Here is a 72089-nt window from a genome sequence, read left to right as displayed (position 1 = left end):
ATAGCCGCAGAGGCGCAGGTGGCTCAGCCCCCGCCTCCGCGTGAAAACCAAGCCCTTCCTCCAAGGGACGTACACGTTCCACCCCGTAGACCCCGTGGGCGCCCACGGAAAGATGATGCCACGAGGAGGCCGACTCAACCTCCGGCACCAGCAGAGCCATCCGCTCCCCCTAGGCCCCAGAGAAGTACTCGGGCTAGGGCCCTGGTTAATCCACCTTTGGAAGTACCTGCGGGAACTGAGAACAACCGAGCCCCTACAGAGGCTCGGACTCAAATCCCTGGGAACGCACCAAATGCAACCAACCCATCTCGGGCAAACTCCGGACCGTCTAGGCCGCGAAACGTATGGCAGCCACCGTCACCCATACGGTTCCCTCCATCACCAATAAGATATCCTTCGCCCCCTCGCAGGAATGCTCAACCAGTTCGAGATCAGGGCGAAAGACGTGCGGGAGGGAGACAAGGAAATGGGGAAGCTTTCCAAGAGCGGAGAGGCGCCCCATCAGAAAGAAGTCAAACATCTCGGTCTCGCACGACGGAGACGAGGCGGCATGGAAGAAATCCATCTCGAAATAACTATGCGACGAGTTTTACCAGCGACGACTCTGGAGATACCAGGTCGGTCAGTAAGCATGACCGAGGTCGTAAGAATACTGGAAGCCGCAGAAATCGCCCCGACCTGCGAGAACACCTGAATCAGAGTCGGGGTAATGTTGACCCAATAAATCCGGACCTGAGGGATCGCTTGAATAGGCGTAAAGATCCCTTACGGAGGCGCGAGCCTGGAATTGTGATCGATGACAACCGATTCCAGACAGTACCTCTCGCGGACCCAGTCCAAGAAATAATTGATCAGCTTGAAAAGGCCTTTAGGCTTTTGAAAAACGAGCAAGAGCACGATCGATATGAAGACTATGACGAGGAGCTCGAACCGTTTGCTCCCCATATTTCCAACAATCCATTTCCCCAAGGGTTTCGGATCCCCCACGTCCCAACGTTTGAAGGAAAGACCGACCCGTACAGTCATCTGAGTACGTTCAACACCATAATGAGAGCCAGTAACGTGGGTTACGAGCTCAGATGCATGTTGTTTCCAGCATCATTGACGGGACCAGCCAAAAGTTGGTTCAAAAAATATAAGAGACACTCAATAACTTCTTGGGAGCATCTGTCTAAAGACTTTAAGAAGCAGTTTAGAGCCATAATGGGAGTTAGACCAGAGGCATCAACCCTAACTAACGTTCGACAACAACCGGGTGAAACGTTAAAAAGTTACCTGACAAGGTTTAATCTGGAAGTCGCCCGAGCTCGGAACGTAGATGACAGTGGACACCTAATGGTTGTCCAAGCTGGAGTAATTCCAGGGAGTGCCCTTTGGGACGATATGCAAAGAAAACCGGTGAGGTCCATAACCGAGTTTAACAGACGGGCGCAGAGGTTTGCCAATGTAGAGGAAGCGAGGTCGACACTTAATGTGACTTCCCAGCCCAAAACTACAACGATAAACGTCAACTCTGCCTCGACCTCGGCAGATCCAGCAGCTGCAAAGCCCGTTACGGAAAACCCCTCCAAGAGGAAAAAGAACGAAGGGAATAACCCCGAAGCTGAGGGAGGAAAGAAAAAGAAAGGGGAGAGATATTTCTCTGTGTACAGAGTGTACACCGAGCTCAACGAGTCTCGGGAGAACATATACCTGGCCAATGAAAACCAGGTCCCCTTTAGGCGTTCGGACCCGATGAGAAATCAAAAGTCCAAGAGGGACTCCAGTAAGTATTGCCGATTTCACAGAGACACCAGACATACTACCGATGAATGTCGACAGCTGAAAGACGAGATCAAAGGATTGATCTCGAGAGGCTACTTCAGACAATATGTCAAAAACCAGAGTACTAGTCAAGCGGCCGTGAGCCAGAAAGTAGCCGCGCCTACTCGCACAAAACAATAATTCTCGAGCTCGGGAAGAAGAAAGGCCCCCGCCGATAGATGGAGAGGATGTAATAACCATCTCGGGAGGGCCTCATCCTGCAGGAATGGGCAGGAATGCCCAAAAGAGATACGTGAACGAGCTGAAAACTGGGGATGGGTCCCCCTATGAACCCGAACCTAGGGCTCCAAAAAGCCAGAGGATTGAAACACAACCAATAACCTTCACTGAGGAAGACGCGTCCCATGTCCAATTTCCTCACCATGATCCGCTGGTCATCACTCTCCAGCTGGCCAATAATAGGGTCCACCGAGTTCTCGTAGACAATGGGAGCTCAGTCAACATTCTCTATAAAGCAACCCTTGAGAAGATGGGACTCTCCCTTCGCGACCTGAAAGCATGTGCAACTACTTTATACGACTTTTCAGGAGAAGGGACCACCTGCATGGGATCCATCGAGCTCCCCGTAACCTTGGGAGACTACCCAGTCTCGGCAACCAAGATGATGGAGTTCGTGGTAGTAGATCTACCATCAGCCTACAATGTGCTGCTCGGAAGACCCGCCCTGGTCGGGCTGGGGGAAGTCTCATTAGTAAGGCATCTGGCCCTTAAGTTCCCGACCCCTAGCGGCGTCGGAACATTAAAGGGAGATCAATTGGCTGGGAGGGAATGCTACAGCATTTCCCTGAGAGGAAAGAAACAGACGAGCGCACAAACACTCGTCATTATTCAAGATAAAGACGGGACAATCTTAGAAATTGACGAAGAGATCGATCCAAGGGTTGAGGAGAAGGCTGACCTTGAACCCTTAGAGGAGCTCGAAGAAATTCAGCTCGAGGAAGCCGATCCCTCGAAAAAGGTGAAGGTCGGAAAACACCTCCAAGATGAGACAAAATAGCAACTAATTTGCTTTTTGAAGAAGAACCAGGATGTCTTCGCGTGGTCGCACTCGGACATGGTGAGAATAAGTCCGAATATAGCAAGCCACGCACTGAATATAGACAAAAGCTTCCCTCCGAAGCAACAAAAGTGAAGACAGAAAGAAGGCACTAAAGGAGGAGGTTGACAGGTTGAAGGCAAACTGATTCATTAGGGACGCCGTTTACCCTGATTGGGTAGCCAATCCGGTGTTGGTCCCAAAACCCAATGGGACGTGGCAGACCTGTATTGACTATTCAGACCTCAACAAAGCTTGCCCGAAAGACTGTTTTCCGTTACCAAGGATTGACCAGCTCGTGGATGCCACGGTGGGGCATGGCCTGATGCCCTTCATGGATGCCTATTCTGGATATAACCAGATTCCCATGCATGCCCCCGACCAAGAACATACGAGCTTCGTAACGGATAAGGGTCTATACTGTTACAATGTCATGCCATTCGGGCTCAAAAATGTTGGGGCCACATACCAGCGGCTCGTGAACATGATGTTTTTAGAACAGATAGGCAACAACATGGAGGTTTATGTTGACGACATGCTTGTCAAGTCTCAACTTAACGATAACCATGTTGATGACCTCGAAGAATGCTCTGGCGTGCTCCGAAAGTATAACATGAAACTGAATCCTCAGAAGTGCACTTTCGGGGTGTCATCAGGAAAATTCTTGGGCTTTATCGTAAACGCTCGTGGAATAGAGGCTAACCCCGACAAGATCAAGGCCCTGATTAACATGCCTTCACCTCGAAGACACAAGGATGTCCAAAGTTTGACCGGCAGGATGGCGGCCCTAAGTAGGTTTATTTCGAAATCTACGGACCGTTGTCTCCCATTTTTCAACCTTTTGAGGGGAGGAAAGAAATTTGAATGGACAAAGGAGTGCGAGCTGGCATTCCAGGAACTTAAAAAGCACCTCATCGAACCCTCCATCTTATCAAAACCTGAAACGGGAGAAATACTGTACCTATACCTTTCCACCACCGAACACGCAATAAGCTCAGTACTCGTTCGAGAAGAATATAAGGTACAAAGACCCGTTTACTACATCAGTAAAAGATTACTGGGGGCAGAGTCAAGATACCCCCTGATTGAGAAGCTGGCGCTTAGTCTAATTTATTCGTCTCGTAAACTCCGCCCCTACTTTCAGGCGCATCCCATCCATGTGCTGACTGATCAAACACTTAGGAAAGTCTTATCTAAACCAGAAGCTTCAGGTCGACTCCTTAAATAGGCTGTTGAGCTCAGACAGTTTGAGATCACCTACCACCCGAGGACGACCATTAGGGCACATGCGTTGGCGGACTTTATAGTGGAATGTACCGGTATGACCAACGACGAAGTCATAACCCCGGCCCACGAGCAGTGGAAACTATACGTCGATGGCTCATCCAATGAAAATGGATCGGGGGCAGGAATCATTTTGATTACCCCCGCAGGTTGCAGATTTCATTCTGCCTTGAGATTCAACTTCAAGGCGTCGAATAATGAAGCCGAATATGAGGCTTTGCTGGCGGGGCTTCGTATAGCCAAGGAGCTCAAAGCTAAAGCAATACATTGCCACAGCGACTCCCAGCTCGTGGTTAACCAAATCCTAGGAGAATACCAGGCTCGTGGCACGAGAATGACAACTTATTTGGAGAAGGCAAAATCCGCATTGGAGTGTTTCGAATTTTATACAATCGAACAGGTTCCCCGAGAGCGGAACTCAAATGCATATGCCTTAGCTCGGCTCGCCACATCCACCGAAAATGAAGAACTGAACGTTGTGCCCATAGAACACCTATCGGCACCTAGCATTAACGAGCCAGAGGAGGAAGACGTGTGTATGATCGAAACAGAGCCTACCTGGATGACCCCAATAGTTGAATATCTCGAGAACGGAGTCCTTCCAAAAGATCGAAACCAAGCTCGAAAGTTAATGTATCAACTTCCCCGTTACACCATTTTGGATGGAAAGCTATACTAAAAAGGGAATATTCCATGCCATTACTTCGGTGCGTAACTCCACCCGAAGCTAAGAAGGTCATTGAAGAAATTCATGAAGGGTTCTGCGGAGATCACACCGGGGGGCATAGCCTATCCAAGAAGATCATACGCCAAGGATATTTCTGGCCTACTATTAAAACGGATTCTTTCGAATACGTGAAGAAATGCGACAAATGCCAGAGATTCGCCACGATTCCCCGAGCTCCACCATCCGAGCTGACCATGTTGACTTCCCCATGGCCTTTTGCAGTATGGGGAATCGACCTCATAGGCTCCCTCCCCACTGGCAAAGGCGGAGTAAAATATGTTGTAGTCGCCGTGGATTACTTCACGAAGTGGACGGAGGCTAAACCATTGGCAACAATAACTTCAAAAAAGATCCTTGATTTTGTGGTAAAAAACATCGTATGCCGATATGGGGTGCCGAGGAAGATTGTATCCGACAACGGAACCCAGTTCGATTGCGACTTGTTCACCAACTTTTGTGAAAAGAACGGCATAATAAAGAGTTTCTCGTTAGTAGCTCATCCTCAGGCGAATGGCCAGGTCGAGGCTGTGAACAAAACTCTCAAGAGTTCTCTAAAGAAGAAGTTGGAGGAGGCAAAGGGACGATGGCCCAAAGAATTGCCCCAAGTCCTGTGGGGATATAGAACCACAGCTCGAACATCAACGGGGCATACCCCGTTCTCTCTAGCATACGGTTGCGAGGCAATGTTGCCTATTGAGGTCGAAATCCCAACAATCCGAGCTCAGATTTACGACCAAAATTCAAACCACACTCAGCTTGGGGAAACCTTAGACTTGATTGAAGAAAAGAGAGAAGAGGCTCAGCTGAGAAACGCTGCCTACCAGCAACGAGCTACCAGGTATTTCAACAAGAGGGTTCGAGATTGAAAGTTCGGAATGGGAGATCTGGTGTTGAGACGCGTATTTTTAGCAACACGAGATCCGACAGCTGGTGTGCTCGGGCCGAATTGGGAAGGACCATACCAGATAGAATCAGTCATCCGGCCCGGTGTTTACAAGCTAGCAAGATTGGACGGGAGCCTGGTACCGCGAGCATGGAATGACGAACACCTAAGACCTTACTACCAATAGTATAGGAAAAGTGTTGCCTGTAACCATGATTTTCTATCTGTATTAATTTGTCTGCTTTTGAATTTCATCGAATAAAGATCTATTTCGTTCAATATGTTCTCTTTTTATTTTTGCAATCTCTCTTAATTTAATAACCTATGGTCACACTCATAGGATATTAAGGGGGCATTATGGGTATATATACCATTAGCTTAAAAAATAAAATAACCGAACTACGAAAAACATAAAAGTATTTGGATGTAACCAGATACGCGAGCTTAGATAGTTTGGACATAACCGAACTATCAAAAACATAAAAGTATTTGGATGTATCCAGATACGCGAGCTTAGATAGTTTGGACATAACCGAATTATCAAAAGATAATAACGTTTGGATTTAACCAAATGTGCAAATTTAACAGGTTTGGAGCAAACTAGCTAAAACTAATCGACGATAAGTACGAACCTAAACCTACTTCGAGATAAGTCGAGATCGAGGCTGGAATATCTTAAAGGAAAGTAGTTTCGAACTCATAACCTTGGAGTAATAACCGAGGACAAGAAAAATCAACTAAGCAATAAGATATAACTAAACCATTCACATTACATACCATACAAGTACTTTCAGGTTCATGGTAAAAGTAATATCCGACCTTGATGAATAACGAGATCGAAAGCGGATAATTCGAGCAAGCGATGCATGAATGCATCGAGTCTCGAGCCAAAATCCGAACTATGTTTGTATGAATAAATAAACATAAATGATTCATCAATATAAAATGTGCAAAATATTTCGAGCCAAGAAATGTAAAGCATATATAAGTCAATATAAAAAGAAATTGTATCAGCCCTGTGGGCATAAATTAAAGTAATTACAAAAATAAGGGGACGCAGCCCCAAGATAAGATTTCCTCGAGATCAGATTCAAGAAGGAGGAGTCTCCTTGGCCTTCTCAGCATCAGCAGCACTGGAGCCCTCAGGACGAATAGCATGACTATCCTCCTGAGCACCTTCGGAGGCGGCCTCCCGAGCAGCTTCTTCCGCCTCGAGCCGAGCATTCCACTTATCCAGAAGCTTCGCCTCAAGAGGACCTAGGAAGCTGGTATCCAGGTCTTCGTTGTTGGCCCACATTCTGTACATGGCTGAGTCAACCGCCTAGTCCTTCTTCTCCTTATACTCAGCAAAGAGACGAGCCTTCTCGCCTTCAATTATGTCGAAGGTAGCGGCCTGATCCTCTTTGAGCTTTTTATTAGCCTCTTGGAGATGAGCGTTCTCCTTCTCAAGATCCGCGAGCCTGGAATTTTCTTTCTTGAGCTCCGCGAGCCTAGTAGTCAGCCTCCCAAGCTCGGACGCTTTGGCCTTAAGCTCCTCGACTCCTGCCTCAATCTTTTCATTTGCTGCCTTCAGGTCATCACTCGCCTTGAGTTGAAGATCCTTTGCCTCCTGAGCATAAGACTTGCTCGAGTGGATCTCGTTATTCAACCTATAGTTGAGCTGGGCAGTAAAGGCAAGAGACTGACAAAAAAAAAACGTCATTAATGCCAGGATTGTGTAAATGTAACTAAGAAGTAGAAGAAAACTTACCGCGGCAGCGAGCTTGATACTCTTCTCATAGAGGGCAGTGCAATCTCGAGCGGTGTTCAGGTATTTCCATTGAGGAGCTTCGAGACTGCTAAAGCTTTGGCCGACTCGGGACATGACATCTGAGCACAACATAGACCCATGGGATCCAGCCGCGTTGTCAATTACATACTCATCGACATGAGTAGAAACAGACAGCTTCTGAGTTCGAGAAGCAGAAGGCTTTCTAGGAGCTGGGCCAAGGGATGGCTGGACCACTACAGGAAGCTGAGGCTCGGCTATAGTGGAGGCACCAACCTACGAGGTCAGCGCCACTGCAGAGGCACCGACCTGCGAGGTCGGCGCCGCTGTGGGAGCACCAACCTGGGAAGTTGTCGCCGCGACGGAGCTCGTAACGGGCGGAGTAGGAGGGGTTTTTTCGGACCTCCTGGGGACTTTGGTGGGCCGATCCACCTTTCGCGACCCCACCCTGGGACGCTTGCTCCTCTTGGCACCACCACTTTCGATGATGTTGTCAAGGTCGGAATCCATCTTGTCTGCACAAGTCACGACACAAGGTGAATCATAACAAAAAGAAAGAATAGTATATAAAGTGATTCAATATCGCACAGATATACAAAGCAATGATAGAAGAAACCTAACTGGAGCTCTCCCTCGAGCTCGAGCTCGGGGACCATGAGATTCCCCCATCTTCAGAAGAGGCGGGGGGAGTACCTTCCCTATAGGTGGACGTCAACCTCGAAAGGTCCCTATAATCATTGGTCCCATATTGGACGACTATCTCGTCCCACACCTCATTCAGACTGTACATGGTGTCATACTTCCCGAGCCAACTATCAAATCTATGAACTCGGTCGTCTACCCAAGTCTATATGTAGAAGTGGTCTCTATCATCCGGGCATAAAACTAACCTATAGGGTTTATGTTTTAATAAGGTGGGGGATCACATTCTCGAGCTAAGGATGAATTTACCTTCTTCATCCGAGTCTGAGCTCGAGGCTTCATCATTAGCCTCGTTCCCTGATGGAGGACTCCTTCGGCGAGCCGGAGGTGGAGGCCTCACCACTTTCCTCGGATGGAGGATGCCTGTGGGCAAAGGCACCTGCTCCCAATGATCATACTTGTTGTTGGACCAATCTGAGGTGGACTGGCCATCTCCCAAAAGCCCGCAAGCTCGGAGCTTACTCTCATGTAAGAGGTACGAGAGAGACCTCTGGCCGTAAGGGAGTTGGAGCAAAGTCTCTCTATGCTCCTTCATGGCATCGTCAGGGTATAGGGCGGTGAAAATTGGCTGTAAAATAAGACATATTGCGACTAAGTACGAACCTCTAAATAAGAGCCCGAGCACAGAGATAAAGAAGATTGGAATACTTACGAATCTGCCTGAATGAGTAGCATCGAGACGGGGACAGGCCGTCTGTCCAGAAGAAGGCTTTTTTGAAGTCAGGCGAGTGATTAGGAAGGTCCTCAAACATCTTCTTCTCCTTGGGGTAGCTCGAAAGGTAGTAAAAGCCATCTCCTCCCTGAGCTCGGGAGGGATTTCTTTTTAGACAAAAGAGATATAAAATCTCCTGCGGCGAAGGCCCCTTCCACTTCAGCTCGTGGTATAACGACCTCAGGGCAGACAGAACCCTGTAAGAATTGGTGTTGAGCTGGAACGGAGCCAACCCAAAAAAATCTGTGAAGTCCTTGAAAAAAGACTTCAAAGGCAACAGTGCTCCTGCCTTCATGTGTTCCTGACTCCATGCCGCGTACCTCAGCCTGTTGTCAGGGTTTCCAGTCCCTGGGGCATAGCAGCTACGTTCACTAGCGGTCGGAGCTCGACATCTCAAGGAGCTTGACAACCTGAGGCCATGGAAGGCCATAATATCAGTTATCTGATTTATCGAGGTAACCGAGCTCCAATAGTGCTCGGCCTTGAAGATTTCTCTCCTCGGTTGCGAGGTAGAAGGCTCCCCCATGAGTGAAAATTGGAGCTCTCCCGGGCTGTACGCAACGGTCACTGTAAATTTAGGGTCGAGTGGGATCGGCCTGGGCCCTGAGTTGGATTCTGGATAAATAGCCTCTCGAAGGATCCTCCTTTTCTTCTCTATGACCTCGTCAATTTGGCGGCGATAATGAGCTCGAATATCCTCCTGTTCGCACGCGAGGTCATACTCGCGAATTCGACGTTGATTCTGAGCAAACAGCGACTCTGGGCTCGGGGTTTTGGGCGAGTAAGGGATTGCTTGCAACGACCCCCACCGTCTTTCCAGATTCTGTGACATCTAGCGAGAAAGAAAAAATGGTGAGGGCCATGCATGCAAGAGCCCAAGAATTACGAGCTTGACAGGACAAGCTCGAAGTTTAAGAACAAAACGAGCTCGATACTAAGACCCTATTAAAGAGTCAGAACGTGTATTCTACGAGAAAAAGGAGGAGAGTGGACATAACTTTTTGAAAATCTCGAAATATCAGGGAAAAAAGGTGACGGTTATTCAGAAAAGGTAACATTGGGTATCGTGCATTCTTCAAAACCAAGATTTTGCACCCAAATATCTTGGTGTGCAAGATACGTCTTTTAAATTTTGCAAACCCAGAAAAAAAAAGAGATCATGTTTGGGTTTGTTCTACATATAAACTGGATTTAGAACCAGTAATGGGAAAACCTAAATCTAAATACCTATTGGTCGAAGCATCCTAGAATATCAAACTGCGAAATAAACTAGTGCAATCCCAGGAAAAAAAACAGCAAAGCTGGAAACTGATAAATATATATATATAAATATCAGATACTTACACAATAATGGCGATTGCAGAGAAATCGTTGATTGAAGGAGAGGCTGCAGGTATGAGCTTACGGTCTCGAACAGACTGACGGTCCTCTGTTTCTTCGGCTGAGAGAACATGCACAAGCAAGAAGTTCTCTGGGTTGGCCTCTGGTTTTGTCCCTTCTCTTTTGTTTCTGATGCGTGTAAAATAAGAGGAAGAAGAAAACCTTGTATATATAGAGGGAAAAAAGTGGTAAAAAGGATTAATCTGAGCCATTGGCTAGAATCCTCATAAAATCCAACGGTCAGGGATTGATGACATGATGGTACCAAAAAGGTGGCAGACGAATGATTGTGGGCAGATTTCCAAGGTACTCGAGTACCCTGAATGGGCAATACCCAACTGACACGTGCCCATTCTCAAGTATGTGACGGTACGGTTCCCGAAGAAAGTAGTTCAAAAGTTTCCTTCTCATAGGATTCGAATAAATACTTTTGAGGGGGCAAGATGTTATACCCAGATTTCGAGCCATGAGAATTGTGACCTCGAAAGATGGATTCATAATGAATGAACTCGTAAAGTCTAGAATATGTTCGAAATCTAAACAGCGAGCCTACGAATCAGAGACGACTTCGAAGATGGTAGCCTCGAAATCCTCACGAGATCGAAGGGTAGGCCCGAGCCCGAGGTGCATCTGTTCTCAGGGATGGCCTCGGATCGAGGGCTCCGAGCCTGACGCGCGTACGAGCTCGAAGTCATGTGGCCTCGGGAGATGTTGTGGCTCGAAAGTCAATAGGAAACCTGGGGAAATAGGGCCTTGGTGATATAGGATAATAACTTTGAGTATCCTAATGAGTCATCTATAAGAGACGCGATCTACATTTATTACTGTAAATCCCCTACAATTAAGGGATATTATTTGATCAGTTATACGCCCCTTGTCTTCAGGGGACGTTTCCTTTTATATCGGATTACATGCATTTAATGCCATTTAATTTATTTGCATATAAAGAGTAACTACCCAAAATATGTGGGATAGTATTCTGAAATCTTCTCTATAAATAGAGAGGTCATGCACCATTGTAAATGACCGAATTTTTGTGATCTTGAGAGAAAACTCTGAAGAATTCATCCTTAAAGAATTTTCAGAGATCATCTTGAGTTTAATAACAAAGACTCGTGGACTAGGCAGATTTAACTGCTGAACCACGTAAAAAATCGTGTTTGTATCATCATATTTTTATTGGCCATTTGATTATTGTTTACGTGCTCTTCTTTCACTGTTGACGAAAAACGGCGTCAACAAATCTCAATAAAAAATCATAAATATTCTTTTTAATTATTACAAAAGACTGCGTGAAGCGCGATTATGTTGTCTAGTTTTATATTATAAAATATGTAGATAACAGAAATTCTTGGTTTTAAAGGTTTTTTTGGTAAATGCACATTTAGTATCTTGTATTTTGTCAAAATACAAGGTACCCTCTGTTTGCAAAAACCGCATAGTTTGATACCTTCCGTGTGCTTTAATTTTTAATATTCCTTATTACCCCTCATATTAATGATTTGTTTGATTTTCAATTGTTTATTATTTTTAAATGATTTAAATATATTTGCAAAATTCAAAAATAAAATAAATGTTGAATTAAAACTTTAAGATAATTTTTAAAAATAAAATTAATTTTAAAATAAATTTAATTAATAAAAAATTAATTAAAATCTTATTAATTAACTTTAAATAAACTTAAATTTCAATTTAATTTCACTCAATCTCACCCTCATCACCATCTCAGTTCTTCACTCTACCAATATCACCCTTATTTTAGTGATTTATTATATTTTTAATTGTTTTAATATTTTTAAATATTTTAAATATATTTTTAGAATTCATAAAATAAAATAGAAGTTTAATTAAAACTTTAAAATAATTTTAATAATTTAAAAATAAATTTAATTAATTAAAAAACAAAAAAATGGAATTAAAAAATAAAAAAAACTAATTAAAGTCTTATTAATTAACTTTAAATAAACTTGAATTGTAATTTAATTAATGAAAAAACTCATATTTCACCCTCACCATCTTAGTTTCCCACCCTTCCATTCTTACCAATATTTTTTTTTGTTTTAAAGTTGGATTGATTTGTTAATTAAATTAAAATTTTAGGTTTATTTAAAGTTAATTAATAAGATTAGTTTTTTTAATTTTTTAATTCAAATTTTGAATTAATTAAATTGATTTTAAAACTAATTTTGTTCATTAAAATTATTTTAAAGTTTTAATTAAACATTTATTTTATTTTATGAATTTTGAATATATATTCAAATCATTTAAAAATAATAAAACAATTAAAAATCAAAATAAATCATTAAAATGAGAAGTAATATGAGAATATTTGTTATACCCAGATTTCGAGCCATGGTAAATATGACCTCGAAAGCTGAGTTCGCAATAAATGGTCTCGTGAGGATTAGAGTATGATCTAGGATTGTAAATCGAGCATGCAAAGTATGATATATGATCTCGAATGAGGTGACCTCGAAATGATCTCGATCTCGAAAGGTAGCTCCGAGAACACCTTCATCTTCAGGAACTTCGGAGCATGGGTCTTGAGCTCGATGTACTATCTCGAAAGCAATGTTAGCTCGAGAGATGTCAGTGGCTCGCACAATGACATGAAACCTGAGATGCTGAAGCTTTGAAGATACGCTATAACCACCTTGAATATCTACAAGTATTGTAAACATGAGATGTAATCCTCATTTATTGATGTAAATCCCCAAGAATCGTGGGATATTATTTAGTCAGTTATGCGTTCCCTGGTCTTCAGGGACGTTTCCTTTTTTATCTGATTAAAGGCATTTAAAGCCATTTATTTTATTCACAAAAGAGTAACTACCCAAAATATGTGGGATAGTATTCTGCATCCTTCTCTATAAATAGAGAAGCCATGCACCATTGTAATGGACCGAAATTCTGATCCTTGAGAGAAAACTCTGGAGAATTCATTCTTGAAGAATTCCTAGAGATAATCTTGAGATTAATAACAGAGACTCGTGGACTAGGCAGATTTAACTGCTGAACCACGTAAAAAATTGTGTGTTTGATTTGTTTGTTCCGTTTGGCCATTGTCATCCATTGTTTTTGTGCTCTTCTTTTATCTGTTGACGAAAAACGGCGTCAACAGTTTGGTGCTTTCATTGAGAGCCTTAAGCATCCATCCCTGAGAGATTCATGGCTGCAAACAATCAGAACACTCCTGAAGAAAATTACCCAAGGCGCCCTGGAAAACTACCAATGGAGAACCCGGATGCTGATGAAAGAAGTGGGTCCTCTGATTCCCGGGGACCACCTCCACAACCAAGGGATGAAGACATGTACTACAATCCTGAGCGTTATGTCCCTATTGTAGAATTGGAGAATCGGCAGCTGAAACAGTTGTTGGCAGAAGCCAACAAACGTAACGAGGAGTTGACCAGGATAGCCGCAGAGGCGCAGGTGGCTCAGCCCCCGCCTCCGCGCAAAAACCAAGTCCCTCCTCCAGGGGACGTGCACGTTCCTCCCCGGAGGCCCCGTGGACGTCCGCGAAAAAATGCTGCCACAAGGAGGCCGACACAACCTCCAGCACCAGCAGAGCCATCTGCTCCTTCTAGGCCTCAGAGGAGTACCCGAGCTCGGGTCCCGCCTAATCCACCTGTGGAAGTGCCTGCAGGAACTGAGAACAACCGAGCTCCTGCCGAGGCTCGGACTCAGGTTCCTGGTAGTGCACCGAACGCGACTGACCCATCTCGGGCAAATTCTGGACCCTCTAGGCCGAGGCAAGGGCGACAGCCACCGTCGCCTATACGGTTCCCTCCGTCTCCCATAAGATATCCTTCACCTCCCCGCAGAAACGCTCAACCTGTTCGAGATCAGGATCAAGGGCGTACAGGGGAAAGACAAGGAAACAGGGAAACGTTCCAGGAGCGGAGAGGCGCACCATCTGAGAGAAGTCAGACGTCTCGATCTCGCACTGCGGAGACAAGGCGACGTAGAAAGGATCCACCACGAAATGACCGATCAATGAGTTTCACCAGTGATGAGTCCGGAGAGACTAGGTTCGTCAGTAAACACGACTGAGGTCATAAAAATACTGGGAATCACAAGAGTCATCCTGACCTGCGAAATCATCTGAATCAGAGCAGGGGAAAGGGAGATCAGACAAATCCGGATCTAAGGAATCATCTGAATGGGCGTAGAGATCCCTCACGGAGACGCAAGCCTGGGATCGCGATTAATGACTATCAATTCCAGACACCACCTAAGGACCCAGTTCAAGAAAGGATTGATCAGCTCGAAAAAGCCTTTGGGCTTTTGAAGAATGAACGAGGGAGTGGTCGATACGAGGACTCTGATGAGGAGCTCGAGCCATTCGCCCCTAATATTTCTAACACTCAGTTTCCTCAAGGGTTCTGGATTCCTCACGTCCCAGCGTTTGAAGGAAAAACCGACCCATGTAGCCACCTGAGTACATTCAACACTATTATGAGAGCTAGTAACGTGGGTTAAGAGCTCAGGTGCATGTTGTTTCCAACATCATTGGCCGGACCTGCCAAGAGTTGGTTCGAGAAGTACAAGAGACACTCGATAACCTCATGGGATCAGTTGTCTAGGGACTTCAAGAAGCAGTTCCGGGCTATGATGGGAGTCAGACCAGAGGCATCCACTTTGACCAACGTCCGACAACAGCCGGGCGAAACACTGAAAAGCTATCTGACAAGATTTAATCTTGAGGTCGCCCGAGCTCGAGATGTGGATGACAGTGGGCACCTAATGGCTATCCGAGCTGGTGTTTTACCCGGGAGTGCCCTTTGGGATGACATGCAAGGGAAACCGGTGAGGTCAATAACCGAGTTTAACAAGCGGGCGCAGAGATTTGTCAATGTAGAGGAGGCGAGGTCAACGCTAAAAGCAACCTCGCAAACCGAAACTACAACGATAAACATTAACTCCGCCTCAACCTCGGCTGACCCAGAGGCTTCACAGCCTACCTCAGAGAATCCCTCTAAGAGGAAAAAGAGCGAGGGAAATAACCCCGAGGCTGAAGGAGGAAAGAAAAAGAAAGGAGAAAGGTATTACTCCGTATATAAAGTACACACCGAGCTCAACGAGTCTCGGGAAAACATATACCTGGCTAATGAAAACCAGGTCCCCTTCAGGCGTCCGGACCCAATGAGGAATCAAAAGTCCAAAAGGGATTCCAGCAAATATTGCCGGTTCCATAGAGATACCGGACACACAACTGATGAGTGCCGACAGCTGAAGGACGAGATCGAAGGGTTGATCTCGAGAGGTTATTTCAGGCAGTATGTCAAAAACTAGAGTACTGGACAGACCACTGCAAACCAGAGAATAGCCGCGCCTTCGGCGGCACAGAATAATAACTCCCGATCTCGGGAAGAAGACAGGCCCCCACCGATTGATGGAGAGGATGTAATAACCATCTCGGGAGGGCCTCATCTCGCAGGAGGGGGTAGAAATGCTCAAAAGCGATACGTGAATGAGTTGAAGACGGGGGACGGGTCTCCTTATTAACCCGAACCAAGGGCACCAAAAAGCCAAAGGGTTGAAACTCAACCTATAACCTTCACCGAGGAAGATGCCTCCCATGTCCAGTTCCCTCATCATGATCCACTAGTCATCACCCTGCAGCTTGCCAACAAAAGAGTGCGTCGAGTTCTCATAGACAATGGGAGCTCAGTTAACATTCTCTATAAAGCAACACTAGAGAAAATGGGACTCTCCCTTCGCGACCTGAAGGCTTGTGCAACCACTTTGTACGGCTTTTCTGGAGAAGGAACCGCCTGTATGGGGTCCATCGAACTCCCTGTGACCTTGGGAGACTATCTAGTCTCGGTGACCAAGATGATGGAGTTCGTGGTAGTAGAGTTACCATCTGCCTACAATGTATTGCTCGGGAGACCCGCCCTGGTCGGGCTGGGGGCAGTTTCATCTGTAAGGCATCTAGCCCTCAAGTTCCCTACTCCAAGCGGGGTCGGAACATTAAGAGGAGATCAATTGGCAGGGAGAGAGTGCTACAGCATCTCTTTAAGGGGAAAGAAACAAACGAGCGCTCAAGCACTCGTTATCATACAAAATAAAGATGGGACGGTTTTAGAAATCGACAAGGAAATCGATCCAAGGATTGAGGAGAAAGTTGACCTCGAACCATTGGAAGAGCTCGAAGAAGTTCAGCTCGACAAAGCTGAACCCTCGAAGAAGGTAAAGGTCGGAAAACACCTCCTAAACGAAGCCAAATAGCAATTAATTTGCTTCCTGAAGAAAAACCAAGATGTCTTCGCATGGTCACATTCTGACATGGTGGGAATAAGCCCTAATGTAGCGAGCCACGCATTGAATATAGAAAAAAGCTTTCCCCCGAAGCAACAAAAGCGAAGACAGCTGGATGAAGACAGAAAGAAAGCACTAAAGGAGGAGGTTGACAGACTGAAAGCAAATAATTTCATTAAGGACGCCTTTTACCCTGACTGGGTGGCCAATCCAGTGTTGGTCCTGAAGCCCAATGGGACGAGGAGAACATGCATTGACTACTCGGACCTCAACAAGGCCTGCCCAAAAGACTGTTTTCCACTGCCGAGAATTGACCAGCTCGTAGACGCCACAGCGGGGCATGGTCTGATGTCGTTCATGGATGCCAATTATGGATATAACCAGATTCCCATGCACGCCCCCGACCAAGAGCATACGAGCTTCATCACAGATAAAGGGCTCTACTGCTACAATGTCATGCCATTCGGACTCAAGAATGCCGGAGCCACGTACCAGCGGCTCGTAAACATGATGTTCTCAGAGCAAATAGGGAACAACATGGAAGTTTATGTTGATGACATGCTTGTAAAGTATCAACTTAACAAGAACCATGTTGATGACCTCGAAGAGTGCTTTGGCGTGCTCAGAAAGTACAACATGAAGTTGAATCCTCAGAAGTGCACTTTTGGGGTGTCTTCAGGAAAATTTCTGGGTTTCATTGTCAACTCTCGTGGGATCGAGGCTAATCCCGACAAAATAAAGGCCCTGATCGATATGCCTTCGCCTCGGAAGCATAAAGATATTCAAAGCTTGACTGGCAGGATGGCAGCTCTGAGCAGGTTCATCTTGAAGTCAACGGACCGCGGTCTCCCATTCTTCAACTTATTGAAAGGAAGTAAGAAGTTTGAATGGACAGATGAGTGCGAGCTAGCCTTTCAGGAGCTCAAAAATCACTTAGCCGAACCACCCATCCTATCGAAGCCTGAGACGGGAGAAGTACTATTCCTATACCTCTCAACTACCGAACACGCGATAAGCGCGGTGCTCGTTCGAGAAGAAGAGAGAGTACAGAAACCCGTCTACTATATCAGTAAAAGATTACTGGGGGCAGAATCAAGATATCCACTGATGGAGAAGCTCGCCCTCAGTCTAATCCACTCATCTCGCAAGCTCCGCCCTTACTTTCAGGCACATCCTATCCATGTACTAACAGATCAACCACTAAGGCAAGTCTTGTCTAAACCAGAGGCGTCTGGTCGACTCCTTAAATGGGCTGTTGAGCTCGGACAGTTCGAGATCACCTACCATCCGAGAACGACCATTAAGGCACAAGCGTTGGTGGATTTTATAGTGGAGTGCACCGGTATAGCCGACGACGAGGTAACAACCACGGCCCACGAGCTGTGGAAACTTTACGTCGACGGGTCGTCAAATGAAAATGGAGCGGGGGCAGGAGTTATTCTGATCACTCCTGCAGGGAGCAAATTTCACTCTTCTTTAAGGTTCGGCTTTAAAGCATCTAATAATGAAGCTGAGTACGAGGCTTTACTTGCGGGACTACGAATAGCAAAAGAGCTCAAGGCCAAAGCTATACATTGCTACAGCGACTCCCAGCTCGTGGTTAATCAAATCTTGGGAGAAAACCAGGCTCGTGGCACAAAAATGGCAGCTTATCTGGCGAAGGCAAAATCCGCATTAGAGTATTTCGAGTTTTATGCAATCGAACAGGTTCCCCGAGAACAAAACTCAAATGCAGATGCCTTAGCTCGGCTCGCCACTTCCGTCGAAAATGAAGAGCTAAATGTTATACCCGTAGAACACCTGTCAGCACCCAGCATTACTGAGCCAGACGAGGAAGATGTGTGTGTGATCGAGACAGAGCCGACCTGGATGAGCCCGATAGTTGATTATCTCGAAAATGGAATTCTTCCAAAAGATCGAAATCAGGCTCGGAAACTAATGTATCAACTTCCTCGTTACACCATCCTGGACGGAAGGCTATACAGAAGAGGGTATTCCATGTCGTTGCTCAGATGTGTGACTCCTCCCGAGGCAAAGAAGATTATTGAAGAAATTCATGAAGGGTTCTGCGGAGACCATACCGGGGGGCATAGCCTGTCCAAGAAGATTATACGCCAAGGATATTTCTGGCCAACCATTAAAACGGACTCTTTCGAGTACGTGAAAAAGTGCGACAAATGCCAAAGATTCGCCACGATACCCCGAGCTCCACCTTCTGAACTGACCATGTTGACATCCCCATGGCCTTTCGCGGTATGGGGCATCGACCTCATAGTCTCACTCCCAACTGGCAAAGGAGGAGTAAAATATGCTGTGGTCGCGGTTGATTACTTCACAAAATGGACGGAGGCTGAACCATTGGCGACCATAACTTCGAAAAAGATCCTAGATTTCGTGGTAAAGAACATTGTATGCCGATATGGAGTACCAAGAAAGATTGAATCTGATAACGGAACCCAGTTTGATTGCGACTTATTCACCAACTTTTGTAACAATAACGGCATAATAAAGAGCTTTTCGTCAGTGGCTCACCCTCAGGCGAATGGTCAGGTCGAGGCCGTTAACAAAACTCTCAAGAGTTCTCTAAAGAAAAAGTTGGAGGAGGCAAAGGGACGATGGCCCGAGGAATTACCCCAAGTCCTTTGGGGATATAAAACTACAGCTCAGACATCGACGGGACATACCCCGTTCTCTCTAGTGTACGGCTGTGAGGCAATGTTGCCCATCGAGGTCGAAATCCCAACAATTCGAACTCAAATTTACGATCATGATTCAAACCACACTCAGCTCGAAGAAACCCTAGACTTGATCGAAGAAAAAAGGGAAGAGGCTCAGCTAAGAAATGCTGCTTACCAGCAACGAACCACAAGATATTTCAATAAAAGGGTTCGAGATCGAAAGTTCGGAGTGGGAGATCTGATATTGAGACGCGTATTCTTAGCAACCCGAGATCCAGCGGCTGGAGTGCTCGGGCCAAACTGGGAAGGACCGTACCAGATAGAATCAGTCATCCGACCTGGCGTGTACAAACTGGCGAGATTAGATGGGAGCCTGATACCACGAGCATGGAATGGCGAACACCTTAGACCTTATTATCAATAGTATAGGAAAAGTGTTGCCTGTAACCATGATTTTCTATCTATATTAGTTTGTTTTTGAATTTCATCAAATGAAAGGTCTACTTTGTTTCACATGTAATTTATTTTTATTTTTGCAATCTCTCTTAATTTAATAACCTATGGTCACACTCATAGGATATTAAGGGGGCATCATTGGTATACATACCACCAGCTTAAAAAATAAAAAATATATAAAGTATTTGGATATAACCAAGTACGCGATCTTAGATAGTTCGGACATAACCGAATTATCAAAAACATAAAGTATTTGGTTATAACCAAGTACGCAATCTTAGATAGTTCGGACATAACCGAATTATCAAAAACATAAAGTATTTGGATATAACCAAGTACGCGATCTTAGATAGTTCGGACATAACCGAATTATCAAAAACATAAAGTATTTGGACATGACCAAATACGCAAGCTTAGATAGTTCGGATATAACCGAACCATCAAAAAACATAAATAGGTTTGGAACAAACCAGCCAAATTATCGATCGATGATAAATGGGAGCCTAAACCTATTGCGAGATAAGTCAAAGTCGAGGCTGGAATATCTTAGAAAAATAGTTTCGAACTCTTAACCTCGGAGCCAAAATACTGAGGATGAGGAAAAGTGACTAAAATAAAAGATATAACCAAATCATTCATATTACATGCCATATAAGTACTTTTCAGTTCATGGTTAAAGTAATGTCCGACCTTGATAAATAACGAGGTTGGAAGCGGATAATTCAAATAAACTATGCATGAATGCATCGAATTTCGAGCCTAAATCTAAACTATGTTTGTATGAATTAAATAAACATAACTAGCTCATCAATGTAAGAATATGCAAAATATTTCGAGCCGAGAAATGTAAAGCATATAAAAGGAACAGTTAAAGAAATTGTGTCAGCCCCGTGGGCACAAATTTAAATAGTTACAGGAATGAGGGGACGCAGCCCCGATAACTGATTTCTCCGAGATCGGATTTAAGGAAGAGGAGTATCCTTGGCCTTCTCAGCATCAGTATCACCAGACCCTCCAGGACGAATAGCATGGCTATCCTGCTGGGCCGCCTCTCGAGCAGCTACACTTGCCTCGAGACGGGCATTCCACCGCTCAACATATGTGGCTTCGAGAGGACCCAGGAAGCTGGTGTCGAGGTCGGCATTGTCGGCCCAAAGCTTGTACATGGCCTGGTCGACCGCTTTCTCCTTCTGCTCCTTAGACTCGTTCAGGAGGCGGACCTTCTCGCTCTCCATGAGGTCGAGGGTAGCAGATTTCTCCTCTTCGAGCTTGGCATTGGCCTTCTCGAGCTCAACGTTTGACTTTTCCAGCTCCTCGAGACGGGTCTTCAGTTTTTCAAGTTCAGACTTCGAGTCTTTGAGCTCGTCAACCATCTTAAGCTCGAGATCCTTCGACTTCTGAGCCAGAGACAAGCTCGTTTGCACCTCGTTGGTCAGTTTATAGTTGAGCTGTGCTGAAACAACAAGGGCCTGAAACACAAACGAATCAGAATTGCGAATTGAGGCATAAATACTTAAAATAGAGTTGAGAAGGCTACCGCGGCGGTGAGTTCGATACTCTTCTCATAAAGAGTGTTGCAGTCCGAGGCCTTGCGCACGAGATCCCAGTGGTCGGCGCCGAAGCCAGAAAAGCTCTGACCTACCCGAGAAAGGACGTCCGAGCTGAGTAAAGCCCCTTCTGTCCCAGCGGCACCATCAAGTACATACTCCTCAGTGTGGGTTCGAGCCGTTGGCAGCTGAACCGTTGAGGTAGAAGGTTTCTTCGGGGGCCGAACAACTGTTAACCGGGTTTCGGTGGGAGGCAGCGAGATGGGTGCTATCGAGCCTGACCCATCAATCTGGGCAGTCGGTTCCTTGGAGGTGTTCGCAGTGGTCTGGGCCGTGGGAGTAGTCTCGCGATGTTTAGGTACCTTGGACGGTCGGTCGGATCTCTTTGGTATCCTCGGGTGTTTACTCTTTTGGGCGCCAGCTCCCCCATCGCTAAAAAGCACGGCGTCGAGGTCGGGATTCATGGCACCTGCACAATGACAGTGAGTTAAACAATAATAATAACTTTGAAAAAAGATGGCGCCGAAAAGTTGTCAGACGGACGATCGTGGGCGTGTTCCCAAGGTACTTAAGTACCTAAAGTGAGCAATACCCATCTGGCACGTGTCCGTTTTCAAGAGCGTATGACGGTACGGTTCCCAGAGAAAGTAGTTCAAAAGTTTCCTTCTCTTAGGATTCGAACAAATACTTTTGAGGGGGCAAGATGTTATACCCAGATTTCGAGCCATGGTAAATATGACCTCGAGAGCTGAGTTCGCAATAAATGGTCTCGTGAGGATTAAAGTATGATCTAGGATTGTAAATCAAGCATGCAAAGTATGATATATGATCTCGAATGCGGTGACCTCGAAATGATCTCGATCTCGAAAGGTAGCTCCGAGAACACCTTCATCTTCAGGAGCTTCGGAGCATGGGTCTTGAGCTCGATGTACTATCTCGAAAGCAATGTTAGCTCGAGAGATGTCAGTGGCTCGCACAATGACATGAAACCTGAGATGCTGAAGCCTTGAAGATACGTTATAACCACCTTAAATATCTACAAGTATTGTAAACATGAGATGTAATCCTCATTTATTGATGTAAATCCCCAAGAATCGTGGGATATTATTTAGTCAGTTATGCGTTCCCTGGTCTTCAAGGACGTTTCCTTTTTTATCTGATTAAATGCATTTAAAGCCATTTATTTTATTCACAAAAGAGTAACTACCCAAAATATGTGGGATAGTATTCTGCATCCTTCTCTATAAATAGAGAAGCCATGCACCATTGTAATGGACCGAAATTCTGCTCCTTGAGAGAAAACTCTGGAGAATTAATTCTTGAAGAATTCCTAGAGATAATCTTGAGATTAATAACAGAGACTCGTGGACTAGGCAGATTTAACTGCTGAACCACGTAAAAAATCGTGTGTTTGATTTGTTTGTTCCGTTTGGCCATTGTCATCCATTGTTTTTGTGCTCTTCTTTTATCTGTTGACGAAAAACGACGTCAACAATATTAAAATTTAAACATACGGATGGTGTCAAACTATGTAGTTTTTGTAAATAGAGGGTACCAATTAATAATTATAAAAAACAGAGAGTACTAAATTTGTATTTCGATAAAACACATGGTACCAAATGAGTATTTATCTTTTTTTTTGTTAACTTTAACAGAATATTCTAGATATTTAACGAAATATACATTGAAAACTAATTAAAAATATATATTTATTAATTATATTAATATAAATTTAAATATTATAAAATATCATTATTTTAATAATACCACATATTTAATAATTATATTAATATAAATTTAAATTTAAATTCAAGTGTTATAAAATATTATTATTATAATAATATATAATAGAAGATTATATATTTAATAATTATATTAATATAAAATGAAATGTTATAAAATATTAATAAGTTAATAATATATAATCCTAATTTATTACTAATTATATTAATATGAATTTAAATATTATAGAATATTATTCTAATAATAATATTTAATACAAGATTAAATATTTAATACTTATATTAATATAAATTTAAATATTATAAAATATAATTATAATAATATATAATACATAAGCTTAATTTTTATTTAAAAAATTAATACAAATTATGAGTTAAGAGAGAGAAGAAAAAAAATGAAGTGGATGAGAAAAATTATGAAAATAATATTTTAAGTATTGTCAAAAGAATTGACATTTTTTTAAATGATTTAAATGCCTAATATTTTTTTTTTACCAAAAACTCAAATTTCCGTAATATAAAAAGCTATGTATGATTTCTAATGTTAAATTCCACCCAAGTTTGTTTATTTATTTTATCACCAAGAACATATGAAAAACACTAAATTATATAATAATGAACACAATCCAACAATTCATCATAATATAATCAACATTTCACGTTGTCATTTTACAAGAGTTAAACTAAATATAATATATCAAAAAGTGATCAATGGAATATTATTTTATTTTAATATAATTTATAGATCACGTGGATATCTAACCTAATACTTTTCCAATTGTTAAAGATAATATATAAATAATTAATTAACATGTGGAATAATGAAAATAATTAATAATCATATTATATTATATCATATCATTTTTTTTTTCTTTTTTTGCCAAAACATAACATCATTCCCTTCTGTTACCTTACAACACACTCCACCATAAGGACCCAAACGGCCATGTGTTGAAATTAATGCATTCGTATGACCCCAAAACCACTTCAATATAAGTGGGATTTCAATTTTTTTTCATTCTTTTTTCTATAAAAAGCAAAAAGCCAGTAGAAATGAGATCCGGTAGCTACTTTTAGATAAGCTTTTTCTTTTTTATTTATAATTTTTAAGTTTTACTATAATACCCACTATTTTAATCAATATACCTGTTATATCCTTATAATTGATGGATACTGCTTTTAGAAGAGTACAATGTGGTTAATGGTATTTTTGAAATTATTCGTAATAAAAATGGGTAGAACTAAACTAAAAATATTTAGGAAGTAATTTTAGTTAAAAACTCATTAAACTGACTAATTTTCAACTTATCCCAAAAAGCCAATGTAATATAATTACAAACCAATACCCATACTAGAAACAAGGCCGACCCTTACTGTAATATTGGGAACTTTTTTAAAAATAAATAAATAATTAAAAAAAAGTTTCACTGTAAAAACATAATTTTTTAGCCAAAATTCATATTTTATATAATTTTTCCTATTCTTTATGCCATCTTGTCTCCATTTACAATTTTTTTACTTAATTATTATTTATTATTTTTATTATATGTATACATATTATAATAATATAATTAGGTTGTTTTTATTTATATGATGCATACAATTATCTGTTCAAATTATGATTTTTTTTTAAATAATATGTAATCATATATTTATTGTGTGATTTTAATTTTAATTTTAATAATTCTATTTAATTTTTTGAAAAATAAAATAAGTCCTTGCAGGAGACTCAACTCCAATAGAGATTCTCCGTCACTACAATGAACGACGTAGATACTTTTTTCAATGTAATTAAAAAGTTTGAAACTCCCACATTGACTAGGAAGAAATATGGGTTCACATATTTCATATTAAAAAATTGTCACTTCCATTACCATTTTTAGCTATATATATAAAATAAATTTATAACAGAAAGTGCCGGGAATATTAGGGTGTGATTGGTTCGTGATTGGAAAATTGTATTTTTGAAAAGTGGATTCTGAAATGAAAATCTGAATTTAGTGACTAAAAACATGTTTTTGAAAATGTGATTGGTTCAATGTCAGTAAATTGTTTTTGAGTTTTAAAAAGTTAAATCTGTGATTGGTATTAAATTTGAAAATATAACAGAAACTAAAATATGTGGGATTTTGGAAAATAATTTTACAAAACTGAGAAAACAAGTTTTTCTCGTTTTCTAAATTATAACACAATATTAAAATTTGATTGGGATACAGTTTTCAAAAACACCATACCAATCATATATTTTAGTGGGTCCACTCATTTTGAGTTTTTGAAAACATAAAATCATATCTAAATCTAATACCAATCACACCCTTAGCGTTTTGTAGAATTTTAATTTAAATTCATCATTATTGAATTGAAAAAAATCTGCAAAACTCACACCACATAATTACCCTAATCACAATTACTCTTTAATCAAAAATAAAGAAAACCTCAAATGAGTCAAACCTGAATGAGCTATATCATAAAATAAATAAAAAATAAATTCAAATTAATTATTTATATCCATATATACATAACATCCATGACCAATTAATTACGTAGTCTCTCACTTTTCTTTATGAGGTGTGTCATTCCTCAACTCATTTATAGCCATTTACTAATTTTTTAATGTTAAAACTTCCAATCCTAGGCAGGGCCGGCCCTGGGCATAGGTAGGCTAGGCCCGTGCCTAGGGCCCACCCCTACCCAGGGCCAAAAAATATTATGTAAACTCTTAAGTGTGTTCAAAGAAAAAAAAAAAATTAAATAAGGCCTGCCCAGCAGCCTTTCCCTTTCCCAGCTGGTGTTCAAGAAAAAAAAAATTTAAATAAGGCCCAGCAGACTTTCCTTCCCAGCCGGCCCAATTAGTTTAAAAAAATTTATAAATTTATGTAATGAATTATTGGTTTGGAATGTATTTATATTACTAGTTTAATTTTATTTAAAATTACATAAAAAAAATTACATATACAAAAGGGCCCATTTTTTTCAAATTTATTAAAACCGTCTTAGGCCTACTTTTTTTTCAGGGCCGGCCCTGATCCTAGGGATGATGAAACCATATGAGGAGCAAAGTTTGTATAAAAGTTGGTACTGGATGAGTTTTTATTGGAGTTTGTAGAGTGTTTCTATTTGGGCAACTTAATGTATCCAACACCACACGAGTTGACACCCTATGGTTGGTTAACAATATCTCATAATACTTATTAAATTCAAAATGTATGGGACCCGATATTGGATTGCTACAAAAAACAGGGCCTATACCGAGAACAAATGTCCTCGGTATAAGCCCAAATGTCCTCGGTATAACCTCTACCGAGACAATGTCGTCGGTAGAAAGTTATCGGTACATCCGCGTCGGTAAAACAAAACTTCTACCGACGACATTAAAAATGTTCTCGGTATAGGTTTTACCGAGGACATTTTCCTCGGTAGAAAGTGACAAAAGTCCTCGGTACAACCATCCCCAATTTGTCATCGTACTGGTATATACCGACATCTTAGTGGTATATACCGAGGACAATGTCCTCGGTATAGACTTTTTCCCAATTTTTTTTTATATTTGTTATTCCCTTATTTATTTATTTATTTATTTTGAATTAAATATAAAAAATAGAATAAAATTAAAACACTTATATTAAACATATAAATAAAAACATAAGAGTATGTTCGCTGAATCAAAATAAAGAATTGTCTTAAACATGATAATGTAATAGTCAATTGTAATAAAATTCATACATAAGTCCTACTGAGTCGGTGCTCCAACATCGGGATCATCGGGTGGTGGTGGGGCACATTGAGATCCCGGGGTGATACAATGAGTCCGGACATGCTCCTCTAACTGTCGAAGACGCTCTCTCATCTCAGACAACTCTTCATCTCTAGTTTGTGAAGGACGAAAATCAAATGGAGTTCGACCCCTTATGTTAAGGATACGTCCATATCCTTTCTGGTGGCCCCGTCGTTTTCCGAAGACAGTTTGTACCAAAGATATGTCTTCATCTTTAGGCGCACTCGAAACTGGTGTGGAACTCTCAGTATCAGTTGCCTGTGTCTGCTGTGTGTCGCGGTATGCACGCAATTCCTCCTGTGATACAATGTATAATGTAATTAAAATTTTGAAACAATTAAAAATTTGAAAAATGTTTAAAAAAACTTAACGTACCCAAGTATTTTTGGCTGTCTCTGTCACCCACCTTGTGCCTGATTTATGGTGAGTATCCATCCAGCTATCCGGGATGGACTCAAGTTGCCCAGTCTCTAAATTGCGCTGTCACGTACATATATTTTTATAAAATTAATAATTAAACGTAAATAAGAAAAATAAACTAAAAAATAATTAATTAACTAACCTTTTTATAGCGTAGGGCTGGGATTGACTGAGAACCTCCATAGCTAAACTCTTTCAGTTTCCTTCTATTTTCCTTGTTGACCACAGAACGTTTCTGCAAAAAGTTATCGTTAGTAATATATTTAATTAAGATAGTTAATTTTAGCAAGAAATTAATACCGTAATTTCTGGGCGTCAGAAAATACATAAACTACTTACTTCCAAGTGCAAGTATTCTTTCTTTCGAGGCATTTGGTACTTTTGACCATTGAGGACAGTCCGGATCTGTGTACTGTCGAACAAGTAATCCGAGCTCTCTTGAGAAATTTGAGCTGTACTCTCCGATCTCTTTATATGTTCTCCCCCGCACATCCCACTCGAGAGAGAGAGGACGCCCCAACTGTTCCCTCTTTTCCCGCGTGTTCAATCCTTTATGGCGTCCACGTTTATTTGGAGGCGCTATTGTATGCAAATTCAATATTTTAAAATTAATATGGATTAATTGTTAAATTTTAAGGAGTATATCAATGTGTAAAGTATTACCTCGTTCACAATCAGCTGGGATATCTGACGGTCAAATTAATCCACGTGTGTGTCCTAATTCAGAGAGAGGCAAATGTAAGAGTCTTCAATGACTCACCCTCTCTAAACGGGTCTAAGGCATCTTGTGATGAACACTAAAAAAATATAATATTATCACTAGGTGATAATAACACTATTATATCTTTGGTAATAATTTCTTATTACCAAAGAAAAAAACAAATAAAATTAAATATGTTTTTTTTTAATGTCTTATGCTCTTTGAAGTTAATTATGTTATTTTATGATATCTAACTATAATATATTTCAGTGTAAATATTATTAAAATTATTTAAATTTGACATATTAATTTGGTATTTATTAAATTACATATTTTACTTATGCTTTATTGAATTGTTTTATTAATTAAATTTTTTTTTCTAAGATTTGTTTAAAATTTATTTATTTACTTTAGGATTTAATTATTACTTAAATTATTTAATTAATGTTTATTTTTATTAAAATTTAGTTGCATAATGTTAATGTTAATTTTTTTTAATCTTAATTTTAAAATATATTATTTATATAAAAAAAACATAAATTACTCAAAAATTGAAATTTTTTTTAAAAAAATACAGAAAAATTAAAAACAACTAACAAATATTATTAAAAACATATTTTTTTAATTTTAATTTTAATAATGATTAAAACTAACAAATATTAAATTTAATTTTTTTAATTTTAATAATGGTTTTCTAATAATATATTTGTTAATTTTATTTAATCAGAACTAACAAATATTATTTTTTTACATATTAATTTAGTATTTATTAAATTACATATTTTACTTATGCTTTATTGAATAGTTTTATTAATTTAAACAAAATTTCTAAGATTTGTTTAAAATTTATTTATTTACTTTAGGATTTAATTATTACTTAAATTATTTAATTAATGTTTATTTTTATTAAAATTTAGTTGCATAATGTTAATGTTAATTTTTTTAATCTTAATTTTAAAATATATTATTTTACTTATCAATTCACTATTTATTAAATTAGAAATTTTATTGAGTACTTCTACTAATATTCACAATATCTCTAAATTTTACAATTCTATAAAAAATTCGGCAGCATAACGACTATATTTTCATCTATCCCAAAATTTAAAATCCTGCAAATAAGACATAAAAAATATCCAGGCCCAGATCATGCAGAGAGCATTACAAATACATTTTAAACAACTATATAATTTATAATTATTAGTCTAAATTTTATTAATTATTCAATTTTCTAACCAAAATATTAAAATTCTACTAAAAATTAACAACAAATTAATCATCAATATTCATAAAATTTGAATTTTTACTTCTAACATAACCAAAAAAAATTAAAATTGACAACAACAACATACTAACATTACCACCAAAATTTTCAAATTAACACTCAAATATTTAATATATTTACTAATATGTTTAATACACATAAAATTCACCAAAACAACATAGAATTTATTTAAAAAAAAATACTAATTACTCATATAACAATTTTCTAATTCCTAATATCATTTTTACTAATACTTATTTTGAAAACCTAAAAATAAATACATTCTATCTAATATAATAATTTCAGATTTTTATTAAAATTAATATTATATTATTTATATAAAAAACATAAATTATTCAAAAATTAAAAAAATTAAAAAAAATTAAAAAAAACTTACCAATGCCTTCAATATCTTGCTAGCAATCTCTTTAGTCCAACAAAAACCGAATACCCAACCTTCAAACAAAAACTACAAAATATCATTATACAATTTCATAAATATATATATAAAAAATGAATAAATAAACCATACCTTCAACAAATACACAGAAATCCCTTCACCCTTGGCAATTTTGAGGCTTAAAACCGAGCTTTTTGGGAGGAAAACGGAGGAAAATGGCGGAAGGAGGCGGACGGCTCGGAGAAAACCGAGAGAAACCAGAGAGGAAGGAGAAGGGGCTTCGCGGCTGTGGGGTATATTTATAAACCCTCTACCGAGAACATGTTCTCGGTATAGGTTCTCGGTATAGCAACTAAACCTATTCAAAACCGCGAAAATATCCCGCGCATATGAAATGTCTATACCGAGGACATGTTGTCGGTATAGTGTTCTCGGTATAGAACCTTTTTTTTGTAGTGGCGCACTAATAACAGTATGCCATCCCTTTATGGTGTTGGACATCAGTGATGTCCCTCATCATTTCTCGGAGTTTGTAAAGTGTATGTGTATCCCATTTCAAAAGAAAGTAAGATCTGTAGAGATCGACTCGGTTCATCTGAAGCAGAGACATATAAGTATGAGTTCATAAACCAAAAGTAAAAATGAAAGCATTTTTGAAAAATCCACTTGGACAAGCTTGAAGAAATAAACAAATGATGCATGAGCACATATTCATCTTGTCACCATGCATATATTGTTTTTGGTTGTTAAAAGCAACATGATGATTCTTGCACTTGTCAAATGGAGTTGAAAGATGATCCCCTGTTGAGGATATTATATTTTATATGAGTTTTTTTAATAAAGTTTGCAAAAATATGACTTTTAAAAAAAAAAAAAAAATTATATTTATGACTTTTTTTTTTAAAGAATTTTCACTTTTATGGGTTTAGTTTTGTGAGAAAAACTTATACAAGATCTTTATTTATTTTCATGTAGATCTAATATTAAACAAATTAATATGAGATAACCTAGAACATGTTTCTAAAATTGAATTCAAAGAGAAACAATGATAAGAATACTTACAGTATACGCAGCGGAATGAATGAGTCATTCCTTCAGTTTCTCTAACCCTTGTATCCTTTCTGTCGCAGAGTATTATCAAGAAACTGAACCGATCTTCTATTTTCTTCACAGTCTTCCAATGTATCCTTAGAATCACCTAGACTGGTATGGGCAATTCTCAACACATGGGATAGATATAGAGAGAAGAAGAGAAAATAACTAAGAGACTTAGAAAATGACTTGTGTTTAGAGAGAATCTAAAACTATTTGAAAATCTGACTTCTTTTTTTACTTCTCTCTAAGCACTTCTTTTATAGACTCAATTAGGTCATTTAATTTAATTAAAACATCAATAAAATAATAGCCAATTTGAAGCCCTAGGTCGAAATTATCATGAGCTTTAGGCCCGTGAAATTTCCCATTTAATTATAAGCCTATTGGACTTAAAATCAAGGCTTGTATTGTTTTCTATTGATTTAATTAATTAAATAATTATTTAAATCATTTATCAAATTAATTATTTATAATTTGAACCTTGATTTAAACTTATTTATTAATTTAGATACAAATTTATCTTAATTAATAAATCTGCCATAATTTATATTTTCTTCTAAAAAATACATAACTCTGTGAAACTATCCAAAATTGACTTGATCAACTTTGATAATTCTAATTGATAATTAAATCAATCAATTGAGACTATCTAGATGATTTTATCAAAGGTACAATGGGGACCATGGACCTATGAAATCAAGCTCCAATAAGTTATCATAAATCTAACAAATAAATTTACTAACTTATTAATTCCTCATGACTTCACTATAGACTCAGAATTGCATTCTTGAATTCATAGAACACTCTATAACAAATATAGATACGCTATTAATTATCCATTGTTACAATCATAATTGTCACTCAATCCTTTATAGATGGTCTACAATGAGATAGGACTAAAATACCGTTTTACCCCTCATTGTATTTTATCCTTAAAACACTTAGTTCCTTGCAAAAAAAATATTTCAGTAAACTAATTTAATTACTGAAATGAGATCTCTATCATTTAACACCTTGAACCAAACTAAAAGAAAACCATTGTTTCAGAAGCTATAGATGTTCATATCTATGATTAACACTCCCACTCAATTATACTACCGAGTTCCCAAGATATAAGTATGGGCTAGTCCGTAGGGTAAGCTGGTAACGAACAAGTCAAAGAACTCAAATAATACAATCAGTTAGAATACTAACCACTCAGAATTGAGATTGAGCTGACCTATGGTCAACTATATGATATGACTAGAATAGATAATAACAATATGTTTACTTATCTTATCAACTGTTAATATCGGTCATGTCTGATGTAACAAATACATCTGATCTTATCTACTTTGCTAATGTTCTGGAAAGAACATAACACTGTAATGTGTATGTAGATCATATCGTAGATTGGCAAGTCGGTGTAAATCCTGTGCACTGACTAATCTTAGGACTAACTTATTTTGAACATATAATCATATTTATATTTCACTGTGATTACGTCACAGTAAAGACGATTAACTATATGTTCGGGATTTAATAGAAGTTTATATTAAACAAATAATCATGAAAATAAAACATGTGAGCAAAGTGATTGACCAAGTCAAAAAATGATTTCTATTCTTTTATTGATAATAAATGAGATTACAAAGAATTTGGATTTTAATTAGGGCATAAAAACCCAACAAGTTTCCCATATTTTTGTATAAAATAGTTGGTTTATGCCATAATTTTACTCTTAATCAAGTTTCCCATATTTAGTTAGGGAAATTTGATTTTTTATGCTTAATGAAGGGTTCTAAGTCAAAAAAATGCTAGGCATTTAAATCATTTAAAAAAAATGCCAATTCTTTTGACAATACCCAAAATACCCCTCTCATAAATTTTCCCATTCACTTCCTCTTCTATCTTCCCTCTCTCTCCCTCAACTCATTCTTCTCAACTCCCTCTCTAGAAAAAAAATCCATGGGTAAGGTAAAAATATAATAGAAATCAATGAAACGACAAGTATTCCCACTTGGGACACTAAAATACTATATTTCGAACTGATCTAGGCATGATTTTTAAGTTTTTTTTGCGATTTTTTTTTTAGACTTGAAACTTTGAAATCTGTAGAAAATCAACGTGGTTCGATGGTGCTTGATGCCAGCTCGATGAGGCCTTAAAAATCAAGATTTTCATGAAAAAATCGATGGTGGTTCGATGGAGGTTCGTTGGTGTTCGATACGATTCTTGCAAGATACGTAATTTTTCACTCGGGTGTCCGCTTGTGGTGATTTTTTTTTATTTTGGGTATTTTTTCAAGATCTACACGTTTGAGATGTGTATATACACATTTGGGAAGTGTAAATCTTGAAGAAAAAAAAATGACAAATGCAAAACATACCTCATGGTCAAGATATGTTTTCAATTTCTAAACTTTGAAAATGTGTATGTGAACATCTAAAACGTGTAGATCTAAAAAAAAATACAAAAAAAAAAAAAATCATCCCAAACGGACACCCGAGTAAAAAATTATATCTATTACAAGAAGTGCATCAAACCACCATCGAGCAACTGTTTAACGCCCAAATGTGACTTCCACTTAGCGGTAGTCGTAGTATAGATGGGCGGTCAATTCCACAAGAAGGTAAAGAAACAAGTTAATCAATAAATAAATGTTAGAGATAAATAATATGAAGAAAATAGAACAAGTGATATTTTTTTGTTGTTTTGGAGATTTAAAGATTAGAAATAAAGATAAAATAAAATGTGATGTAACAATAAGTAACGAGTAGGAAGGAGCAAGAGTCATCAATATGCATACTTATTTATTTGAATATTTGATTCACAAAAATTACACAAATGGATAGTTCACATCCCAACTATTCATTTGGAAGATTAACATTGAAGCACAAATATATTTCACAAAAATGTATTCAAGTGATTACTATTCTTTACCATGGAAAGATGAGATAAATCTTATGAGAAATTTAAAAATGACATTATACCATTGGCCATAATGCAATAAAAGATTGGACATAAAACCTAACACAAATATTACTTTTACTATTTATAAAATACATAGAAAGAGCATGACTAATTCTATATAGATTGAGCAAAAGTAAATATATATGAATGAGATGGAGAAAATGATAAAGATATTATCTATATTATTTTTATTAATTTGATAATACATGGAAAGTACTTGACAAAATTTATATACTATTAGTAAACAAAAATAAAGATAATAAGATGAAAAAATAGAGATGAAAGAAAATAAATAACTCAAATATATAAACTTTAAGCACATGGTGAATCAAAAATACCAAACAAAGTCATAGTGCATATAGGATCATCCTAACCTTCCTAAGAAGGTTAGCCTATTATGCTAGACATTCTCATGAAATTCTAGAGAGAAAATATGAGAAATGAGACTAAAATTTGGTAGAGTTTTGCTACCTAAAAATTACATAGTAAATGTGAAGAAAGAGTCCCTATTTATAGAGGGAGAAAAGGACTAAAAAGAAATTAAACAACAAAATGAGGTTTACAAAATAAATCTGAAATATTAATAATAAAATATGATTTTAAAAAATCAAATCTTATTATAAATATTAACCTAGTTATTTTGGTGTATGATCAAAATACTGTTTTTCAAAAACACCAAAAAAAGATGAGTTTTAAAGCTCAAAGATGAAAGGTGCAAGGCCCAAAGTGCACAAAAAATTGGGCTCATGGGTGGCTGTAGCAGAGGAGACTTTGACCAAGCCCAGCCAATGGAGAAGTGACACGTGGCGCGACTGGCTGGGAGGTTGATATTGCTGGGAAGGTTGGGCTTACGTTGGGGCGCATGGCTGAAGCTACAGATGGGCCGCTAGAGGATTTGGGCCTTCGTTGGGTGCTGGGAAAGGAGTGAAGTTGCTGGGGAGAGTTGGGCCTGCATGGGGAGTTGATGCATTGGGCTGGCTGAAGGAGGAGCTGGAGGACAGGTGTCGGCTGGAGGCGTGGCAGATGGCAGGCGTCAGGCGGCTTGCTCAGCTCGGCTCGCATCAGTGGGTTGGGGAGGAAAACGGGCCTGGGCTGGGGGGGCTTTGGATTCTTGGGCCTTTGCCATTTTCAATTTTGCCAATTTTCTTTTATTTATTTCAGATTTAATTCTTTCTTTCTCTTTTCATTTCAAAGTGCCAAAATACAACTTTAATTCCTACAAAATAACAATAAATTAAATCATAATCAAATATTTTCATTTATAAAATAAATCATATTAATTCTATGAAAATATTAATTAAAACTTAATTTATTTTAACAATTAAAATCAACAAATATGTATTTTTGGGCACTAATCAGCAACCATCGAACCACCATTGAGAAACGTCGATTTTTTCATGAAAATCTTGATTTTGAAGGTCCCATCGAGGTAGCATCGAACACCATCGAGCAACCATCGAGTTGGGCATGATTTTTGAGTTATTTTTCAGATTTGAAACTCTGAAATATGTAGAAAATTGACTTTTCTCGATTGTTGCTCGATGGTGCTCGATACCAGCTCGATGGGACCTTCAAAATCAAGATTTTCATGAAAAAATTGACGTTGCTCGATGGTGGTTCGATAGTTTCTCGATGATGGTTCAATGGTGGTTCGATGCAATTCTTGTAAGAGACATAATTTTTCACTAGGGTGTCCTTTTGGGGTGATTTTTTTTTTATTTTGGGTTTTTTTTTTTTGAAATCTACTCGTTTAAGATGTTCACATACATATTTTCAAAGTTTAGAACTTGAAAACATACCAAAACATATCTTGGACATGAGGTATGTTTTGCATTTGTCATTTTTTTTCTCCAAGATTTACACTTCCCAAATGTTTATATACACATCTCAAACATGTAGATCTTGAAAAAAATACACAAAATAAAAAAATATCACTCCAAATGGACACCCGAGTGAAAAATTACGTATTTTGCAAGAATCGCATCGAACCTCCATCAAACCACCATTGATCAACATCGATTTTTTCATGAAAATCTTGATTTTGAAGGTTTCATCAAGCTGGCATCGAGCACCATCGAGCCACGTTGATTTTCTGCAGATTTCAAAGTTTCAGATCTGAAAAGAATCACAAAAAAAAACCCAAAAATCATGCCCAGATATGTTCGAAATGCAGTATTTTAGTGTCCTAAGTAAGGAATACTTGCTATTACATTGCGTTTTCTTATATTTTACCTTACCCATGGATTTTTTTCTAGAGAGAGAGAGCTGAGAGGAATGGGTTGAGGGAGAGAGAGAGAAGAGGAAGTAGATGGGAAAATTATGGGAGGGGTATTTTGGGTATTGTCAAAAGATTTGGCATTTTTTTGAAATGATTAGAAAGTCTAGCATTTTTTTTATTTAAGACACCTCATTAAGTATAAAAACTCAAATTTCCCTTTTTTTTGATCAAGAAGGGAAAATTATTGATCAAACCAACAAGGCACAACCAATGGCCGGAGCAAAGAACTCCCTCAAACAAATTACAAACTAATAACAAACTCTAACATTTGTCTCTTTCTAGAAGACAACTTCCTAGAATTAAAGTTAAGCACTTTGGTTTTGACAGAAAATTGAATCAAGCGATCTATTTTGGATACAGAATAACAACTATTATCAAAGAAACACTTGTTCCTATTTAACCAGATAAAATAAATGGAAGCAGCAAGAGTCGCGGTCACCACCTGGAACAACCAATCACGCTGCAACCAGCCAACCATACATGCCAATCATCAAATTTACCAAGCCAAATCGCCTCTCCCAGCCAACTAGAGATTGCCTGCATGACCTTCTCAGAGAAAATACACTAAAAAAATAGGTGGGAATGAGTCTCATTAACCTGAACACAAACTGGGCAGAACAGAGAAGAAATATTCACATGAGAGTAGTGGAGTAAATCTCTAGTGAGCAAATGATTGTTGACAGCTTGCCACAAAATAAATCGATGCTTAGGAACTGATAGTTTGCACCAAACCGAACTCACATAATCAACCTTCTCACTAGAGAGAAAATGATTATAAAGCTTGCCCAACCGAAGACGACCATGCACTTCAGCAGCTGCCAAAACTGGCCCAGACACAGAATTACAAAGTTTTATCAGCTTCCTCCAATACCATCTATCATCTTGCTTCAAAATATAATCCCAGATTTGCGATCCTTTTAAATAAATGGGGTTCACCAATTTCACCCACAATTGGTCCTGTTTAGAAGAAATAGCCCAGATAAATTTTGCAAGCAAGATCTTATTCCAAGCTGGCCCTTCTCGAAATCCCAGGCCTCCATAAGCCTTCAGACGACACACAAATTCCCAACAAGCAAGATGGAGTTTTCTTCGGGATCTCTTCTCTCCTCACAAGCAATTTAGGCACATCTGATCAATATCTCTAACCACACTCTGAGGCAACAGAAATATACTCATCCAATAATTACGGATCCCCAACAAAACGGATTGAACCAACTGAGTCCGACCAGCATAAGAAAGGTTTCGGCTGGCCCAGGTATTTAGACGTAATCTAATGTTCTTGAGGATAATGTCATAGTCAGAGGCCTTACATTTGGTAGGCTTAAGCGGAACTCTAAGGTACTTCAGAGGAAATGAGCCTTCAATAAGATTAGTACAAATCAAAACAGGAGCTTTAGCAATTTCTGACAACCCTCCAAAGTAAATATGAGATTTATTGTGGTTGATAGACCAGCCCGAAACTGTTTTGAACTCAGTAAGCGCTCTATGAAGAACTCGCACTGATTGAGAATTAGCTTTGCAAAAGATAAGCAGATCATCAACAAAACAAAGATTAACAAGGTTGCGAGATTTGCACATAGGATGAAATATGAAACCTTTCTCCTTGGAGGCTTTGATTAACATTCAGGAAAGGTAGTCCATCACAATAACAAAGAGCATAAGAGAGATTGGATCTCCTTGCCTAAGCCCTTTGCCACCCTTAAAATGCCCTTGAATTCTACCATTTAACACTAACAAATAGGAAGTACCCCTTAAGAAAATCATGATCCATCTAATAAATCTACTAGGAAAGCAAAGAGCATTTAATAAATTCTCCAAGAAATCCCAATCAATAGAATCATAAGCTTTACTAAGATCAATCTTCATAGCACACCGAGAACTATTTTTCCTATTATACCCCTTAATCAAATCTTGAAATATGAGTCATTGTAGGCAAGAGATCTATGCTTATTAAACACACCTTGGTTTTGATTAATCAATGAGGGAAGAACAGTAGCTAGCCTACCACAAAGCATCTTAGAAATGTATTTATAGATAGAAGTACAACAAGCTATAGGTCTGAAATCAGCTGCATTAGATGGTTGGTCCACCTTCGGAATAAGCACCAGAAGCGTATCATTTAAACTATGGGGAATTTCGCCTGTTTCAAAAAAATCAAGGACAGCCAAAGACACTTCCTTGCATATATCTTTCCACAAATCTTTGAAAAAACCAGCCCCATACCCATCTGGACCAGGGCTCTTGACTGAATGAATGCTAAATAAGGCAACTTTAACATCATGAAGAGAAAATGGCTTAATTAGCTCCAGGTGGGTATCAAGATCTACAACCGGACCAAAAGTGATACTTTGAGAGTCAATATGACCATTAGCCCTACTAGCACAGCCTAGGAAATGAAGAGTTACCCTCTAATAGTCATCTACAATTGTACCATCAGCTGAAATGAAAGAAACTATCCGATTGGCAACTTTCCTTTTCTTCAAACTAGCATGAAAATAAGTAGAATTGTCATCCCCAAACCGAAGCCAAGTGATTTTATTCTTTTGGCGAAGGAAACTCTCATAGATTTTCTCAAATTTCCCTTTAGTTATTAGTTAGCAATTGTGTTTCTCATACTTTGTTTTTTTCTTAATAAATTTTCTTATACAAATTAAATAAAGTATGATCCCTATATTTTTGCACAATAATAGTATAAAAACCATATTTATGAAAAATCATCTCCTCTATTGTCATGTCCATATGGAATGACTTTTTGATTCTTGCTCTTGCCTTAACAATGACATATTGCATAGTACATATATAATAATTACATAAAATGCTATTCAAATGAATTAAACTGACCATAAGTAGTAGGTACTATCAACTCCACATCTTGCAAAAAAGATAGTTTCTTTTGTAGTCATTTCTCCAATATGAACATCTTTATTGAATAATATAGACAGTTGTATTTTTAGGGAATAATGTCATTCATCCCAATGTCCATTAATATATGTTTATGTATATATCATGTTAAAGTGAATATTAGTTTTTAATTATTTATTTATGATTTATCATCCACCTTCACTGTAACTAATAAAATTTCCTTAAAAGAAAATACATTTTAATCACTAATAGATACATTTCAACAAAAAATCTACTATCACATTCTTTTTTTTTTATCAAAAAGAAAATTTTATTGATCAAACAAACTAGAGACAACAAAAAAAGGCTGGAGAAAAAACTCCACCTCAGATTACAAATTGTTGACAAAATCTAACATTTGTCTCTCTCTAATAGAACAGTTCCGATATTTTAAATTCTGCACTCTAGCCTTAACAGAAAATCTAATCAAGCTATCAATTCTAGAAACAGAAAAACAACTCTTCTCAAAACAACATTGGTTCCTATTAAGCCAAATAAAATAAACAGAAGCCGCAAGAGTTGCTGTCACCACAAGGAACACCCACCCATTGCGACACCCTGTCAACCAGTGAGACCAATCCACATACTGAACAGGCCAAATAACCTCTCCCAGCCACCCGTAAACAGTCTGCATAACTCTCCTAGAAAACAAACACTCGAAAAATAAATGAGAGTGACTTTCATCTTCTTGAGAACAAACATGGCATAATAGAGATGGAATATTCAAATGACAATGATGAAGTAAATCCCTTGTGAGAAGCTTCTGATTCACAGCTAGCCACAGGCTAAACCTGTGTTTAGGAACCGCAGGCCTACACCACACAACCTTCTCATAGAACACCAACTCGCCTGGCAGAAATAAAGAGTAAAGTTTACCCAGTTGAAGCTTCCCTTTCACAACTGCAGACTCCAACTCAGGTTTGGACAGAGATTGATAAAGTTTGATAAGCTTCCTCCAATTCCAATACCGGCTGGTATCTTGTGTTAACAAGTAATCCCAGAGATAAGATCCTTTTAAGTATATACAGTTGACCCATTTCACCCATAAAAGATCATGCTGAGAAGAAATAGCCCAGATGAACTTAGCTAACAGCATCTTATTCCAAGTAGGACCCTCCCGAAAACCCAAACCTCCATAACACTTCAGACGACAAACATGCTCCCAAGAGATAAGATGAAATTTGCTTCTGTTGCCCTTCTCACCCCAAAGGAATCTCCTGCAAAGGCAGTCAATATCTCTCATTACACCCTGAGGTAACAAAAAGATATTCATCCAGTAAGAGCGAATCCCCAACAACACAGAATGCACTAGCTGGACTCGACCAGCATATGATAGATGACGACTAGCCCAAACATTCAGTCGCATTCTAATCTTCTTGAGAATAATGTCGCAGTCAGTAGCCTTCCATTTAGTAGGTCTTAGAGGAGCACCCAAATATATTTCAGAGGAAAGTGCCCTTCAATCAAATTAGAACACAACAATATGGGAGATTTATCAACTGCAGCTAACCCTCCAAAATAAATTCGAGATTTTCTTTGGTTGATAGACATGCCGGATGATAAAGTAAACTCATTAAAAGCTTGATGAAGAATCATAACTGAATTCGGATTAGCTTTGCAAAACAGAAGGAGATCGTCAGCAAAATAAAGACTAACAAGATTTAGAGACTTACACAAAGGGTGAAATCTGAAATCTTTCTCCTTAGAAGTTTTAGCAAGAAACGGGTAAGATAATCCATCACAATAACAAAAAGTAAAATCAAGATTGGATCACCTTGTCTGAGCCCTTTGGCTCCTTGACAATGACCTTGAATACTACCATTCATCACTAAAGAATAGGATGAACCCCTTAAACACACCATAACCCACCTAATGAATCTAATCGGAAAACAGAGAGCATTTAGAAGATTCTCCAAGAAATCCCAGTCAATTGAGTCATACGACTTGATAATATCGATCTTCATAAGACACCGAGGGGAACTATTTTTCTTATTGTACCCCTTAATCAAGTCTTGAAGGATGAGAACATTATGAGCAAGAGATCGCTGCTTGATAAAAGCCCCCTGATTTTGATTAATCAGAAAAGGAAGAACAATATTAAGCCTACTGCACAACATTTTGGAAATGCATTTGTAGATTGCAGTGCAACAAGCAATAGGTCTAAAATCAGCTCCATTAACTGGATGATCCACTTTAGGAATAAGGGAAATGATCGTTTTATTCAGATTCTGAGGAATACTACCTGAATAAAAAAAAATCAAGGATAGCCAGTGAAATCTCCTTGCCTATATCCTTCCATAAAGCTTTGAAAAAACCTGCCCCATAACCATCCGGACCCGGGCTTTTGATTGAGTGAATGCTAAACATAGCTGCTTTAATTTCATGGGCAGAGAACAACTTGATTAATCCCAACTGAGCTTCTATACCCAAAACCGGCCCATAAGTAATAACTTGAGAATCAATTTTGCCCGAAGCCTTACTAGCTGCATCCAAGAAGTTCTTAAAATGTTGAAAAAAATAACGGGCAACCTTATTATAATCATCCTCAACCTGACCTTCATCAGTAACATAAGACACAATCCTATTAGCTGATTTCCTCTTCTTTAAACTAGCATGAAAGAAAGAGGAGTTGTCATCACCAAATCGCAGCCAAGCAATTTTACTGTTTTGGTAAAGGAATCTAGCATAAATTCGCTCCTGTCTTTTAAATTCCAGAAAGGCTTCTGTATCCTCAGTACACAACTCGCGATTATTCAGATCAGCAAAACAATTTGAATGGGCCTGTTGATATAAACTTTTACTTCTCTCATAATTACAAGCAACATCCCCTATAACCTTCCAGTTAAAAGCCTTCAAGACATGCTTAAGATGGGTAAGCTTCCAACTAATCTGCTCCAAACCACTACCCTTATACTGTAACTGTTTAGACCAGTTAGCCAAGACTGTCTCCCTAAATTTAGGATGAGAGACCCACATGTTATAGAAACGAAACGGTTTCACCCCATCCTCAAAGTAGGAAGATGTTTAAGAAGAATAAAACAATGATCAGATATAACCTCCCATTGAGAAACAACAGCAACTAACGGAAATGAGTCAAGCCAGGCTTCATTAGCAAACACCCTGTCTAACTTAGAGAAAATGCGAGTCCCCCCTTCTTGATTGTTAGACCAAGTATAAAAGGATCCCATAACCTTCATTTCATCAACCAAGCCAAGATCAAGCCACTGCCGAGCATCCTCCATTTCTTTCATTGTGATAGGTCTCCCTCCCAATCTATCGTTAGGAGAAAAAACAGCATTAAAATCCCCTAGAATGATCTCCTGGAATCCATATAATTAGAACCATACACTATTGTAAGACAGAAATCAAGTTTATTGCGAATTCTAACTTTATAGTGCAAAAATTGGGCACTGTCCTGGATCACTTCAATATGCACCAAATGAGCTTTCCAAATCAATAAAATTCTACCCTCCAAGTTCACACTACTATAATACTCCCAACCAACAAAAGTAGAACTCATAACTGCCTTTATTTTCACTCCCTTGATTTTAGTTTCAAGGAAAGCCCCAATTCCAACGTTATTCAATCTATAGACATCAAGAACCACCATCTGTTTATTCGAGCTATTCAACCCTCTAACATTCTAGCTCAGGAGGTTGCAGTATTCCATTCGGGTCTAGTTTGGGAGAAAGTTCAATCAGAGGTCTCTGCTGCTCTTGGAGCACACTAAAAGGGTTTCTGGCCTGCTTAATAGGAACCCGATCAACTTGTTTTATAACACCAGCTCTTTTCGGAGAAAACCAATGGGGCTCTACTGGACCACCAGTTGGTTGGACAGCGTCTAATAGAGCTTGCTGAATTGGAACAGAGTTATTCGGACTTACAATATTCATTTCCTCAGGAGGATCAGTCGCTTCCTTGTTCTTCGATTCTTTCTGCCTCCAGACTGCTTCAGGAACAAACTTGCAAGAAGCTACTGAGTGCCCCAATTTCTTACAATTAGAACATTTTGTTGGCAACCATTCATATTCTATAAGCTGTTCCATAACTTGACCTTGCTCATTGAAATAACTGATATACTTAGGTAAAGAGTATGCTATTTCCATCTCAACTAAGACACGAGCAAATTTTTTCATAGATCGATCGTTGGTTATCTTGTCAATCATTATAGGATTACTTATTGTGCTAACAAGGGCATTTAAACACTTCACCCCCCCCCCCCCCCTCCCCCCAATATTGCAAGCCAAGATCAGGTAAACGGATCCACACGGGCACTGATTTGATAGACTTCAAGGACTCGATATCTGTAGTCCAGGGACGGAGAACAACTGGTTTCTTCTAAAAATGAATCACACTTGATTCCAAAACCAGATCACGAGTTGCTTCATCTCTAAACTTCACCATTGTGAAACTGGCATTCATTCAAGCCACTCGCTCAATACCTAGCTTTCCCCAAATCCGTTTGATAAACCCTTCAAAAACTGCAAGTGGCGGGTTAGCACCAATCACCACACAGATCAATGTTGATTTCCAGAAGGAGACTTCCACTTCAATCTCATCCACATCCAGCTTCGCAATTATCTATCCATCCTTGTTAAAAGTGCTCCAAGTAATGTAGCTTCGTACAACCATGGGACGGAAGAGATTCCCGAAACTTGGCCCAAGTTTCTTTGGCCGAATCTTGGAATGACCTAGCCTCAACCTCTGCAGCCCAGGACACAGTATCAGGATCCTTGGAAAGATCAAAGCCCTCCTTCGATGTACAACCCGAAACCCTAGCATCAAGCTCTTGCTTTTCTACAATCATACCCATTTCCTCAACGAGCACTTCCTCAGTCCGCTCCTGAACAATATCTTCTCCATTGGGCTCAATGACTGGTTTTGCTCGCTTCTGCCCAGATTTCGCCTCCTCACCATGGAAGAGAGAGAAACTGAGACTCATGCTTCAACGGTGGTATATAGTTTTGTTAGTATATTGAGAATTTTTTTATACTATCACATTCTTGCCCTATAGTAATTGGTATAATTTATTATTGGTCCAGTTAAGTTGTGTTGAACATTATTAGAGGAGTTTAAACATGGGAGATTCTAGTCAAAGATTGGAAAATAGACTCTTTTTTCACCTTATTATTAATTTGCATCTTATTTTATTTTATTGACACAGAACAACTAATAAGGAAAGGGCCAATGAGAGATAGCCCTAGCTCCTTCAGCTGGAATTTTACTCACTATAAAGCATGTTTAGAAAAGAATTAAAACTACCGAAATAAAATAATATTATTATTATATCATCAAATATTGGAGTTACAATTTAAAATATGAAACTCACATTAAATGTTCAAACAATGTCAAACCTACTATAAAAGAAAATCAATAATATACATATATATATATATATATATATTAGTACTGATCTTCTTGAAATTGATTACTATTGAATTGACACAACCTTTTTGCTCTGCACAACTTGATGAAAAAGAACCAAACAATTCCAACTGTAGTTAAAACTCCACTGATCAAGTAAACCATCTTTCTGGCTATGGACATGACAAAGAGCAAAAAGGCAGACGGAATCAAACACATGATTACCAATCCAACCAACCCCATCGGAACCTTGTACGGCCTCCTCAGCTCAGGAAACTTTCTCCTCAGCCACACAAAAGAGGCAAACTCCAGCAACATTCCCAAACTGTACAAGAAATTTGCAGCAGCAATTATCACCTCTAAATCCAAGTATGACACTGCCAAAACTATCCCAGTTGAGACCAAGATCCCCAACAATGGAGTGTTGAATTTCTTCGAACGGTAGGCGAAAATCTTGGGGAAAACTCCGATTTTTGCCATGCCAAGGATTTGGTACGAACTGCTGCTCAACTGAGCTTGAAAGAGTCCAATCGCTGACAACACTGCACCGATTTCTATCCAAATTTTCAGCCAGTTCCCGGCTATGATTTTGGCGGCCTCGGCGTGGAAACCGGTCTCCCACAGGCTTTGATCGACGGCGACTGAGCCAGTCACTACGAAAAGAGGGATCAAGTACGACAAACAGGTGAAGATCCCGGCGACTAAGAGTGCTTTCGGAAAGGTCTTATGTGGGTTTTCTACTTCGCCGGCCAAAGTTGATACATTGTCCCAAAAGTTAAGGTTCCAAAAAAGGGTGTTAAAGTACAGACTCCAATCTTTTTTCACACCCTTTTGGCCTAAACTAATCCACCTACCAGGCCTGATCTTAGGTATGGCAAAACAGGTCATTACCACGAAAGGTGAGATCGATATTAGGGCTAAGATCACAGCTACGTAGCCAACGATAGTGAGGCCTATATAGTTGATAATAGCAAGGACAATAATGAAAGCTAAAATGGCTACGTAACGAGGCCAACCCGATTCGAGAACAGGGAAGAGTTTTTCCAAGTACTCAACGCAGAGAATGGGGAAGGTTGCGATGTTGATGACGACGCATAAGAACTTCCATGTTCCCATGAGAGAACCCCAGAAGGGTCCGAAGGCTTGTTGTGCCCATATGACGAAGCCTCCGTTGCCGGGGTAGGCGGTGGAGAGCTCGGCGGTGACTAGGGCTTCGGGAATACTCCATATGAATGGGAAGACGAGGAAGCCGATTAGGGCTAGGAGTGGACCGGCGGCTTTGACTGCCGGCTCTTCGCCGTAGGGACCTCCGGCGACTTCGAAGTAGATGAGGAAGATGAGAGGGAGAAGAGTAAGCTTTTTAGGGTTTGTGGGTGGTTTGGTTGTGGTTGGTAATTCAACAGCCTCCATGGTTTTTGTTTTTGCTGAAGAATGAGATTTTTATATCTTCAGAAGAATCTATTTATATAATTACAGATCTCAGATTTTTTTTAGTTTAATTTCAAATTGAATTAATAAATTTAAATTTAAATTTTGTGATTTTTAAAATTTTTTATTATATTTTTGTAAAAAAAATTGATAATAAGTTAATCAAACTACTTTTCCTAAAATTTATCTTATTTCATTTTTTCTAACAAATGGAATATATCATCTTTCTCTTTAAATAACTTTTTTGTAATCACTATTTTGGTCTTATTTAATTTATAGCATTATTATCGCTTGGAATTTAAATTAAAAAGTTATAAGATTAATATCTACCATGACAACAAGAAGATATGGAAAGTGATTAATCACTTTTTTGACTTATTTAATTTAGGTAGTGTATAATTAGACGTTCTTTATAACTCGATATATAACTGGATAAACCATTTTAATTGAGAAACTATATAAACAATATTAACAAATTGATAAAGATATTGAGTGTAATTTAATATAATATCACCAACACATAAATGCGAGTCTTTAGATTTCAAGGGTAATCTGGCTGAGATTACTTCTTCACGGGTAATCTCAGTTCTTCCATACTTGATAGTTTACTTCTCTATAGGATTCATGCAGTGAGTTGAGGATGATTATAGCTTGGTTCTCATCTCTTAAAGACTCATTTTCTCCTGAGTTTGTCAACTCAATGTGCATTCTTAGAAATTAATCAAGATTCTGTTCTAGAGTCTTTGACGGGCTCATCTTGAATATGAAAATCATTTCCTTTAAGAATGTTGACGCCGTTTTTCATCAACTTAGAAATGAAGATCAATTAAACAAAAAAACCAGATGAAACAAACAATATAGACACGATTTTTTACGTGGTTCAGCAGTTAAAATCTGTTTAGTCCACGAGTCTGTGTTATTCACTTGTTGGAATTCTCTCAAAGCTTTCTGGAAGCAATTTTACAGAGTCTTCCCAAATACCAATTTCTTCCGTCCTACAAATGAACTGTTCCACTTGGTTCAGAGAATATCTTCCCACAGATTTCGGGGAGTTATGATACAAATAAATTAAATAAATGCATACAGTTACCATGTACACGCATATATCCCATGATATTTGGGATTTAATAACAGACTACATCTAATCCCTTAAACATGAGAATTTTACAATAATAAACATGTTCACACACAGCTTACGAGCTTGGACACTAGACTCACACGCCTTCGAGATCGTTCACCCATTTCGAGCGTCGGTTCGCCTATATTCTCAACAAGTGATGTTACTGAGATCATCCTCTCCGAGCTCACAACGCTCGAGCTCGAACCGTATTGTTTGATGGTAGGAGATTTATATAAGTGTTGAATTATTGTCATTGCGGTTTTCGAGCCTGACTTATAATCTCGGAACTTCTTCGAGACCACGTAGTTTCTAAGCTCGCCAATTCCAATGTTGTCGCCTTCATTGCTTAGCGAGATTGTCCCTGACTTTCTCATTAATGCTGATTTACATGACAAGTATTCTTATCTCGAGCTTACACCTTACGAGCCTGAATTTCGAGATCAAAATCTGGGTGTAACATATTGCCACCTCCTGTCTCGGACACTCAAGGCCCGAGCCTACCTGCTGGTCCAAACCCCGAGGTCAGAGTATCCACTGAGATCTCGCTTCCCCTGCCTCCTCCTGCAATCCAAACTGTTATATTATTTTAAATAATATAATGTTAGATTAAATAATGTGACATAATGTGATTTGTCACACCTTGTAACATATTATTGAGAGTCACAAAAATTGGACACATGTGTGTGGAAAATGTGACATATTTTGGAGTTACAAAAAAAATAAACTTGTAACTTCCAAATATTACCCAATAATGTGTAGATTTGATATTACACATTTTGATTTGAATTTCTCAAAAGCCAAACAAGATATGACTATTAGAGATGTGATTTTAATTCCCATAATGTGTATGGAAGTTACAAAATCAAGTGTGAATGAATTTGGAACATTTTGGCAAATTTGGAAAATGGGTTGCTGAAAAAATGACTTAGGCCACTGCCTATGTTTTTCAGGCCGCGGCCCAAGAGGCAGAAAAAATTTTAGGCCGTGACTCATGTTTTTCAGGCTGTGGCCTGAGCGGCTGACAGCATTTTCCAAACTTCGGTTTTATCCAATTTTGAACGTTTCCAACAGCCAAATAACTCCAAAATCTCTATTTTAATTCCATAAACATCCAATTAATCATTGGTAATAGCCATGGGGGTTAGTGGAATTTGAAATTCAAAGGGTCTCAAAACTCTATAAATATGAGCCTAATGCTCACTTGTAAGACACACCATTTTCCATCCACAAAGCACTTGGCTGGAAAATACACCAAAAAGGCTTGATAATTTCAGAGAGCTATTTCCTAGAGAGATCCCTTAGTGCTTAGAGAATAGGGGGAAATAAGCTTTTGGACAAAGGTTTTGAACCTTGTTCAAGTTGGTGATCCCCATTACTCTACATTTTTGTTGTGTGAGAGTTTGTTCTTTTTATTGATTTTATTTTCATTCTTTTGATCTTGTTGATCTTATTTACTTGTATTATTATTGTTTTGAGTTTGTAATCTTCTTCTTCTACCTCTTTATATTTACTTGTATTTTGAGCAATTGAGTTGTAATGTTTATTTAATCAATTACCGTGTCTATTGTATTTTTTGCATAGAGTTGTATTTTGGTTTTTCCATGTTTCCATTGAGTATAAATATATATTCTCTAACACAAACTTCTCTACAGACTGCTCCAGCTCTGAAGAAGCAGGTTCCCACACGAGAACGTTTGTTGTCGGTTTCGACCCATGCCCCTAAGTATGTTATCGACAACACTGCGGGGACAGACAGAGCCAGGCTGGGCTCAGATGTATTATCCCGAGTTGGCCAAAGTTTTAGCAACCTTGGTGCCCCTCAATGGCAGTTCCTCACCTCCTGCCGAGACAGCAACACCTTTTTTGACAAGGGTAGCGAGCTCTTCACCTCGGTAAATCCTTTTATTCTGTAGCACTGCTTATACGAGCTTATCCTGTATGTTTAATAACCCATTTTTGTTTATGTGTACAGGTTTTCGCCGCGTTTGCTCAACTGAATTTTAAGTTGAACAATGATATTTAATCGAGCTGGGCCTATGCTGAGGAGGCGAAGAATCTCTAGTTAAAGCTCACTGACGAGTTCAAGGCTGCGAAGTCGACGATGTCTGAGCTCGAGTCAAAACTAGAGGCCAATGATTCTGAAATCAAGGAGAAAGACTCCAGAATCAAGGAGCTTGAAGAGCTGAATGCCAAGCTCGAGGAGGAGAAGAAAGCCACCTTTGATATAATCAAGGGTGAGAAGGCTTGCCTCCTCGGGGAGTTTAAGCAGAAGAAGGATCATGCTGTTGACATGGCCATGTACCGTATCTGAGCCAACAACGCTGATCTCGACACCAAATTTCTGGACAACCTCGAAGATGAATTCCTTAAGAGGTGGAAAGCTCGGTTCGACGAGCAGGATTCCAGGGACGAGGCAGAGGAGGTAGCAGAGAAGTCAGGTGTAGCTGACGGGGATGCGCCTGCTTCATAAAAGCGAGGTCATGGGCTGCGTGACACGCTCCGAACCCACCGAGGTTAGGGAGTGCGGCACTTCACCAGTCCGTCGGCAAAGTCAGCCTAAAAGAGTGGGTATGGAAAACCACTCCGAAAGAGTGTAAGCAACTTAATGAAAGGAACAAGGCAACAAGGTACAAAGAATCCGTGCTTTGTATTGATAACAAATGTGTTTACAAGTATAGAGAAATGTAATGGCAGCCCCTAAACATGTGTGGGCATTGCCATATATATAGGCAACTAGAGAACACCCTAGGTTGACAAGTGGCAAGCTCCCCACTATCCATTTCCCTTAAAATATCTATCTAAAGCATGTGGACAAGCCCATAAACTAAATGGCCGGCCCATTAAGGGAGTAAACCCACCATGCTAAGTTACTTAAGAAGGAGGAGTACATCCATGCTAAGTAATCCCTAAACCACCCAAGCCCCATGGGCCCTTAGTGGGCCGCGTCACTGGTCGTGACATTACTCGGCCCACTCGTCCGTACGAGTCCGTGCGTAGGATGCGCGCCCTCTGGTCGAGGGTCACTGGTCGGGACCTGACACCCTCCCCCACTTAAGCTCGCGACGTCCCCGTCGCATCACCATCCTTGTAACGTAGGATGTGATCTCTGAATTGCCAGAGAAGGGATTCTGGTTCCCAACTAGCCTCTTCGTCTGGCAAACCTTTCCACTTAACTAAGTATTCCGTGTATCTGGGGATCCTCTTCTTCCGAATCTCTCTATCGGCCAGAATACACTCGACTTCCTTATCATAAGAAGTAGTCATGGCCGTAGGGGCTCGTTTAGACACTCCCCGCTCGGGGTCTTCTTCTTCACCATGATAAGGCTTCAGCATACTCACGTGGAATACTGGATGAATCTTCAACTGTGGAGGCAACTGTAGTTTGTAGGCGACCTGGCCTACTCTCCGGAGCACCGGGAATGGGCCTTCGTATTTCCGAACCAAAGCTTTGTGGAATCTCCGCAAGGCTTTGAACTGCTGAGGCAACATCTTCACCAAGACAAGATCACCTTCTTGGAATTCGACTTGCCTTCTCTTCTTATCCGCCCACTTCTTCATCCGTTTCTGGGCTCGCATCAAATGAGCCCTGGCCAACTCGGCCTGTTCACTCCAATTTTTCGCAAACCTAAACGCCGCGGGACTCTGCCCGTCGTAATTCGCGACCAGCGCGTGAGGCGTCTGAGGTTGCATTCCCATGACCAGCTCAAACGGGCTCTTGCTCGTGGACTCGCTTCGCTGAAGGTTGTATGAAAACTGGGCAACGTCAAGCAGACTTGCCCAATTTTTCTGATTCGCACTAACATAGTGCCTCAGATATAACTCGACCAGCGCATTCTCCCTCTCAGTCTGTCCGTCGGTTTGAGGGTGAAACGAAGTTGAGAAGTTTAATTCCGTACCAAGGAGTTTAAACAACTCGGTCCAAAAGCGACCAGTAAAACGAGGATCTCGATCACTTATGATACTTGAGGGTATTCCCCAAAACTTCACAACGTGTTTCAGAAAGAGTCTCGCTGTTACTTCCGCCGTACATTCGGTCGGGGCTGGGATAAAGGTTGCATACTTGCTGAATCGATCAACAACCACCATTATGCTCATGCAACCATCTGACTTTGGAAAGCCAGTAATAAAATCCATAGATAAACTCTCCCATGGTTTATCAGGAATGGGCAAAGGGACCAGCAACCCGCCTGGTGAGCGCTGTTCTGGTTTGTCTTGTTGGCAGACAAGATAGGTGCGGACATAGGCTTCAACATCATCACGAAGTTGAGGCCAATAGTAAATCGCCTTTATGAGCGCCAGAGTGCACTTCATTCCCGGATGCCCAGCCCATAAGGAGTCGTGGCATTCCTTAATGAGCTCCTTTCGAAGACTGGCAAATTTAGGCACATATATTCGATGACTTTTGGCATATAGTAAACCATCGACCAGCCAGAATTTTCGTGTCTTCTTTTCCTCGACCATAGTGATTAAACTTTTGGCCAAAGGATCGTGTGCCAATCCTTCTTTAATCCGAGCCACAAGAGTGCCCAGTGGTCGACTGAGTGCAACAAGAGATGCCTTCCTACTCAATGCATCTACGACCACGTTTACTTTCCCTGGTCGGTACTCTAGCGAGTAGTGAAACTCAGCAAGGAAGTCTTGCCATCGAGCCTGCTTCGGGCTCAGCTTCTTCTGAGTTTGAAAGTAACTTGTGGCTATGTTGTCAGTCATGACAACAAAGAAGGATCCGAGGAGATAATGGCGCTATACTCTCAGACAATGAACCACAGCCGTCATCTCCTTTTATTGGACCGTATACCGTCGCTTGGTCTCGTTGAGCTTGCGGCTCTCGAAGGCAACCGGTCTGTTGTCTTGCATTAGGACTCCTCCAATGGCAAAGTCGGATGCATCGGTGTGCACCTCAAAGGGCTTTGCGCAGTCAGGCAGGACCAGCAAAGGTTCAACAGCAACCGCGTCCTTCAAGTCATCGAACGCGCTTTGGCAAGCATCGTCCCATACCCAAGGTTTGTTTTTCTTAAGCATGTCGGTCAGTTTAGCTACTCGGGCAGAGTAGCTTTTGATGAATCGTCGATAGTAGTTCACCAAACCAAGGAAGGACCTTAGTTCGGGGACTTTCTTCCGGGGTTCCCAATCTTGGATGGCCACCACCTTGGCCCCATCCATCATCAGAAGTCCATCTCTGATTTTGTGACCCAAGAACATTACTTCATTGCTCGCAAAGGTGCACTTCTCTCTTTTAACAAAGAGCTGATTTTCCCTTAGCAACGCAAAAGCTAATTTCAAGTGGTCAAGGTGTTCTCCCAGACTGTTGCTATATATGACAATATCGTCCAAATAGACAACAATGAATTTATCAAGGTAATCTTGAAATACCTTATTCATCAATGTGCAAAACGTCGCGGGGGCATTGGTAAGACCGAAAGGCATCACCAAGTATTCGTACGAGCCGTATCGAGTCATGCACGTGGTCTTCGGCTGGTCGCCCTCTTTAATCCTTACTTGATAGTAGCCGGAGCGAAGATCAAGTTTGGTAAAGTATCGAGCAGTTCCTAATTGGTCGAACAAATCCGCGATCAGCGGTATCGGGTACTTATTTTTTATGGTAATCTTGTTAAGTGCCCGATAGTCGATGCACATCTGAAGGCTCCCGTCCTTCTTCTTCTGGAACAACACAGGCGCCCCAAAGGGTGCCCTAGAGGGTCTGATTAAGCCAGCGATGAGTAACTCTCTCAACTGACTACGCAGCTCGGCTAACTCCGGCGGAGCCATCCGATAAGGACACATTGCGGGAGGCTTGGCACCTGCTTCTAGCTCGATCTCGTGGTCCACACCACGTCGAGGGGGTAGCTGCGTAGGCAAGGCATCCGACATTACATCCTCAAACTCATTCAGTACGCTTTGTACTTCATCGAGTTCCACTGTTGGGGCTGATAATACCTCATCATCAAACTCCTTCAGTATAGCAAGGTAACTCACACCCTCCTGGTGCATTCCTCGCCTAAATTGAAGAGCGGACAACGCTCGTTCTTCAATTTCCATGGCTGTTCGGGTAGAAACAACACATGGACCGGCATCATCAGAGATGCAAACCTGATTGGCGTAGGGAATGAGGATGGCCTTTGTCTGATCAAAGAATTCCATCCCTAGGACAACATTGTAGTCGTCCATGTTCACTATCGACCAATTAGTCCAACCAGTCCATTCACCAAGACTGGTTTCAACGCCATTGGCAACGCCGGTTATTGGGATAGGCACCGAATTTACCGTCTTCAGTGCCCCGCCTTCGTGAGTAGGCTTTACCCCAACGCTCCTCGCTCCAAAGGGTGACAAGAAATTGTGAGATGCACCTGTATCGACCAGCGCCGTCATCTTCGTTCCGTTGAGGATGATATCCACGAACATCTGGCCATCTGTTCTTGTTCGTGGCCTGGCTTTCAGGGCTTTCAACAATTTCATCGAGCCGCATCTGGCTCCTTGCTCCTCGAGTCTTTGTTGTTCCTCGAGCTCCCTTTGTTTAACGACTGCCTGAGCATTCAACAGCCGTTTTTGTGGACATTCCCTTGCCCAATGTGGCCCAGCACAAACAAAGCATCGAACAGTGTCTCGTGTGGCCATTTCCTTAGTCTTCCCCTTTTGACTCGTACTAGCATCGGTCGTCCCTCTAGCCTTCCATCGTTCTCCTCCTCCGCTCCTCGGGTTAACAAACGTCTTTGTTTCCTTCGGTTTGGAGGATTCTTTAGAAGTATAGTCGGTTAAGCTCTCGGCCACTGCAATGGCCGAAGAAAGATCTTGAACATTCCTCCGCCTTAACTCAACTTTAGCCCACTGTTGTAACCCATCAATGAAGTTAAACAGCGAGTCTTCTTCGGTAGAGCTCGGGACTTCTAGGATCAAAGTTGTAAAATCTCTTACATACTCTCGGATCCCGCTAGTTTGTTTAAGCCGTCTCAACTGGCCCTTCGCATCATCTAGTGCGTTCTCGGGGTAGAATTGCTTCTTTAGCTCCCTTTTGAAATCTTCAAAAGAGTCCATCACGCAGAGTTGTCTTCCAATCTCTCCATGCCTCCGGCGCCACCATAACATGGCAGTATCGGATAAGTACATAGCTGAGGTTCGGATTTTTACTGCCTCATCAGTGATATTGGTAGCTTCAAAATACTGAGACAGGCCCCATATGAAGTTGTCAACTTCCTTGGCATTTCGGGCCCCACCAAATGACTTTGGCTTTGGTATTTCGATTTTGTGAACCGAGGGGGTGGAAACTCCACCTCCGGACGCAGCTCTTCTACACATGGCCCAATCGGCTTGGATTTCTTCAAGCTTGGCCATGGTGGCTGTATTCGCCTCCTCCTGTCGGTTGAGCATCTCTCGATGCTCTGCGTCTCTCTCTCTTTTGTTTACCTCCATGACATCGAGCCGGGCTCGTATGGAATTTACTTCTGCGAGCAGCAAATCCCTCATGGTTCCAACTTCATCTCGCAGACTTTCAGCCTACATTTGAAGTGCATCCGAAATGGAGCCGTGTATAGCAGCATCTTCTGCTTCTAGATCATTGCACTTTTCTTCAAGGCCTCCAATTCGTGAATCCATGGCATGGACAAGGTAAACGTTCGTTTCGAGACGTTTTTCTAGTTCAGTTACTACTTCTCTAAGATCAGATTTCTTTTTAGACACTTGCTTCGTGGCTTCCGCCATTGGTTGATCCGTCATTAGTTCTACTCTTTCTCCACACAATCAGCTCTGATACCACCTGACACGCTCCGAACCCACCGAGGTTAGGGAGTGCGGCACTTCACCAGTCCGTCGGCAAAGTCAGCCTAAAAGAGTGGGTATGGAAAACCACTCCGAAAGAGTGTAAGCAACTTAATGAAAGGAACAAGGCAACAAGGTACAAAGAATCCGTGCTTTGTATTGATAACAAATGTGTTTACAAGTATAGAGAAATGTAATGGCAGCCCCTAAACATGTGTGGGCATTGCCATATATATAGGCAACTAGAGAACACCCTAGGTTGACAAGTGGCAAGCTCCCCACTATCCATTTCCCTTAAAATATCTATCTAAAGCATGTGGACAAGCCCATAAACTAAATGGCCGGCCCATTAAGGGCGTAAACCCACCATGCTAAGTTACTTAAGAAGGAGGAGTACATCCATGCTAAGTAATCCCTAAACCACCCAAGCCCCATGGGCCCTTAGTGGGCCGCGTCACTGGTCGTGACATTACTCGGCCCACTCGTCCGTACGAGTCCGTGCGCAGGATGCGCGCCCTCTGGTCGAGGGTCACTGGTCGGGACCTGACATGCATCCCATTAAGTTTTTTGTAATACCTCTCCTTTTTTTATATAAATGCCCTTGGGGCAAAGACAATGCATAGCTCTTTCTAGGGCTATTTTATTATTATTTAGACAGTAATTTTAATCTTTATGCACGCAATTTTCTGGCTCGATTATGCATTTGCTTTTACGTTTAGCTTTTGCTTTAATATTTTTGCTTTACATTTCTGAGTTTAAATATTTCAAGAATGTTATACTAAAGGCTTGCTTTTATGTTTGTTTATTCGTACAAACACATTTGTTGGATTTAAGCTCGAGTTTCAATGCATTCATGCACAGTTTACTCGATATATCCATGTCCGACCTCGTTATTGTCAAGGTCGGAATTTACTTTTACCATGTACTCGAAAGTACTTATATGGTATGTAATCTTAGTAGTTTAATTATATTTTTCTCTTCTAGTCACTTTTTCTCATCCTCGAGTAGCTCCTCAAGATTATGAGGTCGAAACTAATTTTTGCAAAATTTTCTAGCCTCAGAATCGACTTAATTCGAAGTAGGTTTATTTACACTCCTTTCTGTCGATTAGTTTTAGCTGGTTTGTTCCAAACTTATTTAGCTCGTGTCTGGTTAGTGATCCATGCACTTATAATTTTTATAACCTGGTTATGTCCAGACAATCATAGCTCGTGAATCTGGTTATATCCAGACAGCTTTAGCTCGCGTGTTTAGTTATTAATCCATACACTTATAATTTTTATAATCTGGTTATGTCCAGACAATCTTAGCTCACGAATCTGGTTATATCTAGACAACTTTAGTTCGCGTGTTTGGTTATTAATCCATACATTTATAATTTGGTTATGTCCAGACAATCTTAGCTCGCGAATCTGGTTATATCCAGACAGCTTTAGCTCGAGTGTTTGGTTATTAATCCATACACTTATAATTTTTATAATCTGGTTATGTCCAAACAATCTTAGCTCGTGAATCTAGTTATATCGAGACAACTTTAGCTCGCGTGTTTGGTTATTAATCCATACACTTATAATTTTTATAATCTAGTTATGTCCAGACAATCTTAGCTCGCGAATCTGGTTATATCCAAACAACTTTAGCTCGCATGTTTGGTTATTAATCCATACACTTATAATTTTTATAATCTGGTTATGTCCAAACAATCTTAGCTCGTGAATCTAGTTATATCGAGACAGCTTTAGCTCGCGTGTTTGGTTATTAATCCATACACTTATAATTTTTATAATCTAGTTATGTCCAGACAATCTTAGCTCGCGAATCTGGTTATATCCAAACAACTTTAGCTCGCATGTTTGGTTATTAATCCATACACTTATAATTTTTATAATCTGGTTATGTCTAGACAATCTTAGCTCGCGAATCTGGTTATATCCAAACAACTTTAGCTCACATGTTTGGTTATTAATCCACACACTTATAATTTTTATAACCTGGTTATGTCCAGACAATCTTAGCTCGTGAATCTGGTTATATCCAGACAGCTTTAGCTCGCGTGTTTGTTTATTAATCCATATACTTATAATTTTTATAATCTGGTTATGTCCAGACAATCTTAGCTCGTGAATCTGGTTATATCCAGATAGCTTTAGCTCGCGTGTTTGGTTATTAATCCATACACTTATAATTTTTATAATCTGGTTATGTCTATACAATCTTAGCTCGCGAATCTGGTTATATCCAGACAACTTTAGCTCGCGTGTTTGGTTATTAATCCATAAACTTGTAATTTTTATGTCGGGTTAATGATCCAGACATTTTTGTTTTATGTTATTTATTTTTTCAAACTTAAGGTATGATTGTATACCATTGATGCCCCCTTAATATCCTATGAGTGTGACCATAGGTTATTAAATTAAGAGAGTTTGCAAAAAATACAACATAAAATAAAGAAAATAACTTTTTGAGCAAAGTTTAACATTTTATTAACAAATGTCTGAAAATTAAAGAAGATTGGGTACAACAAAAACACCCTTCCTACATTATTGATAATAAGGTCGTAGATGTTCACCGTTCCAAGCTCGCGTCACAAACTCTCCGTTTAGTCTTGCCAATTTATATGCCCCAGGTCGGATGATAGACTCGATTTGGTAAGGTCCTTCCCAGTTAGGTCCGAGTACTCCAGCAGACGGGTCTCGTGTGGCCAAAAATACACGTCTTAGTACCAAATCTCCCAATCCGAATTTTCTATCTCGAACCTTCTTGTTGAAATACCTGGTAGCTCGTTGCTGGTATGCAACATTTTTCAATTGAGCTTCATCTTGTCTTTCTTCAATGAGGTCTAGACTTTCTTCGAGTTGGGATTGGTTCGAGGCTTGATTGTAGGCATGGCTCCATATTGTGGGTATTTCGACTTCAATCGGCAACATGGCCTCGCATCCATATGCTAGGGAGAAGGGAGTATGCCCTGTTGAAGTTCGAGCTATGGTTCGATAAGCCCACAAAACCTGAGGTAACTCCTCGGGCCACCTCCCCTTAGCCTCCTCTAACCTTTTCTTTATGGAGCTTTTTAGGGTTTTGTTGACTGCTTTGACCTGGCCATTTGATTGGGGGTGGGCGAGGGAGGAGAAGCTTTTTATTATCCCATTCTTCTCACAGAAGTGGGTAAACATGTCACTGTCGAACTGGGTACCATTGTCCGACACTGTCTTCCCAATCATCCCATATCGACAGAAGATATTTTTTACCACAAAGTCTAAAGCTTTTTTCGAGGTAATTGTGGCCAGGGGTTCGACCTCGGTCCATTTTGGGAAATAATCGACTGCGACTACAACGTACTTTACTCCACCTTTGCCTGTTGGTAACGAGCCTATAATGTCGATTCCCCACACCGCAAATGGCCATGGGGAGGCCAACATGGTGAGCTCAGTAGGTGGAGCTCGTGGAATTGAGGCAAACCGTTGGCATTTATCACATCGTTTGACGTATTCGAACACATCTGCCTTCATTGTGGGCCAGAAATACCCTTGCCTTATCACCTTTTTGGATAGCTATGCCCCTCGGTGTGATCTCCACAAAATCCTTCATGAATTTCTTCCAGAATTTTCTTTGCCTCGGGTGGAGTTACACATTGGAGTAATGACATAGAATACCCTCTTCGATATAACCGTCCTTCCACAATAGTATACCTCAGGATCTGATACATCAGTTTCCGAGCCTCATTCCGTTCTGCTGGGAGAATTCCGATTTCGAGGTAATCGAATATTAGGGTCATCCAGGTAGGTTGAGAATTTATCATGCAAACGTCTTCTTTGTCAGGCTCATTAATACTGGGGGTCGACAGAAATTCTACCGGGACCACGTTCAATATATCAACCTCGTTGGTGGTAGTGAGCCTGGCCAACGCGTCTGCATTCGAATTTTGTTCTCGGGGAACTTGTTTTATAGCATAGAATTCGAATTGTCCGAGCACAACTTTGGTTTTCTCTAGGTACGCAACCATTTTTATGCCACGAGGCCTGATATTCTCCCAAAACTTGGTTGACCATCAGTTGTGAGTCACTATAGCAGTGTATAGCCTTAGCTTTGAGCTCTTTGGCTATCTGAAGTCTTGCTAGAAATGCTTCGTATTCAGCCTCGTTATTCGATGCCTCTAAGTTGAACCTTAAAGTAGAGTGGAATCGATTTCCTGCTGGGATGATCAGTATAATGCTTGCCCCCGATCCATTTTCGTTGGAGGATCCGTCGACGTAAAGTTTCCACAGCTCGCGGGCTGGGGTTACAACTTCATCGTTAGATACTTCAGTACACTCGACAATGAAATCTGCCAGGGCCTGTCCCTTGATGGTCGTTCTTGGGTGGTATGTGATCTCAAATTTGTTGAGTTCGATAACCCACTTTAACAATCTTCCAGAAGCTTCTGGTTTAGATAGAACTTGTCGTAATGGTTGGTCAGTTAGCACATGAATGGGGTGTGCTTGGAAATAGGGTCGGAGCATTCGAGATGAGTGGATCAGGTTGAGAGCTAGTTTTTCCATCAACAGGTACCTGGATTCTGCCCCCAGTAACCTTTTGTTGACATAGTACACTGTTTTTTGTACATTCTTCTCCTCTCGGACGAGCACGACACTAATGGCGTGCTCGGTTGTAGCGAGATATAAATACAAGACTTCTCCCGTGATAGGTTTCAACAAGATTGGTGGTTCGGCAAGATGCTTCTTTAAGTTTTGGAATGCAAGCTCGCACTCCTCTGACCACTCGAATTTTTTGCCTCCTCTCAAAAGGTTGAAAAAGGGAAGACAACAGTCTGCAGACTTTGAAATAAAACCTACTTAGGGCCGCCATCCGTCCAGTTAAGCTATGGACATCCTTATGCTTTCAAGGTGAGGGCATATCAATCAATGCCTTGATCTTGTCTAGATTAACCTCTATTCCTCGTGCATTTACTATACATCCCAGAAATTTTCTCGAAGACACTCCGAAAGAGAATTTTTGTGGGTTAAGTTTCATGTTATACTTTCAAAGTACAGTAAAGAATTCGGTGAGATCATCCACATGGTTATTGTTATGTTTGGACTTGACAAGCATGTCATCAACATAAACTTCCATGTTATTCCCTATCTGTTCGGAAAGCATCCTGTTCACTAGCCTTTGGTATGTGGCTCCAACGTTTTTGAGCCCGAAAGGCATGACATTGTAGCAGTACAACCCTTTATCGGTTACAGAGCTCGTATGCTCTTGGTCTGGTGCGTGCATGGCAATCTGGTTGTATCTTGAATAAGCATCCATGAACGACATAATGCTGTGACCTGTCGTGGCATCTACGAGTTGATCTATTCGAGGTAGGGGAAATAATCCTTTGGACATGCCTTATTAAGGTCTAAGTAATCGATACAGGTTCGTCATTTGCCATTGGGCTTCGGGACCAACACTGGATTGGCGATCCAATTAGGATAAAATGCATCTCGTATGAATTGATTTGCCTTTAACCTGTCGACTTCTTCCTTGAGAGCCTTATTTCTATCATCGTCCAAGAGTCTTCGATTTTGCTGATTCGGGGGGAATCTTTGGTCAATGTTAAGCGCATGGCTCATGACATTCAGACTGATTCCTACCATGTCCGAGTGTGACCATGCGAACACATCCTGGTTTTCCTTTAAGAAGCATATTAATTTCTATTTTGCTTCTTTTGAAATATTCTTACCCACTTTCACCGTCTTCGTGGGATCGACTTCTTCAAGCTTGACCTCCTCGAGCTCTTCCAGAGATTTGAGGTCAACCCTTTCTTCTATCCCGGGGTCGATCTCTTCATCTATCTCGAAGACCGTCCCATCCTTGTTCTGAATAAATACAAGTGTCTGTGCACTTGTTTGCTTCTTTCCCCTTATGGAGATGCTATAACATTCTCTTTCTGCAAGCTGGTCTCCTTTCAACGTCCCGATGCCACTAGAAGTCAGGAACTTGATGGCCAAATGCCTAACGGATGATACTGCCCCCAGCCCAACTAGGTCCGGTCTCCTGAGCAGTACGTTGTAGGCCGATGGGAGGTCCACCACAACAAACTCCATCATCTTGGTTAGTGACACTGGATAGTCTCCCAAGGTCACATGGAGTTCGATGGATCCCATACATGCAATCTCTTCTCCTGAAAAACCGTACAATGTTGTTGCACATGCTTTCAGATCGCGAAACGCAAGTCCTATCTTTTCTAGAGTGGCTTTATAAAGGATATTCATCGAGCTCCCGTTATCAATCAGGAGTTGGCGTACCCTCTTGTTCCCGAGTTGGAGAGTTATAACCAGGGGGTTGTTATGAGGAAACTGGACGTGTGACACATCCTCTTCAGTAAATGTTATGGGTTGGGTCTCAACCCTTTGCTGTTTTGGAGCTCGTGGCTCGGGTTCGTAGGGAGAACCGTCTCCAGTCTTGAGCTCATTCACGTAGCTCTTTTGGGTGTTATTGCCCAATCCTGCAATATGAGCCCCCCCCCCCCCCCCCCGAGATGGTTATTACATCCTCTTCATCAATCGGAGGGGATTGCTCGTCCTCCCGAGCTCGAGAGTTATTGTCCTGGGTAGGTTGTGCAGTTGCTGCCATTTGGCTTTCAGTTCCTCATGGGTTTAGGTCGTCTAAACGGGACCTAGTTCTCATTAGCCAAGTAAATATTCTCCAGAGACTCGTTGAACTCGGTATACACTTTGTATACGGAGAAATATTTGTCCCATTTCTTCTTCTTCCCTCCATAGCCTCGGGGTTATTCCCTTCGTTCTTCTTCCTTTTAGAAGGGTTGTCCCCAGAGGGTTTAGAAGTTGAGGGGGCCACCGAGGTTGAGGCAGGGTTTATGTTTATCGTTGTAGTTATGGGCTGAGAGGTCATGTTAGTGCTGACCTCGCCTCTTCTACATTGACAAACCTCTGGGCCCTCCGATTGAACTCGGTTGGCGTCCTAATAGGTTTCCTTTGTAAGTCTTCCCAAAGGGGAATTCCTGGCAGTATACTCGCTCTAACAGCCATCAGGTGACCGCTATAATCGACATCTCGAGCTCGAGCCACTTCTAGGTTAAACCTCATGAGGTAACTCTTCAATGACTCATTTTGTTGTTGTTGGACATTCGTTAAGGCTGAGGCCTCAAGCCTGATGCCAATCATAGCCTTAAATTGTTTCTTAAAGTCTTTAGACAATTGATCCCAGGACGAGATCGAATGCCTTTTAAACTTCTCAAACCAGATTTTTGCTGGTCCTGTAAGTGTAGCAGGGAACAACATACATCTGAGCTCGTACCCAACGTTGTTGGCTCGCATGATGGTGTTGAAGGTACTCAGATGACTATACGGGTCTGAGTTTCCGTCAAATGGCGGGACATGAGGTATCCTAAACCCCTGAGGGAGCGAAGTGCTGGAGATATGTGGGGCAAAATGCTCGAGCTCTTCATTGGACTCTTCAACCTTATCCCTACTACACTCATTCTGCAGGAGCCTGAATGCTCTTTCTAATTGGTCAATCCTTTCCTGGACTAAATCCAATGGAGGCTGAGCCTGGACCTGAGGGGGCTGGTTATCGTTAATAAAAAATCCAGCTCCCTGTCTCGGTACAGGGTTATATGCTGACTGTTTGCGGCCATTCATGTGGTTGCGCAGATCAGGGTTCGGGGGATTATCTCGACCCCGATTATGGTTTATTTGATCCCGCAGATCAAGGTGATTCCCTCGATTCCCTGTATGCATAGGTTCAGTGTTATAAATGCTCACAGATTGAGTGTAGTCTGAGCTTTCACTTATGTAACTCGTAGCCCTTTCTGGATACGTGGCTCGATGATTACGAGGTGGGTCTTTTGCTAGCCTCCTTGTCCCAGCAGTTTGTGATCTTGACATTTGGCTTCCTGAAGGCTGTTGAGCCTATGATCTCGGGTAGCCTCTCTTTTGTTCCCTTGTCTAGGCCTAGCCTGTCGGTTTCCATCTCAACTACCACTGTGAGATGGCCTCTGATGTGTAGTTTGTGGTACCTCCTGGACTGGTGAGGGGTGCCTTATTGGTGATGGTGGGTGCCTTATAGGTGATGGCGGCTGTCTCCCATTGTCGAGCCTGGATGGTCCAGAGTTTGCCCGATCACGTTCTGGGTTGTTTCGCGTAGCATCAGGGTTCGGGTTTCGAGCCACCGTGGGGGTTCGGTTATTACCCGTTCTTGTTGGTACTTCTGCGGTCGGGTTGGCAGTAGCCTTAGCCCGGTTACTCCTCCAAGGCCTTGGCTGAGTTGGCTGAGACATCGGTGATGGCACTTGCTCTGCCCTCCTGGTGGCTATGCTCCCACAGGGACATCCCCTAGGCCTCCGGGGAGGTGCCTAAGCGTTAGCAACTTGTCTGGCTAATTCTTCATTGTGTTTCATTGCCTCTGCCAACTGTTTGCGCAGTTGGCGATTTTCAAGTTCCACAATTGGAACATATCTTTAAGGATTGTAATGCATATCTTCATCAGGCTTGGGGGCAGGCGGCCCCCGAAAGTTGGACGAATCACTCCTCTCTTCAGGATCTGGGTCCACCATGGGCTGCTTTCTAGGCCGTCGTGGGTAGTCCTCAGCACGGGGAGTTTGCTCCTCAGGTATCTGGGGCAATGGTCTCTCATCAGTATTGGGGTTACTTGCAGCGACCATTGATGATTCAGGAGGCTTTTTTTATTAAACAGGCTCACATCTAGTTTAATGGCTCTCAATGAAAGCACCAAACAGTCGACGTCATTTTTCGTCAACTTAGAAATGAAGAGAAATTAAACAAAAATATCAAAGGAAACGAACAATATAGACACAATTTTTTACGTGGTTCAGCAGTTAAAATCTGCCTAGTCCACGAGTCTGTGTTATTCACTTGTTAGAATTCTCTCAAAGCTTTGTGGAAGCAATTTTACAGAGTCTTCCCAAGTACCAATTTCTTCCGTCCTACAAATGAACTGTTCCACTCTATTTATAGAGTGGTTCAGAGAATATCTTCCCACATATTTCGGGGAGTTATGATACAAATCAATTAAATAAATGCATACAGTTACCACGTACACGTATATATCCCATGATATTTAGGATTTAATAACAGACTACATCTAATCCCTTAAACATAGGTATTTTACAACAATAAACATGTTCACACACAGCTTACGAGCTTGGACACTATACTTACACGCCTTCGAGAACGTTCACCCATTTCGAGCTCGACACCTCGGTTTGCCTATATTCTCAACAAGTGATGTTACCGAGATCATCATCTCTGAGCTCACAACTCTTGAGCTCGAACCGTATTTTCTGATGGTAAGAGATTTATACAAGTGTTGAACTATTGTCATTGTGGTTTCTGAGCCAAATTTATAATCTCGGAACTCCTCTAAGACCATGTAGTTTCCGAGCTCGACAATTCCTTTGTTGTCGCCTTCACTGCTTAGCGAGATTGTCCTTGACTTTCTCATTAATGCTGATTTACATGACAAGTATTCTTATCTCGAGCTTACACATTACAAGCTTGAGTTTTGAGATCAAAATCTTCATTCTCGAAATCTGGGTGTAACAAAGAAGATCTTGTTGGTTAGTGATTTCTTCTAAAATTTCTCATCCAATTCTTCCATATTTTGGATGGTGTATCTTCATTATCTACTAATCTGATAATATAATCAGACAAGTTAAAGATTAGCATACCAATGGCAGTTTCAAGAAATTCTTCCTTATGATTTTTGGCAGTGTTTTCTAGCCATTCAATAGGGTCATCAAGCACCCTTAACCATTTTTATTGAACCAACAATGCTCGAATCTTCTTTCTCCATATTCTATAATCACCTGAACCATCAAACTTGTCAATATCCATTCTAAATTTACTCATATTAAATTAAATGAAATTAAAACAATTAATCTTCTTAGAAATAACAAATCCTCTACTCTTGATCGGTCAAGAACTCAGTTTTTGTCTTGCTGGTTTCCTTTTCGTTCAGACCTAAATATTTGAATGTTCTACTGCAATTTTTGAATCTTCCAGCCAAGGAACTTGGCTCTGATACCACTGTAGAGAAATTACCGATATATACCCTACACCAATAACTCAGTAAATATTAGATTCACAAGGTCACTTATGACCTTTTTTGCTTTTACAATCAATACGCGTGTGGTTCTAAATTAACCATGAATCTTGAACAAAAATAATTGGAAAAGTAAATGCCTATATCAAATTAAGCCTAATTTTTTTTCCTAATGCAAAGTTGTACTCATCTTCGACCACACTGCAACACATTAAGGAAATTAGGGCTCACGCCATAGACAAAGCAAGCGCAAAAGCTGAAATTAGTAGAAGAAAGGGAGAGAAAATCAAGCACGGAGAGTTATAGAGGTTCACCCTAAAATTGGGGCTACGTCGTCCTCTTTGAGCTTGCCCCTGAGGTAGCTCAGAACTGTAATAATCAAGAATCTTGGTATATCAATAATGGTGGATTCCGAGTCACATGAACTTGACTGGTAATCCCTTCTCAACTCTCTACTTGATCTCTTTTGTTTTTCTTTTCCTTTTCTCTCACTCTTCCCTTTTTCTCTCACACTCTACAAACACATTTCTCTCTCTAGAAGTTTCACGAAGCTTATCTTTATAAAAAAAACTGAAGTTATGAAGAATCTAAAATTGTGATCACTTATCCTTTTTTTCTTCTGTATACTAGTGAATTAGTTTTATTTCTTTGTTGAAGTAGTTGAGTAGTTGTTTGGCTGATTTCTGTTGTAACTGATTTATGTTACTGGCTTGTTTGTTGCAGCGTATATGGGGATTTATTCAACACTAATAATTTGAACATTCCTATAATTCTTTAATCGCTGCTCAATTATTGACTTAGCCATTCATCCTCAATACATTAATTTATTATAATAATGTAAACCAATTTAGCTCCAAAGCACATTTAATCCTCATCAATCTATATAGAAAAGAAAATGATTTTTGTGTGAGATATTTTAAAGAATAGAGTAGAGTATTAGTTGGAAATGCTAATTCTAAACTTTTCATCAGTGAATTTTTTACTTTTTATATTTTCTAATTAATTACTAATAGTTTTGGTGGTCCAATTAAATATTTAAATTGAACTGAGTTTTTGATCAAATAAAGACAAAAGAAAGTATATCAAACAAAATCGATGGATCCCACCAAATGTAGAAAATATCACTTTTATGCATAAAAAGTAAAACATTATTTGTCTTCTTGCAAAAAGTCATGTAAATTGACAAGTCTTGATTGTGGAAATTAATTATTCCAATATGCTTGTCTCAGATCTTCTCTTTTTTTTTTTTCTTCTTTGTAATGTTCGAAGAGATTTCTTCAAACAGATATACACCATTATATCTTAGTTTGAAGAAATTGTGTGCTCAGAAAAATGTTAGGTTTGAAGAATGAAGCTGGAACATGCTAGTTGATATCAAACATAAATAAAAAAAAATCTATCCCTTTTGTTTACATTGATCATATATATAATCATAACAAGAAAGTAATTTGAGTAGAGTTGAAAAAAAAACTTCTCACTTAATTCAGTCTCAGAAATGTCAGAATGTTTAAACTTCTTCTCATCTTGTTCTCTCTTGGAATTTCCTAATAATGATTTTTTCCAATATCATTTCACATAACTAAGTAAAAACAATATATCTTTCCATAAATAAATAAAAACAATATATATTATCTAGAGCTAAAATATATGATTTGTGAACTAAAGAAAGAATGAGATGACTACATATATATTATCTAGAGCGGCGGCGGTGGTGATGAAGCTGAAGATGATCTTCCATATTTCCGTTGTGGTGGCGGCGGCAGTCGTGATGGTGGTGGTGGTGGCGGTGGACGCGGCCTGGGTATTGGTGGTACGACCGGAGACTTGGTCGGAGCTCCATGTGGTGGCGGTGGTGGTGATGGCTTGTGTTTTGCAGATGCATAGGGAATAAAAGTTAGAGCAAGAAGAGCCAATGCTAAAACTAAAACAGACAGAGAACAAGTCATAGAGGATTTTGCCATTGATGATACGATCTTCTAGATCTGATTTAGGACAAGTATTCTTCTAAAGAAGTAGCGTGAGCTAGGGTACTCATCCCTAGAAACTAGAATATATAAATATATATATATTCTATGTGGTCTAAAATTGTTCCAAAATATTATTTATATTTTCTAAATTTTTCACATTTTTTAATTTTTCTTTTTAAAATTTATAATTAAAAAATAAAAAATAAAAAATTATAATATCTAAACCATCTACATATAAATATCTAAAATTAAAACTTTTCACAAATATATATTTGATTGTGTAAAAACAAAAAAAAAAAAGATCACAAAATTATTATAGACAATCACAGCTAAAATTCATAGTGATCATATAGTTAATTAAAAAGATTAATAATAAATATAAAAGTAATCAATAGAGTCACATAACTGAATTATTCAAATTAAAAGTTATTAAAATTCCGTTTTTTATGATTATCAACTTAATTATTCAAATTAAATAATTAATTGCTGAACTGTTACAGAAATGTTTAAACGGACACAGAGACTGTTTGAACAGAAACCAGATATATTTAAACAGTTTATCACCAGAAGATAAAAACGAACATAAGGTAAAGAACACACAAAATTATACGTGGTATCAACAATCTTTGCAGATTGCTTCTAGTCCACGGGGTCACGCCCAGATAATGAAATTTATTAGAAGAATATCTAAACGATTACAAAACCAAATTGACTTATACAAATAAAGACTCCCTCTTGAATTTGTCGCAGCTGTTGTAATCTAAACTCCTAATCAAATTTCTAAAGTGCTAAGATCTTGAACTCCCATCAAATCATAACACTTGCACTTTTCCTCCCGAAAAGTGACTCACGAACAAGACTTCTCCCGAAGCTTGATGAACAATGTCCAAGTATGTTCAACCTGCACAATTAACACAAAGAAAACAATACAGAAGTACACTGTAATAAACCACTAAGAACTTGCTGGACTCAAGTTCTTCACATAATAAAAAGTCTCTCTAAAACTTGAAAAATATTTGGAAAATAATACACCAAGAGAGATGATGAAAAACCAACGACTTAAGGATGATTAAATATCCTTTAGAATCCCTTTAAGTCGTAGAAAACAAATCAGAAACCAATCAGCCAATAAATGAAAAATCTTCCCAAACAGGAAAGTCAGAGTCTGTTCAAACAGACTGACAATCCGTTCAAACAGATTCATTGAACCTGGACAGTTTTTAAACCCAATATCCTTAAATAAATAAGGAAACAAAATATACATTATCTCTGCAAGCTGTACACGATTTCTAGACAAACAAATCAGATAAAGAAATAAAAATAAATACCAATAATTTCCATATAAAAAAATTTCAAAAAAAGATATTCTTTTATAGGAAATTATATATTTATTTTATTAATATATATAGAATAATCTGATTAGAAAATATTTCACAACAAAATAGGAAACTACCCATTTCGAAAATACCACACAATATATTTCGAAAATACATTCCATAATTAATTTTGTCAAATATGTCAATAAATGATTTTACAGTTATATTCAATTGGTATTATTATAATAATTTATTTTTGAAGAGAGATATAATTTAGTGATATCTTGAAGAACAAGTCTAAATAAATTGATCTTTTTAAATCCGTAAATCTGTATATATTAAATAAGAAGTGTATATAAGAAGCGGAAAAAGTTATGGCATTTTCATTTAAAAAAAAATCTTTTGAATGAAATAAAATGAAACAACTTCATAACAAACTTAATAAATTGATGGACAATTCATAACCACAAAAACCAAATTAATGGAGAAAACACTATCATAAAAAAATAGTTAATTCATATTATTTATGCTTTTTATTTTAAACATAAATAGTTTTATTAAAATATATGATAACAACATATAAAAATTATAATAATAAATCTCATTTTTTATTTTACTTTTCTAATTTATGGTTATTAAATAATAAAGGGAAAATTTTTATCTATTTTTTTAATAATAATTATAATATATGCCAATTAAAAGAATTTATATATAATAATAATAATAATAATAATAATAATAAATAATCTATCTATTTTTATTTTTAACATTTTGATAAAACACGTAGTCCTAAAGTTAGTTTTTAATAATAAAGAGTTTAAACGTGTAATCGACAAAAATACGCGTGGTTCAAATATTCTATCTATTTATTCATATTTTTTACCTTTTGACAAAACACGAGGTCTACAAGTCAATTTTTAAAAATAAAGGATTCAAACGGGTAATCGGCTCAAATATAAGGTTTAAAATGATGTGAACTCTTACAGAAAATATAATTTTATATAATTTGCTTTTTATAAATTTTTTTTTAACTTTTTTAATATATACATAGTCGAAATGTTAATTTTTAAAAATAAAGTGTCAAAATAGGTAATCGGGCAATATATAGGGTTCAAATAATCTATCTTTCTATTCTTATTTTTAACATTTTGACAAAATACGAGGTCTAAAAGTTAATTTAAAAGAATAAATGATCGAAATGGGTAATCGACCAATGCATAGTGTTCAAATAATAGATCTTCTGTTCCTATTTTTAACATTTTGATAAAATACGAGGTCTAAAAGTTAATTTTTAAAAGTAAAGGATCCAAATGGGTAATCGACCAAAATAACCCTTATTATTATGAATTTTTCGAAAATCTACAAGAGATTTGTTATATAATGAATACCATCATTAAAAAACTATGGTAAAGAAATCCTCACATGTCTATATAAGAAGCATGTTGTACGAGTACGATAAAAAAAAATCTCTACTATACAATCTAAAAAAAAATTCATAAATATTCTTTTTAATTAGTACAAAAGATTGCGTGAAGCGTGATTATGTTTTCTAGTTTTATATTAAAAAATGTGTAGATAACAAAAATTCTTGGTTTTAACGTTTTTTTTTTGTAAATGCACATTTAATATCCTGTATTTTGTCAAAATACAAGGTACCCTCTATTTGCAAAAACCGCATAGGTTGGTACCTTCCGTGTGTTTTAATTTTTAATATTCCCATATTACCCCTCATTTTAATGATTTGTTTGATTTTCAATTGTTTTATTATTTTTAAATGATTTAAATATATTTTTAAAATTCATAAAATAAAATAAATATTGAATTAAAACTTTAAGATAATTTTTAAAAATAAAATTAATTTTAAAATAAATTTAATTAATAAAAAATTAATTAAAATATTATTAATTAACTTTAAATAAACTTAAATTTCAATTTAATTTCACTCAATCTCACCCTCATCACCATCTCAGTTCTTCACTCTACCAATATCACCCTTATTTTAGTGATTTATTTTATTTTTAATTGTTTTAATATTTTTAAATGTTTTAAATATATTTTTAGAATTCATAAAATAAAATAGATGTTTAATTAAAACTTTAAAATAATTTTAATAATTTAAAAATAAATTTAATTAATTAAAAAACAAAAAAATGAAATTAAAAAATTAAAAAACTAATTAAAGTCTTATTAATTAACTTTAAATAAACTTAAATTGTAATTTAATTAATGAAAAAACTCATATTTCACCATCACCATCTTAGTTTCCCACCCTTCAATTCTCACCAACATTTTTTTTTTGTTTCAAAGTTGGATTGATTTGTTAATTAAATTTAAAGTTAATTAATAAGATTAGTTTTTTTAATTTTTTTGTTGACGCCGTTTTTCGTCAACAGTGAAAGAAGAGCATGTAAACAATAATTAGTAATGGCCAATAAAAATATGATAATACAAACACGATTTTTTACGTGGTTCAGCAGTTAAATCTACCTAGTCCACGAGTCTTTCTTATTAAGACTTAAGAATATCTCTGAAAATCCTTCAAGGATGAATTCTCCAGAGTTTTCCTTAAGCTCACAAAAGTTCGGTCCTTTACAATAGTGCATGACCTCTCTATTTATAGAGAAGATTGCAGAATATTATCCCACATATTTCGGGTAGTTACTCTATATTTGCAAATAGATTAAATGACATTAAATGCCTGCAATCCGATGTAAAAGGAAACGTCCCCTGAAGACCAGGGGGCGTATAACTAATCAAATAATATCCCCTGATTGTAGGGGATTTTCAGCGATAAATGTAGACCGCGTCTCTTTATAGATGACTCATTGGGATATTCCAAGTTATTATCCCATATTATCAAGGCCATATTCTCCCAGGCTTCTTACTGGCTTTCGAGCCATAACACATCCCGAAGTCACGTTGCTTCGAGCTCGTACGTGCATCAGGCTCGGATCCCCTGATCCGAGGTCATCTTCGAGAACAGATGTACCTCGGGGTCTACCTTTCGAGCTTGTGAGGATTTCGAGGCTACCATCTTCGAAGTCGTCTATGCTTCGTAGGCTCGTTGTTTATATTTCGAATCATATTCCAGACCTTACGAGTTCATCCATTATGAACCTGGATTTCGAGGTCACAATTTTCATGGCTCGAAATCTGGGTATAACATTTTTAATTCCAATTTTGAATTAATTAAATTTATTTTAAAACTAATTTTGTTTATTAAAATTATTTTAAAGTTTTAATTAAACATTTATTTTATTTTATGAATTTTGAATGTATATTCAAATCATTTTAAAATAATAAAACAATTATAAATCAAAATAAATGATTAAAATGAGAGGTAATTGTAACGCCCGCATTTATACAATAAAATCACATAATAATTTAAACATTGAAAATAAAATAATAAATGTTGCCATTTTTATTATAAACAATGCAATAGGGTACCCAGTCAAAATGAAAATGTACTTTAGAATTTTTAATGCATAAAGTAATACAAAACGAAGCAACATTTATTAATATCTTATTTAAAATAATAAATGCCAAAAAAAAAACGCGCGTGCCCCTTTTGACCACCATCAGCTATATGATCCTCACTGATACACACATTGCTGCTTGGAATCAACTTGTACTCTAACATTCTACCTGGCTTTATCTGCATATATAAAATATAAGGAGTGAGCTTCTAAGCCCAGTAAGGAAATGCAAACAAATACATAGGCATAACAATCATATAACACATAGTAGAGAGTTTCTAAACAAGTATTATATCATATTATAGTTATATTCATATTTAACATAGCCATACAAAATCATACATAACCTTACTAATATGATTCTAGAAATACTAAGGATATCCCTTCATACATAATAACGAATACAGACAGTTTATGAGGGTAGAGATAACCGTAATAGGCAAACTAGAGCCACATTACCTCACGTAAAAATCCCTCCTGTCCCTGTAACGTTAGCCATACATATTCCCAACAAACATATCACACATGCATATTCTAACATAAATAACTACCTAATTTCCTTACCTCGAAATCCCGAGAATATGAGTGATTGCGAACTAAAACTTTTAAAATGCTATAGCAGAAGCGCCACCTTAAGAGTATCACTTCCTTAAATAAATCATAATCATAAAAAGAAAACCTAATTAGAAGATGAGCTAAAATAGATAATTTTTATCCCATAAAATATTAACACAAAAGTACCTTATCTTTTTGATAGAACACTACTAGAAACCTCGAAAGAAGGTGCAATCCCAAATGATTCTCTAATCCTCTCTCACACTCTCACTCTTTCAT

At 39.0% G+C, this 72089-nt stretch overlaps 4 protein-coding genes and 1 long non-coding RNA gene across 5 annotated transcripts; all 5 read right to left on the bottom strand.

Moving 5' to 3' along the window:
- Positions 1–26634: 26634 nt before the first annotated feature.
- Positions 26635–27254, bottom strand: LOC133783799 (uncharacterized). The gene is made up of 2 exons (XM_062223420.1): positions 27154–27254; positions 26635–27075 (listed from the first exon to the last, which is right to left on the bottom strand). Exons 1-2 carry the CDS (start codon positions 27211–27213, stop codon positions 26734–26736), a joined length of 402 nt encoding a protein of 133 aa, XP_062079404.1. The 5' UTR covers positions 27214–27254; the 3' UTR covers positions 26635–26733.
- Positions 27255–27713: 459 nt separating this feature from the next.
- LOC133783798 (uncharacterized) lies at positions 27714–29975 on the bottom strand. Its single transcript, XR_009870966.1, has 4 exons — positions 29695–29975; positions 29560–29618; positions 27862–27915; positions 27714–27777 (listed from the first exon to the last, which is right to left on the bottom strand). It is a non-coding gene; the product is annotated as an uncharacterized LOC133783798 (long non-coding RNA).
- Positions 29976–41784: 11809 nt separating this feature from the next.
- Positions 41785–42398, bottom strand: LOC133784703 (uncharacterized). The gene is made up of 2 exons (XM_062223988.1): positions 42225–42398; positions 41785–42108 (listed from the first exon to the last, which is right to left on the bottom strand). The coding sequence occupies exons 1-2, from the start codon at positions 42396–42398 to the stop codon at positions 41785–41787; spliced, it is 498 nt and encodes a 165-aa protein (XP_062079972.1).
- A 1793-nt stretch (positions 42399–44191) lies between these two features.
- LOC133784702 (probable polyamine transporter At3g13620) lies at positions 44192–45562 on the bottom strand. Its single transcript, XM_062223987.1, has one exon. It carries the CDS (start codon positions 45560–45562, stop codon positions 44192–44194), a length of 1371 nt encoding a protein of 456 aa, XP_062079971.1.
- Positions 45563–66190: 20628 nt separating this feature from the next.
- On the bottom strand, positions 66191–66457 carry LOC133784701 (uncharacterized). The gene has a single exon (XM_062223985.1). It carries the CDS (start codon positions 66455–66457, stop codon positions 66191–66193), a length of 267 nt encoding a protein of 88 aa, XP_062079969.1.
- Between the last annotated feature and the right edge of the window lie 5632 nt (positions 66458–72089).

Source organism: Humulus lupulus, chromosome 6 (assembly GCF_963169125.1).
Source record: "Humulus lupulus chromosome 6, drHumLupu1.1, whole genome shotgun sequence".
Lineage (NCBI taxonomy): Eukaryota > Viridiplantae > Streptophyta > Magnoliopsida > Rosales > Cannabaceae > Humulus > Humulus lupulus.
This window is presented reverse-complemented; position numbering and strand designations above follow the sequence as displayed.

Bases quoted from the DNA above. Each gene is read 5' to 3' on its own strand.
- LOC133783799 (XM_062223420.1), bottom strand. From the start codon at position 27,213: ATGGATACTCACCATAAATCAGGCACAAGGTGGGTGACAGAGACAGCC. The intron at 27,076-27,153 runs GTACGTTAAGTT...ATTGTATCACAG, and splicing joins AGACAGCCAAAAATACTTGG to GAGGAATTGCGTGCATACCG.
- LOC133784703 (XM_062223988.1), bottom strand. From the start codon at position 42,398: ATGGTGGTTCTTGATGTCTATAGATTGAATAACGTTGGAATTGGGGCT. The intron at 42,109-42,224 runs GTGCATATTGAA...TATGGATTCCAG, and splicing joins TGATTTGGAAAGCTCATTTG to GAGATCATTCTAGGGGATTT.
- LOC133784702 (XM_062223987.1), bottom strand. From the start codon at position 45,562: ATGGAGGCTGTTGAATTACCAACCACAACCAAACCACCCACAAACCCT.
- LOC133784701 (XM_062223985.1), bottom strand. From the start codon at position 66,457: ATGGCAAAATCCTCTATGACTTGTTCTCTGTCTGTTTTAGTTTTAGCA.